Here is a 70,892-nt window from a genome sequence, read left to right as displayed (position 1 = left end):
GCAAGTAATTGCATTGAGGGTCATTGTTTATAACTCCAGAACAAACAGCTGCAAGTCTTGCAAATTTCACGATCTCGCGACTGGGTTTAGAGCATAGCCAGGGAGAGAAAATGAAAAAATTTCTCCGATCTTATTTCATATTTGTTACCTAATTGCCAAGAAAAGTGGAAGAATTGTTAGCGAATTCTATTTCTGGATGAAAATTGAATATGAGGCTTAGAGATAGGCGCTCTTAAAACTAGAACGTCTATGCTATCAAATTTTCCGTTGTTATTAGTGCAGGCCTCGCGAACGCATTAGTCTAAGATAAATTCCGTCGTTTTAATTGATCCAAACCACAGATATACACTTTTCAGGTACAATGGTATTTTCAGTTTGTTATTTTCATTTTCAACAATTTCTTTGCATTTGCTGTGATAGATGTTCGATGTTATTTGCGAAGCTTAACTTTAGGAATAATCAGTACAATGGACAATAAACAATGAAGATTAAACGAATCTCTGCTGGTGTGATGCGTTTCGTCGCCTTTTTGTACCGGCAGAAGTGTTATCCAAGAAATCTGTCGGTGAGTTGTTCAAAAATTAGATGGGTAGACTTACCCAACTTTTTACGCGCCTCTCCCCACTATATCTGAACGCCTTGGACAGGTTTGCTTATCACAAAATTTTGAATGGTTAATTGTCGAAGGTACCTCGGTTTAACTCTTAACGCCAGGCAGTTCAGTTTTACTTTTTTTGCTCTACGTAACTTTTATTGTTTAGTTTCAACTTCTGTTGTACACCCCAATATCGTTTCATAATTATCACGTTTAGTGACGCCATATAATAACCCTCCTTCTTACTCCTTTTGCTCTGGACCGTAATGGAAAATTTACATGGACGTTCAGCCGTTTTGTAGCCGAGGGCCCATATTCTCATCGCGTACAGAACCCGATTGGTCAATAATAAGAAGTAAATATTTAAAATAAGACGTAATAAAGAGTGACTACAAGAATTACCGTTCTGTCCATTGCGTCCATTATTTCCTGTTTGAGATAATAATAAAATTTTAATCCAATAAAAACAATAATGCTAATAATGATATTAATAAGAATTACTATGATACTAACGATGATGATGATGATGATGATGATGATATGAGGATGACGAAGAATTATGATACCCTATACTTAATCTTTTCCTCTAAGCCGTCTTTACTCATGTTCTTGAAAATTTCCACCCGCTAATATTGTTCAATAATGCACTCGATATTTTTAATATTTAACCTTGTAAAATCTTAAAGAAACTTTTCCTGGAGTGCGTAATAAAATATTTAGAATGAACGTCTTATCAATTTGAAGATCTGTGGATTTAATCTGTGTTCAATATACAAAAATAACAAAATCCAGTGAATCTGTTAACGTACAGAAAAATTTATAAAAACAGTCTTATTTGCAGTACAAGTTTAAGTATGAAACGAAAACATCACCGTTTAATCCATCACGCCCATCTCGTCCTGTGTAATGAAAAAAAGTCGATCATTGTGCCACACAGCCCAAGATTTAGGGAATAGTATTATATATGTGTACGAAGAAAAAACAAGTTGTGAAAACTGATTACACAAAATTTTGAAGGTAACTTACCATCCTTACAGAATTGACCTTGACGCTCACAGCTGCTTTGTTTTGCGCCTGTCACAGAGGCCTACAAAAAAATTAAAAGAAAGTACTGAAAAATAGATTAAGATTACTTCAGGAGAATAAGAATGAAAACTGTTTTCTCAGTTCCAACTAGTGTCAGTGTTCTGTTCACTTCTTAAGAGACATAAAATTGAAGGTTGTTTCCTGGTCCAGAGTTATATATATTTTTAAAATACATAATTTCTTTATTACGGAAAAAGCGAGGCAACTTCCCCTTTTCCCCGCAACAATGTTCCCTGCGCAACATCTTTCCTTTGCTTTACTCTTCATACTATCTGTGTACTATACAAAGTTAACAAAGGCTTCTACGCTCAATGAAAGACCCTTTTCTTTAGACGACAACATGCTTCTTGAGGTGATTGACCAACCCATAGCGTACTAGGGATTATACAGGTTATACTGTGTCAGTGCGTTCTATACATCTAGATATATTTCTTGACCGACCTCAGTCCAAACTTATGAGTCGCAACGTAATGCAAAATTCAAAAGACTGCATCACATTCCGACCTGTCTTTTGATTAGCTTCGAACTAAATTGCGATGCGATCAAATGATAACAAGCTGCCGTGGAAGACTAACGCAGGCTTTTTTTTTCTCGACTCTCCCACCATCTGAACGCCTGTGATAGATTATTCCCAAACTTTTAAGCAAATTATTCATACTATTTACCAGTAACTTTCCCCTTAACTATCAGTTAAAAAATTATTATATAATTGTAAAACTATCTGGTGGCAAAGAATAATAACTAAATAAATAAATCTTATCGCGGAAATTAGAATTGTTAATTGTCGAAGGTGCTTCGGCTTCACTTTTTACGCCATTTTTGTGACGTGTCGCTTTACCTAACTTTCCCCGTTTAGTTTTGGCTTCTGTTGTGCGCTCCAATATCATTTCTTTAAGATTCAGTATAAGTTATTTATATTCAACTTCCTTGTTTAAGTTTGAATTCATCTCCATTTTCAACCCTACCATTAGCTTGTTTCTAGCGCTAGTTGTTTCTGTATTTATCCATACGCTCGTTCTCTCTTTTTCACATGGCTCTGGCGCCAATGACGTAGGTCTGTTTTCCATGCATTTGGCTGTTGCAGGCGCGTAGGAGTGGGGGTTGGAGGGGTTCGAACGAACCCCCTTTGAAGATCAATAATGGCCGAAGAAAAACTTTTAGATAAAGTTCCTGTCGTCGAAATACATCAACCAAAGAAAAATAGAGATATAAACCCGTTCTTTAGGCCTTATGTCTTATCCACAGTAAAAATAAAAATTGTCAAGAACCCTTGGAGATTAATTTCAATGACGTTTCATTTTGCGGTAAAACCGCATCCGCCCAAAAAAGCCATAGGAAAGCATGCTTTGCGATACGTTTTGTTCTCTGAATGCGGCATTGTTCTGAAAGGAGATTCACTTCAAACTTAATAGTTTTAATAAACTATCTATCTATCTATCTCAGTTCAAGCCTTGTTGAGTTTCACGCGCAATTACGTACAAGTTCGTCTGAGAACATTCACTTGTGAATGTGAACGTTCCATAAGGGCAATGCGGAGGTTCAACAACTACATGAGGTGTACCATGGGAGAGAGTAGGCTGCCCGCCCTGGCTCTAATGCATATCAAATATGATATGCCTGTCAATCTTGACGAGATAGTCAATTTGTTCGAAGGCCCACACCCAAGAATGATGCAGTTTACCAGCTTGGTGTATGACTATCAGCGGATCGAATAGCTATCAGAACTTGACAGGGCACGGATTGTACATTGAACTTTCTTGTTTAAGTTGAAACAATTATGCCGACGAAATGATGTATATAGCTTAAAAAGCTGCAGTAAAACAAAATTGTGATTTGCCTAAAATGGGTCTCAAAATGCAGGAAATGAGGTTTCTGGGAACCTAGATTTTCAAAAATTTCCGGGCGAGCATGCCCCCGGACCCCCCTAGTAAGAGCGCCTCCGGCGCTCAGCAAGATTTGGGGCTCTACGAACACCCCTATCGAACCTTAGCTACGCGCCTGTGTTGTGTGAGCCGATCTCGTGGATGGCAAAATTCATCCAAGAGATGTTCAAAATACATCATTTTCAGCGACCCAGTTTTCTAAAGAGGTAAATGTAACCGTAGTAACGGTCAGTTCTGTCAGATCTACAGAACACTAATACAATCATACAAGTCGAACACAAACATTGAATCTAAATTCGACAGCTGTTTTATTTTTATTTCAGTTTTATTCTGATGACCTCGCTAAGTCTTCTTCGAAGTAAGTTTCCTTGAACATTCTTAAAAAGTCACCACTGAATAGGAGTCCATTTGTGGACACTGGTACGTGTGTGTTGTTTGTTATCTCAGACTGTTTCACGAAAGCCTGTATCCCAAGTATCATAGAATTAATAGAACGGGCACTCGCTCGAAGGTGTACAAAAAATTAACAAACTAAATTATTCATCATTTTAGTCACTTACGTTTCACTTATTTGAAAAAACACGGACAAGAAACGGCGCATTTTCATCTCAATGTCAGTTTTTCATTGCCATTTTGGTGTTAAAATGTTGATTAACACCCCAAATTAGAAACAAAACCAGCAGTTAGGTAAAGTTCTAGTGAAAACTTACTTTGTTGTTTGATTTGTTTTTAGAACTTCCCAGAGGACCCAAGACGAAAATCAAACACAGCACGAATAACAAGCGAAATTTTTCCCCGCTTCTTCCTTGACTAACGAACGTTAAATCAACTCACGAAAGAGACGAAATAGCGATCTGTTCTTCACACGGGCAGCAAACAAAATCGTCACGTTGAATCGAACAAGAAAAAACGACTGCAAAATCTGACATAGGGTTATTTGTTAAGATAATCAAGATGGCTCCTGAAAAGCAGCGTTTCCGAACTTGCATAAAAGAAATGATTCAGAAATTAAAGCTGTTCTAGTATTCAACTTCTTTTCATCTATTACAGGAAGAAAGATTGCTGAGAATTTTAAAAGACTGAATAACTGATGGCGTTGAAAGCGGAAATAGAAACACTAAAAACTACTAAATCTGCCAGCCCGAACACAGTTTTCTAGTACATATACGGGTGCCAGTAAACGTTATTTTCAAACCACGTACTTCAACGCGGCAAGCTGTTTAAAACCGTCCAAAAATAATAATGCAGTCGTAAGATTTTCCTTTTTTTTTGTCTCCAGAAAAACTCACAAAATACTGGTAGGGTGACGCTGTAGGCGAGTTACGCTTTTTAGAAAACTGCTGTTTTGTCAAATTTCACGAAATTCTAAGGACCGTTTCCTAAGAAAACAGCTCATTTCCACTAAAACAACCAGTCACAATTTTTTCGTCAAATGTGCATAAGTGGCTTTTCATTGGGTCTTCACAGCAAAGACGAAAAGCATGCAAAAGGTAGGCTCGATTTCCAGCCGCTGTTCGGGAAAAGAGAACAAAGACCGGACTCGAGAGAGCGGCGGAAATCGAGCCTAGCAAAAGGATGAGCTTTCTTTGCTCGGTGATAACAAAAAAGGGTTCACAATCGGGAAACTGAGTTATTTTAAGAACAAAACTCAGCTTTGTGGTCCATTTGAAATAAAATTGAGGAGTCGCTTTATCGACGCCGCATTTGCTTACCACACCCTAGATCAGTAGCCACCTTCGAACAGCCACTACCATCCTTTTACTTGATTTTACGAACGGATTTGCATGTGCAATAAGACCTTTTTGGTTCTCCTTGTTTGAGGCTTCCGATATCGCTGGGCTGCGATATTCGATCGTTTCTGGCGCTGCATGAACAGCAGCTTCACAATACCGATCAAATTCAAGCCGGTTTCAATTCCTTCAGACACCAAAAACATGAACTAATGCGACTAATTACATGCCCACAATTGTTTTCTTTTAGCAGCTAACCTTCTTGTAACCTTTCTACGGAAATATTCGACTTTAATGTGCTGTTCGCCATATTATTCCATATAAAATCCGCCATTACCTGATTGATCCCAAAACAACTGCAGACGCGCGCAAAGCACACCGTTGACCAAGTGATGATTTCCTGACCGGCTTTTTTTTTATTGTTATTAACACAGATTTCGTCTGAAAATGACACTTTTCTGTTAGCAATGTTTCCTTTGATCCAAAGATCATACAGTAGATCGCGCGGGGTCAGCAGCTTTCTCATCTGGCTTGATGATCAGGAGGGACTTTCTCAGAGTTATTGACAGTGTCCAAGTACGTTTTATTATATTATATAAATTGCTTTAGCCGAACGATGAATCGGAAGGTAACGTAAAATTAAATAAAAGATGGTCAGTTTGCAGGATTTTTTTTTTTTTTTTTTTTTTTGGCTCAGTGCTTATGCAGGAATTTAACCCCTGAGACAATATCTAAAAATTACAGCATAATGGTCAAAACTAAACAAAAACAACGAAATTAGTGTCTAAGTAGTATCTATAGTGCTGATAGTAAAATCAGCCTCACACTTAAATAAAAGACTGGTCATCATTTTCAAATAATTTAAATCAAATTTCATGTACTGTCTGATTATTGATTGTTTACTTTTTAACACATTTTAATAACAATTGATTCAAATTTTTTCAAAACTGTTGGCGCCAAGAAATCTTATGAAATGTTTCATAACAAACACTTCAAGTAGTATATAATCTCAATTTACTTAAAATTCAAAAGTCAAATTCATGGCGCGTGTAGTCATTGTGCATCGGTTCAGCTTGTTATCTCAGTATTACTGGTGTCACCTTAATACCTCTACTCTCTATCAGCCGGAAACCTCTCTAAGCCAGACAGTTGGAGTCGGTCCCGACGATGTGCGTCTTTAATAGAAAGGGTTGACCGTACTATATTCAAAGCAAATTTGTCCTACATCCTGATTTTTGCAATAAAAGCTTTAAACATAAATTATTTTAAAACTATGTCGGTTATTGACCGCCTTAATCCTTCAGTAAACAGCAAGTCATTCACAAGATACAAGGTACTTTCGATCACCAGATCACAAAGCACTTTGTGCTGTTTTAATTTGCCTACAGAGCACTTTGTGGTATTGACAATGAGCCACAGAGCATTTTGTGGTGAATAAAGTGAACACTTGCCCTTCAATCTAGATGCTCCTAAAAGCGTTTAGCAGGACTTCTTGAAAATGGCTCAGTTTTTTTAAATTTTGTAACCATAAAGCACTCTGTGGCCCAACGAATAAAACTACAAAGCGCTTTATGGATAAGCAGATATGCTGAAAGCGTTTTACTGACAAAATCGTTTTTCTTCAAAACCAATTGACCTATTACTCGTGATTATTGGGTTTACTACCAGTTACAAACACAAACAAAATACTGAGTTGTAGTAAGGGTAAATTCCAGCCACGACACAAAATGTGGGGTTGGTTTGTTGTTCATACAAAACAAACTTCCACAAAAAAATTTAGATTTTCAAACATTAAAAAGGCCATTTTGGGGCATTCTGGAAGAAATTTTCTTCTGCCATTAAAACACTAAAAGGTATTTTCTATAATAATTCCTTAGTCTCCTTCTGCAAGAATTTTTTTTTTCTTCCGTCTCGGCTTGCAAGAATTTTTTTTTCTGGCATTTTGGCTTTCACGAATTTTTTTTTTGGTATTTTCCTACCCCTCCCCCCCCCCCCCATCACTTTTCTGTCCCTTAAGGAGGCCTGTAAGGGTTTTTCATTGTTGTAATGTTTGTGAAATGATGAATGATTACAAGTGGACAAACTATAAACAGCTTTGTAACTCAGTTGTTGGGCAATACTTTAAAGGAAGTTCTGACATCATTGCGATTGCCATGGCAACAGGTCAGCTCTACAAAAAAAACCTCTACCTACCGTTTTATTGCCTTGTTGGAAAGAACCCTAAATTCTTCAACTTCTTTGGAAATATTACAAAACGTTAATCTAGTAGATTTTGTGCTATTTCAAAAGGGCATTTTTTCACCTACAAACATTTCTACTGGATAAATTTCTCCCAAACATTTCTATTTGAAGTGGTATACTGAATGTGGCATGCATGCAAAAAATCAAGGTAGGTCACCGCGCAAAGTTTCGAGATAAAAACAAATGTTTCCTACAGCTTTTTTTTCCGGTTCGCGCGATTTTACGAAGCATTTCCACTTCCAGTGTTCTGTGCACGCAACTTTTGATTTACATTTTGATTCATTCATCTGACGCGTACACCTTAGTTATTGAGTGGGTGGGTTAGTGCGCGCACGAGGCTTGAAACCCTTTCGAGTCTCCTTAAGTTCTCAACTGCCACCTCCTCGAGGGCAAATACTAATTACATCATCTTGAAACTCATTTGAAGCCATCTTCGAGTGAACTTTTCGGTAAAAACTTTGAAAACCCCTTTAATTCTCTACAAAACCAAGGAAAAACAACCCTCCAGACCAAAAGATAAATTCGGTTCAAATTGCCTCCATCCTGGGCACGGTTGACGGTCAAGTGTCCGGCTTTTACCTGGGAGGGATGTTGAAGATCCCAATTGATCGATGCATTACTTTTTATGGTCAGTTTGACCCTCTTAGCACGGAGTGCCAATACTGTGACCTACACGTGGACATACCTAACACGGTTATGGTACTACTTACGTCAAACATGACACCTGCAGGTAACAAAACCCAATTTACATCAATGTGCGCTTTTTAACCATCTTATTAACACTGGAAATACGGTAATTTTCATTATCATACTTAAAGGCGGTGACACCTTTTGCTGCAGCGCATACGTTCTGAGCATCTCAGGGTGATGTTTCTAAGGATTTTCCTCGTAATACAAAGTGCCACATGCGGCATGTGTTTGTAGCAGTGGTCAGGTAGTTTAAAGTGTCGGACGACTGGTTTGGATGCAGGTTTCTCATTTCTCAATTTTAACGTCTCGAAGATAAAATCGGTCGCCAGTGGTCTCCCTCCTGTCCCACCAATGTAGAACTTTTTGCATAAAGTACATTTTATGCAATGGATAACATTACAAACATCACAGAAGGAAAATACTTTGGCAGAGTAGTGGATTGTGTTTTGAACTTGGCGTTTTCTTATCTGTTACGTACTTAGAATCGCTGTTTAGAAGATACATACGCAGTAAGGCGGCCCTTGAACGGGTTAGACAAGATGATTTCCCAGTGACAGAATCTTGTGTCTAAATCGTCGCATGCTTTAGACTTTGATTTCTAAATATATTTTCGAGGATTCTTGCATTAGTGAGATGGTCAAAATAAAATCCTTATGAAGGCCTTCAATAGTTAGTCAATCTGTGCCTTTTCCTCGAAATTTGATAAATGTAACTGTTTTTATTCGATTATTATTGTGCTATCCCGGTCCGGTACCGAGGAATTGGCCGGCATTTGAGTTTGAGTTTACACCTTACGATGGCCTTACTATTGAAAGTTCAAAGACTACAGAACTGCACTTTGTCCTCATGACGTAACGTTTGGGAATTGTCAATTTCATTGTTTTAACAATGAAAAAAAGTCTACGACAAATACCCACACTCATTCAACCATGCTCGAAATGGCATGTAGAAAATTGCAAAAATTCGTCATGTCCGGCGTTTCTCTGCCGACCAAAAGTTTCTAAAGGTCCAAAAGTATCAATGCTCCCCAACGGTCGCAGATGTGAGGTGATCTGTAACCAAAACACAGTCCTCACGGGAACAATATCAAGTAGAGTTACGTATTTATTCATTTTGCACCCCTGAACTACAAAACAGATTTCCAAAAATTTCTGACAAGTTTCATGTAGGCCTAAAAACGCAATTTTTTGTAACATCGGACTCCCATAAAATGAAGAAAAACTTTTTTGTCCTAATTGCGTTTTAAAAGTACATTAAAAATACAGCTTTAATTAAAAATCATTGCATATATACATGTACATACTGTCTCGATCGTTCAGTTTAAACTTAACTCTATACACCTCTTCATGGCAGCCTGATAAATTTATTCCATGTTCGACTACAGTTTGGTGTCGTGTCCACCTGTCGCCAGCTGTAGATGACTGGAATCAGTTCCCAATGTTTTTATCTGGTTTACTGATGTCACGGCGGCAACCTTATATCTATTTCTTCTTTTATGGTTTTCCCTGCTCGTTGGTGCCTGCCTTGTAAAACAGAGTAAACTCAGCGCTCGTCTAAACTCAGAAATTCGTAGTGCGTAGATTAAAGGATTTACGAAAGAGTTGGAAACGTTTACAGCAACAGTCACGTGAAAAACGTGCCAAGATATCGGCATCTCATAAATGGCCACTAAAAAGTTTACTACAGTTATCGGGAGCCAAGAAATCAAAGCCATTATCGATACAAACAGCAAAGTTTTTGTCAAGCGTTTGTTTTGTAAAGCCCTGTTTGGCTGTTCTGAGGGGATACCTCTATGTCTAAACGTTCTCCAAATACCAATATTACAACCACAGACAATCAATAGTAGAGTCAAAAAGTATGATGCCGTGATGTAGTAATCAAGTTTGGTCGAAGTGAAGTAAAGTAATACTGTGCACACCACGGATACAAGAATTGATGACGACCACGTTACAAAAATAGCAATGCAATATGCCCGCAATGACAATGTTCGGTGCTTCAGTGGCCAATAGATGGCGTAAAATCTCTCACACGATATTAAGGCCGAAGACGTTAACGTGTTTTGTACCAAACAGAAAGAAATAATATGGTACGAAATATTTAAAGGCGTTGGAGATTGTTTTCCTGACCAAAGCTCATAAAAATAACCGACGTATATAAAGTAAATATCAAACGGCGTTAGCAGAGCTCCGTACATCAGATCAGCAAACGCAACATTGATGATCAGGTATAAACTCTTCTTACGAAGGTCCCTGTTGACTGCAAAGAGAACAATCGTAACCAGGTTTCCCACAACAATTAAGACAGCTTCCAATGCATAAACACTGCACCACACGATGCCTTCTGCTTTGGAAAGGACACCAATGACCGAAGACGTTTTGTTTAAGCCAGTCATTGCTGACATGTTCTCTATTATCTGCATCTTTTACATTGCGTCGAAAACGTTTTCAGTTTGATTTGACAGTAGTATGATGGCTAAAAGCACAAGGAAAGGCTTGCCAGAATAGCAGTGTATAAAACAGGTGAGCTGATCAAGGTGAATTTATTCGGTGGAGTAAATGATGGACATGTTTACACAATTAGGTAAACAGAGGGCTTGCGATGGGAGGCCATTTACGCCTAGTGCAAAATCATTGATATAAGGAAAAGTTCTATTTCTTTGAATGAAAAAAAAAACTCGTTTTTATATCAGTGACACTGCAGACTAGTCATCGACACAGTTTGGAAAAGAGAGGATGAAAGTCTACTGGAAATGGCTTATCTGAACAGACAGTGCTGATAAAAATATATATATATATATTTAACTTGTTTAAAGTTTACTGAACAGGAAGATCTGCCAAACCTATCACCAATGGGTATCCAGCTTATATCAATGATTAGCCTTTTGTATTCTTTGTACCTCTATATTTCACACCTCCACCATCATTTCGTTTAAAAAACCTTCTTTCCTACGGGTAATCTGTTGTATTAGTATTGTAGAGCTCATTGTTCACAAAGCTCTCTTCATATGAATCTGAATTTACTGTATTGATTTTTTATATATTGAAAACGGAACAACAGCTGAATTTGGAGATCAATCAATCTAATGACAAGTCAAGTAACATTGTGCACTATTATAACTACGAAGAAAAATTAGTTTTTTGGTGTCAAAATATTAATGCTGTAGAAATTAACAAAATGTTGAAACTCTTACCAAATTATTTCTGACTTAATAATCGGTTCAGTTTTAATGTGCGTTAATAAAAGCGGCATAAAAAAGAAAACAATTAAAATCCGCGATATGTGAATGATATCATTGCTTAACGTGACATCAATACAAGAAAATAAGTAGTAAAAAATTAGTCATCCTTTCACAAAAAGGAAAAATTTAATTTTAGAAATAAAAAAGATCGATTGAAGGTCTAAAAGTATATGTTTACGTCGCTGACGGGGAGACGATGACTTTCATGCTCCTGATTGGCCGACAATGAACACTGAGGGTGGAGAGGAGAACTTTATTTCTCGTTTCATGATTGGCTCATTTTGAATTGCACGTGGCCAATACTCCGTCATCCTTATCTCACGATCTTATTCAGGTGTGGTACAGGGGCCAGGGGACGGATACACCAAACCCTCCTAAGTTAAGATATATCCTACAATTGTCTATTGTGATGCCAACTAAAACGTATTTATAGATCTCAAATATTGTTTTTTAACAAAAGTCTATTGTTGAAATAACAACATACTATGGTTCAGAAACAATACTTAGATCTAGATTACATCTTTACTTAGGAGGGCCTCGTGAATTCGGCCCCTGATATTAAAGAGCGCGCTGTACATCAAAAGAGAACTAATCAATTAACGAGACGCTTATCCCAGGCTCATCCCTAGCCTGAGTATCAGGCCTGATACTCAGGCTAACTCATCCCAGGTCTTAGGTTCGACTCCTGATAGAAGCACTCGGTTTTCCCTGTACCGAGTATAGCTGTGTCACCTGACTTGACGAAACCTCGCAAAACGTTGCAACGTTTCATTGCAAAGTTTTAATTTTATCCTGCTTTTAGCGGAGCTCCGCGCGCAAGGAGCACCATGGGTAAGGAGATATGGATCGAGAAATTGCGAGAGGTTTGGGTTATCATGTCACTGTCTGGCGTCCGTACGCAGCACCACAAAAAAAGAAATTAAAAAGAAATCAACCCCCAACCCCAATCAACAGTACGTCCTATACTTATTCTCATATGATCTTTCTGATGCAGATTATGTGGACTACACAGCCCGACATCTTCACTGACGTATATTGTTGAAGACAAGACCTGCCTATTAGAAAGCATTTCATGGAAGATCGTTGGGATATAAGCGTCCTAAAAAGGAGCCGATTTCGCTCATTGAGAAAGTACCAAGGAAATTTGACTTCCTTACCTAAAGGGTGTTTTAAAAAGCAAGTCAATCCTGATTTGAATAGTGATTCCATTCTGCGAAACCGTTTATTTTACATAACAAGGTTTTCAACATTTGTTTCTCTCTATTCAGTTTAATGGCATATATTGTTTTTACTTAGCATTTATAGCTTTTCATTTGAATTGTAGTTTGACTTTATAAAGACGTCCAGATAACGTCGAAACTTGGCCGGTTTTTTAAAGTTATTAAAGTTCCTTTACGTAGTTAGTCTTTTATCGGAAAATTTTTAGAGTGATGTGTTTTATAAAGCCGCTTATACTTTACTTTAGTTTTCCACTCTTGTCTTACAATCAAAGAGCAAGCACCTGCGTTAGTGAACAATGTGCAAATCGAGTGTTGGCTTTTTACTACTTTCTCTGACAGATGTACGGGAACTACTGGTTTAAATGGCAAGTTTCAGTCGAAAGAATATAACAATGAGAACAATAATAATAGTAATAAAAACAAAAGCCTTAAAAGGTTTCAAAACATGAGGGGGAAAATATGGAAAGTTAATCATTGCAACCCTTTTTATCGATGATTTCAAATCATAAGAATGCAGCGTCCGACGTCAAAATATATCTTAGGGAGTTTAAGCAACCATCAGATAACCATCATTGCATTGTTTCTTTGTTTGCTTCTCTCTATTTTTGTTTATTTATTTGTTTCTCTTGTTTGTTCGTTTTTGTAGTTGAAGTGTGTGAAGTTCGAAGCATTCTCATGATCAGTATCCAAGACGATTCAATTGTCCCTGAATGCCAACGATTTCTGAATCTGAACAAGAATGGAAACGTTCAAGTCCAAACATAGCACCTAAAATATTCGCTGCATTGTTAATGTCTTCTACATATCTCAGGTTTTTGTTCATTCGCCAGGCCAAGGTATTTGAATTACATCAAGGCTGTAATCTTGGGTTTAATTATCAAATTATGTAAAGTTTTAGAAAATGTCCTCTTATTACAAATCAAGTCGCTAATCTAACAGCAAAAAAATCAAGCCGTTTCTTAATGTTAGGATAGTTTATCATTGCTTGTCCTCTTCTCGCTCATGTTTAGTGTTTCGACCAATACTTGAGGTTTGTCTCAATAAGTGTAAAACCCTGTAGAAAAGAAAAGAAAGAAAAAAAGTAACGTGATGGCTACCAAACAACAACTTAGGTTTCATCGGACCATTATTGGTTGCAACTCGACAGCCCTTGTTCAATTTACGTACATTATCATTCCTTATATCCATATTAAACAGCGTCAGAGAAAAGTGCAATTGAACCATTTTCACTTCACTGGCCTCACTTGAATATAATAATAATAATAATAATAATAATAATAATAATAATAATTACTATTATTACTATAATTACTAATAATAATAATAATTACTATTATTATTATTATTATTATTATTATTATTATTATTATTATTATTATTATTATTAGTAGTAGTAGTATTATTATATTGAAATGGAATAGATGTGATGGTATATTTTTAGCCTGGTGAAAATTAAGAATGATGTGTTTTGCAATGAGTGACACAGATGTTAATGCCACAAATGACATTCCAATCCTAGCAGTATGCAGAATGTTTGTCCCATAAATCTAGTTTAATTGCCTTAGCTCCCACGAGTCTCCTGTAGCTCAGTGGTAGAGCATCCGAACTAGTAATCGGAAGGTCTTAGGTTCGACCACTCACAGAAGCACTCGGTTTTCCTTTTACCGAGTATGGCTCTGTCACTAACTGAATAACACATCATTTCCAGTAATAATAATAATAATAATATTAATAATAATAATAATAATAATAATAATAATAATAATAACAACAACAATAATAATAATAATAATAATAATAATAATAGTAATAAGCAAGCAAAAATTAAAGTTAATAGCCGACGTTTCGGCGTCATCGTGACACCATTCTCAAGGCAAGGTGGATAAATTAATGCGAAGATTTGATTTCTCTACAAATTAGCTTATTAACAATGGATCACAAGTTCTTCAAGTGAATACCTTTGCGCGGATCGAGTCTGTTTGCACATTTAGGGATGGTTAAAGTTTTCTTATGAAAAGCATCTCCTTAATTAGGCAATCAAATTTGTTCGAACATTAAGCTAGCACATGAAATTGTTCTGAAAGACAAGAAAGAACGTTCGAGTTATGCTCGCAGATAGACGACGATTTTTGTTTGTGTCCATCAATGCGTTCGTGGAGGTGGCCGCGAGTGTAACCAACATATCCTGCATCACACAGGTTACACTGAAATTTATAAACTAGACATTGTTGGTTAACAGTGGCAGGCTTGACTTCTCGAACTTCAAGGTCTTCGTTGAGTTTTCTATTTTCTTCGCATTAATTTATCCACTTTGTCTTGAGAATGGTGTCACGATGACGCCGAAACGTCGGCTATTAACTTTAATTTTCGCTTGCTTGTGTTTCAAGAAATCATTATTGATCAAAATAATAATAATAATAATAATAACAATAATAATAATAATAATAATAATAATAATAATAATAATAACAATAACAATAACAATAATAATAAATAACTTTCATTTTCCCTCGGCAGTGTTTATAGCACAAGTGCCAATGGGGCCGTGTATTTAGCTTCGCAAAGAAATAATTGATCTAGTACTCTCTCTGGGGGCATCGCAAAAAATAGCCTTAGAAATCTTATTACGTAATCCTAGCATGCCGCGTGCAGTCCGTGACGATCCATCACTTCAGTGATTCTATAGTACGGGCCCTTATACATGTATTAGGCCATTCCCTTTTCACAATAGTTCATTCAGTCATTTCGGTGTTACGACTTCCTCTTTACGCGTCCCACCCACCTCCTCGCGGCGATGAACCACCGCTTTACTAGGAGCTCTCCACTCCTGACCACCTTGGGCTGGGTCTCCCATATCTTATCTAGACTACGGCATTGTTTGCAGATGGTCCTAGTGAGAATATATTACGATTCAAATGTTAACACATATGAACAGGTTACCTCTCCAGTAGTGAGGGAAGTATCCTCCCAGACAACATGGGGAAGCATTGGTAGCGGAAATCCTCTGTCTCCGAGGACTAAAAGGAAGGAGAGAATGTATTATCATGCCAGCACTGATTACTGACGCGTTTTAATACATTTTAAAAGGAATTTTTGAAACATCGAAAAAAAATCGCAAATGTCACTGAAGGGATTAAGCTAAGTAAGGATTTTACTGTGCTGATTCTAGTCAAAAATAGGCATTAAAATCTCGTTTAAGTTTTCCAAGAGTTTTTGGTTCGTCTTGAGACCTCTTGAGGTACTATTTATTTTTAACAGTCTACCAAAATATCATAAATTTTGTCAAACAATGGGAAAAACTCTTCGGACACGTCTTTTAAGGACGGTGCCCACTAATCCAAAGGTATTTTTGCGCGGTTTATGAATATGCGGGAAAAGAAGATCATTGCTTCCCGCAAACTCATAAACCGCGCAAAAATACCTTTGGATTAGTGGGCAGCGTCCTTAACAAATCAGAGCTTCTCGGGCCATCCCGAGATGCGCAGAACGTATGGCAGGTACCATCCTTGAGGCTCAGGGCTTCAATGTAGGGTTATTTTGCTCGTGTTGTAACACTTTCTCGAAAAACCAAAGAATCCCCGGTATAGCACTTCATAATGACTTTTGAGGTTTTACGTACCGTTCAACTTGTCAACAAAGTGTCCAGATTTAATTAACAGATTGATGAACGTCTGGAGAAGCATGACGTTCGACTGTGAAACAAAATATTTATATAGGTAAGGATGAGTTTTAAGCCTCATTCAATTCCTTAAAATCCTCCTTTATTTTGAATACAGTTTGTCAACAAAACAAATCTTACAAGGCGCCTAAGGAGGAAGGAGGAAAGACAGAAAGAAGAAAGATGAACATGCTTGGAGTTTGCTAATTGTCTTCTCTCAGAAATTAGATAAAGAAGGGCATCGATGGAAAGATATCGTATGGAACTCTCCAGCGATGCCAAAAGGACTTCCTTAAGCTATTTGGCAGGCCTGTCGATCAATCATCATTCAGTCAGTCAGTCAGTCAGCCACTCATCAAGAGAAAAAGACTTATAAAAACATACCCTGATATCTCCGATAGCAGAACGAACGAGACGCACTTGGGACCTACAATAGGGGAATGATAATTAAAATGGCATAATGAGGAATATCTCTTTTTTTTAAAACAAAATCATATGAACTAACCTGAATTGATGAGAAGTGAGAGCAGACTGAATCATAGTACTAACAATCTAGCCTGCTAGCAAGCTCTCCATTGGGTCAGCGAGAGGATTGGGGCAGGGCTGGGAGGAGAGGCGCTATAATCCTCTCGCGGCTGACTCTACTAGAGAGCTTGTTCCCAGGCCGGCTACTAACAATGTCAAGTGCCGTTCTTTGGTGGGTAATCAAAGTCCAAAAAGACAGTTATCATGGTCAACGGTGTCATTGATGGCTACCTTAACAAATTAACGTGCACGGGTGACTTTTCTAATAGAATAACTTTTAACTGAACAATTATCCACGATGGCGTGTTGAATTTGAGACAGATAGCCAACGAGGCGCGTTGACGATATCATCGCATATCCAACAAGCGCGAGCGAGGGTAATGGTTTCATTAAAAACAACCGAGAAAGATTGCAAGATCTGACCGATTTCATTTTATAAGAAAGACCAGAGGATGATTTAGTGACCACCATTTCCCAGGAATAGTATAGTGGCTGACATCTCAAAGGCGCTAGACCAATCAAAACTCTGGAAGGCATTCTGCACTGTCCCAGTTTTAATAATTACCATTACTCTCAATAGGGTAACTCACGTGAATGACTCGGCGTGAAATGATAAGTTCCCGTATTTCACACCAACAGATCCATTAAGAACAAATTTCTGGAGAAATGAGCATAGAATGAAAAAAAATCACACATCCAACAACATTTCAGCAATCAATAAAAGTTAGAAGACATGACGTAAAAACAGAAGATAAAAGAATATGTGCATCTCTTTAGGGCTTCATTCACCCTTGATCAACCAAGATTGAAAGATACAATCAGATTGGCCGCAATCATCTCATTTTGGCACATCAAAAAGGTTTTAACAAAAGGACAACAAGATTTTCAAGTTTAAAAGACATGTTTCCATGGCTTTCCACCATTTTCAGTTACAGTGAAATTGAAAGATTGTCAATCACCAGTGTAACTAACTATGATAGGAGACTCATCGAAACCGACATCTTTTCGCTAAAATTAGGTCGACTAATTGTCAATTTCACTGTAACTGACGATGATAGGATAATAGGAAACCCTTAAAAACAGGTACAAAAAGCTTTAAAAAGTGTCGTTTTTCAGTAATTTTCATTTCTTTGTCCCAGCCATTTATGAAATGTATAGACAGAGACGCCGGACCCAATGTACACCACAAATGGCATGATATAGGTATTCAGTCTACGTATTGTAGTAAGGCTAAGCACAGAACGTTATCCATATATTTACAAACATCACCGAAAGCAAGGGATCGTAAATTCTGTGAATTAACTAGCACGAGAAATTACAGTGAGGTTCTCTAACGAAGCCTAGACGAAAATCTATAGGACTAACAAGTTAAATGGGAGGTTAAAAAGTTAAAGAAATTTGTAACGCGCTAGGGCGTTTCATGGATCAGTCGAGTGGTCTATTGTCCGTGGCATTTTAATACAATTCTTGCTAATACTACGTTGTACGTGGTACCTGGAAAATAATATTAACAACGCGGTGTTTTTGGGATTTGTACTTGGAAAATACAACGATTCGTCATATTCCAAAACTGTCATTATTTTTCGTTCCCTTGCTTGTTATATCTTGGAGAATTGTAAAATATCTCAGTAACACTATTACATCTCATATTTTTCAAACAGCGTTTAAGAATGAAATTAATTTTCAAAGTTATGAAGCAACTGTAGGTGCTACAGCATCTTATTTGTGTGGGACTTCAAATCCGCATAAGAGCATCATGACGTGGGAGGGAAGCAATAAAAATAAAAAGCCATTTTCATGATGGCCCTACCAGAATCCTTCAATTTTTTGCTTTCCTTAAGATAATTAGAGAATTTTGTTTTCTTAAATAATTAGAGTTATTGTTATTTCTTGTACCCCCAAATGGGATTTGAAAGGAAAAACGACATAGATTCTCGAAGTTGTAATCAAATGATGCCATCATGAAAACGGCCTATTGTTCGGAGGTGTTTACGTTGTCTCAGTAAGCTTACCAGTCCCAACGTCAGAGCATAGATCGGCACTCCATTCTTGGCGATCACGTGAATTTCTGCATTACCATTGACCGTCACGCTTGTCATATTGGTTCTGGTTGTGAAAACGGGAGCTTTGGTTGTGTAAAGCTTGACAAACATCGGGCGGTCTCGGTACCTCTCGTACAGCTAAACAGAAGACGTCCAAGGGGAACGGAAATAAAAAAGAGCATAAATTCCTCCTATCGGCCATTTTAGTGGCAATGTTAACAATCGCTTTATATCACCTTGATAAACTAGGGGCGATTTTCAGTACGTTTTAACGACGAATAAATGGCGATTTTTATGCCAAAGGAGTTGAACGCAGGTGGTCTCTGCAAAAAAGTTACGTTGAGGGACCCTTCAAAGGAACTAAGCCATGTTTTATGCTCGCTTCATAGGCTGTGTCAGCAACGCCGCACATAATTTTAAAATTGGAATCAGATTACCATAAAAGTAAGCGGAAAGTCGCCTTACTTCATAAAGACAATTTAAAATCACATTTAAACGCAAGAAAACGTTGCTTAAAATCGACTACAAAATCACCTTTGTAAATGTAACGCGCTGAGAAGCTGTGCAATCTCATTTAAAAAAGAAGCAACTACAACCTATCTTCTATTCTTGTTCGCTTTAAATACTGGCTTAAATTAAACGTATATTATTAGTGCATGTCAGCTACACTAAAAACAATCAGTATCAATAGTAGGTTGCAAAAATACAAACCTGACGAAAAATATGTTTGCATGCCTTCGTGTTCAACAGGAATTTAGAATTTCTTGGTAACTACGAATAAAAGCAAATGGCTTGTTTATTAGTCCATTCATTCACAAAACAGACGAATAAGAGAGATAGAAGAAGCCTTACGTATTTTCCCGTGATGTTTCGATCAGGCCTTCATTTGTTTTAAGTTTCTTGTTAACACACACTAAACGCCCACATATAATTCGTATGCACGCACAAGCGGAAGAACGCGAAATGTCGAACCATTGTATAGGCGGCCAGACAGCCGAACTTTGAACGATCAAGTTAACAAGCAAGCGGTCCAGCCAACGAATACCAGAAAGAATGAAAGAACCTTCCTTCCTTCCTTTCCCTTCTTCTTTCCTTCGTTTTGTCAGAAAAGCATCAATTTACAGGCGTGACCGATTTCAATAAGATATTGGCTCACCGTATAGGGCCATAGTTCATTATGCTGTTACAAAAATTGTAACGAAAGGCTTTCGTTTCTCTGAAAATATGTTTTTTAATTGCAAACACTCGCTTGAATTTACAGTGCCTTATCAGTATACCTTTAAAGTGGCTAAGCTCAATTTTGCGAAAAACATTTTTTTAATATGTATATATATGAAACATGCACACACACCGCGGATGAAAGATTATATAGAAGAAAATATTCTAGTAGTTATCTACGCAACCAGACTTGCGAAAAATCCTGAATCTTTTCTTCTATATAATTTTCTTTTTGTGAAATATATTTAAAAAACAGGATAAGTACCAGTTGGAAATAAAGCATAATTCCTAGCCTTTATAAATCGCATTTCTTTCGCGTGGAATGCAATTCAATTTACAGACAAGAATCGAATCTGCACTTGGTTTGACTTCTGGCCAATTCGCACTCAAAGACTATTGAAGTTACGCGCAATGAACGCAACGTTAGTACTTGCGATACTGGTGCAATAATCTTTGACCTGCCTAACCAACTAGGAGCTGGTCATCTTGTAAGTTTGTAATATACCCGCAGATAACATGAATTGAGGAAAGAGAAATATATTATATATTTCATGTACAGTTAAGCGTATTACGTCTTTTTTGAAATCGTTTACCGTGTTTTTACCATTTTTTTCCCGTGAAATTGAATAACAGTGGGCGCGACTATCACTAAAATACGAGCGAAAAATTGAGTCCCACTTTTTAATTGACGATTTCACCGTCGGATTGCATCCAAAGACCAAACAATGTTTTTAAAAGCGCACAGAAACGATTTCATTTTGGGCTGGAAAAAGCAAAGTAAGTCAATTTTCAGTTTCTTTTATTCCATTGCTATCAGTGACTATAAAGCTTTAATTTACGATTCGTATTAAAGTTTCCCTTACGTCATTGGACTTGATAACAGTTCTTAGAGCTCTTTGCTGGTGATAAACAAAGCTCGCAGTGTTGAAGACGTAATCAGTCAGCCATATGTAGACCATCTTATCCATCCCTTTCAAGGGAGGTAATGGTGCAGGAACAAACAGCGCGAGCGTAGCACGAGGGTCTCCAACTGGTTTAAATTCTCCCTGGAACGAATATACAACAATTATCACACAGGTCACTTAACCATGGAAACCAGAAACACGTTCACGTATTAGAAAAGTTAAAAAATGTTTTCTGGGACCTTGTTCAAGGGACTGGATAATTTTATTATAAAATCTTATAACACTCAAACTGAATGATCATTGGCAACTGATTTTTTGTTAAGATCTATCCGATGCATAAAATACTCAGGCAATAGAAACGCGTTATCAGGCCCGTTTAAACGGTTTCAACATTTGCTTCAACATGCGTTCAAAACAGTTGTTGAACCAAATGTCGGGGGCGTTTGAACAGGTCGTTCAACATTGTTGAAAGCGTAAAAAATGTTGAAAGGTTGCTGAAAGTGTGTTGAATCAAATTGAAATTGGTTTAAACTTTCATTCAACATCTCCTTTGTTCTTGAAAATGTTGAATGGCGTTAAAACCGTTTTAACACTCCGTTCATCCAACACTTGCCCACCATCCGTTCAACGTTTATTGAATGAATGTTGGGCAAGTGTTGAAACCGTTTAAACGGGCCTATATATCGCACGAGAGGTGTAAATTTAATTGATCACAACGTAACACGCGGAGAGAAAATCAGCGTTTCGGATTTGATGAATGTTTGCATGTTTCCTGTACATTCTGACAGATACTTTTAAAAATCAACCTTTAAAAGCCTTTCAAATTGTGAACATTAATTTACCTTTAATGGTACATCCATGTAACTGGAGGTAAACGTAGGGTCTTTAACAAGTGAGTAATCAATCTGCGCCACGGAGCTTACGTTTCTGAGAACTATGGAAGAAAACGACAGCTCTAAACTGAGGTTCCCTTAATGGGCAACATGAATATTCCTTTAACCCCTGAGGCAAAACGACATTTTGTCCATGTATGATATACCATTTTAAAGCTAATGATGAGTCTATTTCATAACTGATGTAATCATAAATAAGAAAAGTTATGGCTTCAAGATAAATGGGCTTAAAACGTAGAAAATTAAATGTTAAAAAATGTCCCAATCCTTGTGTATATTAGGTATAGTTCTAATCTATAGCTTATTTTGAAGTTCTCAACATGTTCATTAGTGTGAGAGATGTCTTAAGACCAACAACTGCTAGTGGGGGAGGGAGTTGAAAAGTTATGGGGGATGGTAAACAATATCAAGTGTGGGAGGGGGTTAAGTTTTCATCCTTTTAATGCGTAGATCTTCGTAAGACCATCTTGGTGTTAAAAATTCATAGAAATCCGCCAAATATTGACAGCGTTAGTTAGAGTTAGATTTAGTTGCTATTATGCGCCAATTGGCTGGTATAAAAAATTAAAAGGAAAAGAAAAAGCGACACACTGTATTTCCCACATTCATACATAATTACATAATTGACCATTATTATGACAAGATAACTGTTTTGTGGATTACTTGGTGAAACTATTTAGAGACGGTGAATGAACGCAGTCAAAAAAGTGCTGCTCTCCCCTTAAGGTGGCTCTATACCATTTCTTCAGTTTTCGCTGGTAGTGATATATATATTTTTCTTGATGTTCTGATTTTTTCAGCCCTGTGAAAATATCAGGGTTCAAACATAGTCTCGAGTACCTAAGTCCTTATGCTTTGCTAAAAACACCGTTACAACTGGTAAACCCCGTTTTCATGGCAACCAGCGGATGATACATCTGCTAATTCCTTCACTCTCAGCTAGTTTCAAAACGGGTTTGACCGAATTTCGTTCGGTAAAATTTTGCTCTTTTTTTTGTGTAAGGAAGAGAGAAACTCCAAAGTGTCTCCTCGTAAAGTCAAAACAAATTCTGTACATACGTTTGGCCAATTCTGCAATTTTCGTTTTTGCCATTTATTGCAGTTGTGCATGTATAAATCTCCCTAAGATTTTTTGGAGTACAAACACCCGCTAAATCCTAACATTGAGCCAATTTTAGGAAAAATTCAACGAGGAAAACGCGTTAAAATAGCCTTACTTTTCAGGCTAAAACTGGCTTTGTTTCGCGCGCCAGCATAACGAAAATTTACGTATCAGTTAGAAAACTGCGCGCGCTCGCGCCATTTTAGTACCCAGTTGCCGTGCGCCAAAAAACTGTATAGAGTCACCTTAAGTAAAGATGTATTGACCCCTACAAAAACCAGCAGTTGAAGACAACTTTATACTGTGTCATGGCTAAGACACCAAGGGTATCCTTTCAGATTTTTGCTCCTGCTGTTTCGCGAAATTAGATACAGTGACAGGAAGCGCTGGCTTAATCCGAAAAGTATGCGTAAGGTTAATAGGACTATTGTCTTTAAGACCACTTTCAACTGTAGTCACGCACGTATTAAGAACGCTATTAACCAGATACTCCCAGATCTAGATTGCACTGTTTGTTACAAATCTACTGTTACTCTAGCTAATCTATGTAAGTTAATTTTTGGGGTCCAGAGTTTTAGCTAAAACTCTGGACCCCAACTAGTTATGTAACGCTCAAAATATGTCACGCATTTAAAATTCTTGCCGCCTATTTCCTGGACGCAAATACAGGCGTAGCTTTGCCACGCATATCCGTAGGTGTGTTTTTATCATTTGTAAAATTCCTTTATTTGTACTAGGCATAAATATAGGCATACTTGTTAGTTTTGTAAAACTCCCTGATGAAGTGTGCGCTAGTCACACGAAACGCGTAGGAGAAAATAAAAAAGTTTTACTACCCAAGTAGTTCGCAGAAGTGCTGCTCACTGGATAACCCTTTTAAAAATTTCATAATTTACCGGGAAAGGTTGCGAGAAATTCAGCTCCATCTCCGTTTATCGCCTCTCTTGCTTCCTTGCAGATCTTATTGAATAACAAAAAGTCAAATGTATGTTGAGTGAATGAACATATAAATATGAAATAGATGAATAGCACCAAAGGTAGCATAATCAGACAAAATGAAACATTCTTGTTTGATTTTCTGTTTCCATAATAGTTACAAAAGTTGTAACTGCTTACAAGTTTTTTAAGCTCATCCTTGATTTTGCTGTCTATTTCGTCAGAGAACAGGTTGTACAACCAACTAAATTAGAAAAAGAGAGAGCAAGAAAAATGTTATCAAATCAAACTGAAAAATCAGAAAAAAATTCCGGGTTCAAATTAAAGTGCATGTAAAACGATCGCTTCAGGGGTCCCAAACTAACTTTACCGACGTTGTGAATGAAAGAGCAAGTTCTGCATCGTGGTACTCCCACACACATCCCATAACTCCTTGATTCGCTCTAACGAGGGGCTAACGCTCGAATCGTCAAAACTCGAATTTCTTTACGGTGACCGACAAACCCTATCAGCTCTCTGTTGATAAAACGAACTGATTCGTAACTAGTAAAAAGGTAAAAGTCGTCTCCGATAACAAGTAATCGATATAAGTCGATGAATTCAAAGGTGAAGATGTTGCTGTTCTTAGATACTTTTCAATTGGCCCGTTGCTTCTCCTGTTGAAGAACCTGCCTCATTTGCGACTTTTATGAATACTTCAAGGTCAAATTCGAATACACGGAAACTCTCGCGGAAGATTATGTCGAATTTTTTTAATAGAGGATTAGCGAGGGAGCTTGCGCGGGATCCTTTGGGAAACCTATCCAGTCTGATACTAGGAAAATATCGGACCGGCAACTAAAAATTCTGAAGGGCTGATAATAGTATCGAGCCTTTCAACAATGTTACTCATCTAAGGCGACGTACCTATTGCCACCGGTGAATCTGACGTCAACTGAACGAACATGTGAAGAACAGTCTCGTTTTTGTGCAGATATGGTTGGTCGACCATCCGAGCTGGCACCTGAAAGAAATCACACGTTATCTTATGTTTCGATTATTCACTGCATTAAGGATCCACGTACTTCCCAACACCCTGAGCACCAATCTGTTTTTCTAATTCCAAAAGTCAAGCTCCGTACATCCGCTATTGAGCCTCGTTAACCACGACTATAGTCAAGCACATCTCCAACAATAAAAAAAGAAATACTTAAAGTTGTTACGATAAAGTAAACGTAAAAATTTGAATTAGCCAGGTAGAATGCCTTTTCATGAAATGTTATCTCTTTAGGATAGAGTGTAATCTTGGGATTATACATGATCCATACATGAACCAAATATTCTATCTACAAGATGAGAATTCAGATAGGCTAATCAAGAGTGTGACTTAATGGTTATTTAAAAAAAGTGATATTTAATTTATCATGTGGCAACACGACAGACTTGTTAACATTATCCTCACCAAGGCGTACAGTCAGACTGAATTCAATTCCGTGTGCTTTAAAAGTGAAACCAACAGTGTCGCTGACTTTAAACCTGAAACAAAAGTGAAAAAATATTTCAACTGTACTAAAATCCATCACCACTGGTCAGATGCTCAAATTTGCCGATCCAAAAATGACATTCTGGAACTATCCTACCTATATGCGTAAATTAAGTTAATGGTCAGAGTCTCTTCGGAAACTTACTGCGTCAGTTTTCTTCTGCTCCATCGTTGTGACAAACCGGGTGTTTTAATTCTTTCTAAATAAAAAAACTACTTGGTCACCATTGGTGTAAAGGTGGGACGCAAAATCTCCTGAAGGTAATTCCTTCAGAGAAAAATCGGGTTCCATTTAATGGGAATTCAGTCCCCCAATTTATTTGGAACGCCACAAACGAACTCGTTGGCCACACATGCGGGTTAAAATTAGATCAAATGATAAGAAATTGTGTTTGAGAGTTTTCGACAGTTATTTATGGGCAAACCAAATTAGTCTTTTATTTCCAAGCTGAAACTTCCGGAATTTGGAGTTAAATGGCACGAGGATAAAATTAATTTCTTAGCTTTATCCAACAAACAGTTGTCGTGCACCGCAAGACCTGGATTAAAGCAGCGTTAAGAGAATCAATTAGAAGCTTGTGTTTGTTTAACAGAAGGCAGATGTAGAGGTATGAACATCCCGCTTTTTAACATCATCAACAGGTAAATTTTCCATTATTTTTATTCTGACTTTAAAACATACCGCCAAAGCATGCGGCGATCATCTCAGCTGACACAAAGTGTTAAGCACAGCCAGCATAATTTTACCAGTTATTTCAAGACCTTGGATGGTGGTCTAGCCTAGGCTTGAACCCACGACCTCCGATGCAGCAGTAGGATACTCTTACCAACTGAGTTAACAAGGTGGTGGTGAACAGATCATATCTATTATTTTTCCAATTTCTAGCCCTTTCTTTTCGGGTTCCCGCCGGGTTCTCTCGTTTACCAGAAAGATAAAAAGAAATAATACAGGCAGAAACACTTATTCAGCAACATGTACAGAAGATCTAGTAAATCAGTCAGCTTAATGTGTTAGTCATAAAAATATACATACCAGCCAAACTTCTTTTTGAAACTCAAACTTCCCGAAAAGTCTAGGTCAATTCCTAAAGCTCGGAGAGTGAGCCCCTCTCCTGGAGCGGTGGTAAATGATGAGGAAGCTATTGAAGCGCGATTGTTCCTGATGCTGCGTGAAAAAATGTTGAGCAAATTAAAGGCAATAGGACACATTGACAGAACCATTTCATGTACAATACAACTGGTACAAGGATTCAGGGAAATGATAGTTACCTGTTCTGAATCTAATGAAAATGACGACCTAAAATATGTCCAAATATAATGTGGCAATAAAATGTAAAGCTTGCTGAAAGAGGTGAGTAAATAGCGAACATAGCATCCTCAGCAAGTAACAAACTCAGATGTATACGTTTAACGAAAACACAAATAAAAATAACAAATGCCACATGTCGTGCACCGGAATGCCTGAAACGAACGCACACGCCGTGAGATAGCTGTGAAGATCGCCTCAAATGAAGCAAGCCTGCTAAGTGCCGGGGAAGACCGATTTTAAGCCATTTGACGCTAAACCTTTCGCGCACAGTTTAAAGTATATTTTCTTATTTGTCAATGTTTTACATATTAATAAATGGCATATACAGTTATACAGAACCAGGAGCCCATGTTTCTGCAACCCTAGTAAACCACACAAAGAAACTACCGCCCAAAAGTAGAAAAACGTTCCTGCATTAGTACATCTCAAAGACTTCACAGGCAAGGCTTAAAAATGAACCCCAACAGCAGGCCCGTGGCCAGACCGAAATTTACCGCGACCGGAATAATCACGGAAGACAAAAAACAAAACACGAAAGTTCGGTGCTGGCTGAGTGAAAAAAGCAAATCAAAACAATGTGCCTTTCCTCGAGCGAATTATTTACCCGACATTTCATACGCAATGGTCCGATATTTGCAACCTCGCATAACAATGATGCACAAACCTTGTACCGCAGCTACATCAAATTTGAAAATAGACATCAATTTAATGAGCTGCTCAAGTCTGGAGGACCATCATGGCTGCCGATCACTAAAATCTTTCTTTTATACATGTTTCAAACCTGTACTGACAAAACTTTCTTTTTTTAAATGAATACTTTACAGCCGGAAAGCAGTTAAATTCCAAACAAGTGTTCTGAATAAGTTAAACTTGGAAATTTTTACCAAGGTAATTGCCTCGGTTGCTTCTATGCTGGCTAAGGGTCTGAACAAAAGAGAAGCTAAAAGAGTCGCAAAGAGGTTAAGCTTGTAATGGAACTGTGGTGCTGTGCCTGTGGGGAGTAGAAACGAATGTTTGGTTTTATCACCAGAATTGATAAGATAATTTCGCCACCTAGAGACGGTACGAGACTTTAGCCTTTCAATCGCTCTGACGAAGAGCTAAATTTCGAAACGCTGTCAACTCTCTAATCTTTTTATGGTTGCCGAATTGGGGGATCCAAGGGCAGATGGAGATGAGTGGTGATAAAGGATCATAGACACGCACATTTGGGAGGAAGAACTGAGGGCGCACCGAAGGCAGGAAGAAAGAGCGTTTATTTCTTCGTACTACAAACTATTGAATAATTTTGCATAATTGAATAATTGAATAAATGATTTAAGACATTATCAACGTAAAATACTGAACCATAACAAAGCTAACATTCAGCTGTAATGCTTCACAGTCAGCCACTCCCCGTGGGCGAAACCAAAGATCAGACATCGATTGTTTCAATACCGGTATCAAGGCGTGAACTCAACAAAAATAGCTAAGCCTAGTTAGGGAGGCGAACGTCGCAAGAACCAACTGAGTTACAGAGTCACCTACAGGGATTTCAGTTTCTTAAGAGACAACAGTGAAGAATAGTCATAGCAAGGCAAGCTATCTTACCCATATAATTTGTATTCAAGGTTGCCACTTTTGTGAGAAATATCGTCTAGGTGATCTCTTCTCAGCCTCTTGAACAATACTTTGATGCCAACGTCATCAGCTAAAATGTAAAAAAAAAAAAAAAAACAATAAGCACACATCATTTACCTTAATAACACGGTCAAAAGGCTTTTCTTTAATCTGGGGAGACTCTCGTCTAGGATGATTAAGAAACATTTTTACATGGAAAGTTGCTGAGAATCTTGTTATGTGGTGGCGCCTCGAACAATATACTGCCTTTACCGCCAAACCCACCAGAATCCACTTGAAATAGCAGTTATAAGGAGATAGTTGTTAAGCTGGAGGGGAGGGGGAGAGGGTTAATAAGCACAGCTATTGGTCAAGGATTGTCTTACTGCCGAGACAAGGAATCATGACCCTAAATGATATAGTAAAGATTCGTCTAGCTCTATTAGTAATGGCGGTGTGCACCCCACGGTAAATTTCCTCGCCCCGACAATAAAATGGCTTATTACCTATCACCCATTCCACCCAATTTTCTTCACGTTTTAATATGCTTTAAATACATTTACAAGTGTCCCTTGTATCTAAATCATTCTCCGTCAGTGCGACGCCTTCGACCACTTTTTAATAGAAGAGAACTTGTAGCAAAACGACAGTCACGGAAAAGATATAATCAAAGTTTGTTCAGTTAAAGTTATTTATTCATTTATGAATTTATGGTTGTTTCTTTTCCTTTCTTTTCGGGTATTTTATACCGACTTTCACGAAAGAGAGGGCGACGGCTGAAGATATTCTGAAAGAAGTTCCCTTTTACAGATCATTTTACAAAAGAATACCGCATGGGAAGAGCGTGGATGTTGGAGTCTAATGGGGAAAGTGAGGTACGGAAGAAATACAGCGAATAGTGCTTGGAAAAATGAATGAAACTTAAGAAAATCCAAAGAAAAAACTTGAATGCAGACTAATAGCAGCACTGATATTTATCATTAATATAACCCAGATGGACTCTTTATCCATTCGGTATTTCCATACATGTAAAGGGAAAAAACAGTCTAGTCGAATCTCCCAGAAAGGTAGGGAATCGATCGCGTGATGAAGCTGGATTCTCCGATGATAAAGGATGCCCCTTGTGAATAGAATAGTTCCGTTGCTGCCCTTGGCTTTGTTGACTTTATTAACACTTTCTGAATTTCCTTTGTGTATTCTTGTTATTCCTCTATTTAACCTGTCAGTTTAGCATGTTCCAGGCTGCCTAGAAGACATTAAAAGCTACACTAAGCTCACCTACTACCTTTGCTACCAGAGGGCTTTCTTTTTTCATAAGTGATGCAAGTGAACGAGAGCGAATGTTAGCATGCTTACATTATTCGCCTGGCCACCCAGTGTTTCAACTGCGCCTAGGAAATACGGTGAGTGTGAGTTCATTTTGACAATTCAATTTGGATTAGAAGAAGCTATTTCCTGTCTTTACTCAATGTTATCGCACAACAAGCCTGTCAGCAGTAAGTGGCAATAGACCCCACTTACACACAGTCGTATAAGCCTGTAAGTGGATTTATGAGGTCTTAACGGAGGAACTTATCACCGAAAGAAAATTTTCAACCCCTCAGGATCAATCACGGTTTTGGCTGAACTTGTAACACAGTAAGTGAAACTGCCTCACTAAACAGTTCAGAGCCGAGTTTCTTTCAGCAGGATATAAAGATGCTCATTCAAAAAGAACCACGACGATCTTTAATACGATTTGGCTAATGTACACAAAGATTAATGGATTCCATTAACGATTACCATTTGGAGTGCTTTATGCGGGGTTTGAAGACAGTGTATTGGCATTTACATTATGCGCAAACTGCTTGAATCAGGTTGGCTTCTAAAATGGAGAAAACCAGCGAACGATAGTGTCGATATATAATAGGTTTTGAGCCAGGGAGTATTGTAGTTTCACCACACATGAAGGCCTTGCTGCCTGCATGGTCTGTTGTTTGACAGCTTTCTCTAACTGCGTGATATTTCACACTCCCCCCGCCCGATTGTCTCCTGGGTTTGTCTTTATCCCAGATGACCACTGCTCAGAACATATAAAAAAGCAAGAGTCCTGTTGTTTAATGGCATTTCCATCCTTCATTTGTTTCACATCGACAAAAACAACCTATTAAATGTATCTGATTTTAATAATCATTTCATAGAGGAAAAGGACTCTTACTCGCTACTCAATACTAAATTCTGAAAAGTGGGTGGGCATTTAATGTTTTCTTTTGACAATGTTTTTCTGGGATTTTTAAGAGAAACGCACTTTGATAGTGGCAAACATCGTATATTTTCATGTTGGTTTGCTACCATTTTTTTCGATTTCCTCAAACTTGCTTGTTCACTATACAGTGCGCTCACACTATATCTTGTCTCCAACCGTTCGAAATCTGCTCCGAACTGAAACACGTTTCCTTGAATGCGCTACTGACTGACTCTAGAACCTTTCCCTTTCGCACCCAAGGGTTCGTCCCTTTAGAGCTTGTCATCGCGCCAATCTTCTGATGCTGTCCTTCACGATTGATGTATGAGTTAACTTTTTCAGCTTAGTATCCATTCTTCCCTAAATGAAACGACGGTCTGGTCAAAAAGTGGTTTCTGTATCCATGAGATATTCACGGGTGTCCTTCGGCTGACACAGAATTCACACTCGAAGAGAACAACATAATCCATATGCCAAACAGAGGAAACTCACAAAATGAAGATTCAGTTTTTAACTTTGTTTATCCAAAAACGTATACAAGGATGACCGAATTCCATATCACTGAAAGTGAGAACAATGTTTCCCAAAATTGTGTAATATTTAAACCACTCGGTCCTGCCGGCAGTGCAGGGGTAGCATGGATATTTGTAACGCTACCAACATACTTCCCTACGGCGTTGTATAAGGGCGTGAAACAGGCCCGCTCGTGGTATTGAATATGCGATGAATTCAAAAGAAATACTATCAAACAAGGCTTGAACAACTGAAAAAAGCGTATAGAATAGGAAGGATAAAGATTTCTCCACGCGCAATGTTACGGTGTATTTCTTACCGTATTGAAGCCCTTTGTCGGTCACTCGCAAACGGATTCCAGGTCGTGCTTGGTGTTCAGTCGAGACACTCTCGAAAATCAGACCAGTGAAGACTAACACGAACAGTATATTTGCCATGTCCTTTGTCCTTTCTCCAGCTCACGTACCGAGATAGCTTTTGTTTATAAAGGGAGTTCTTAATGTCATTCCAATGAGCATCCAATCAAATTTGTTTATTTACTGGTTGACACTTCCGTTGCTTTATTGTATTGGTGATGATTACTTGCGAACCGTAAAAGGTCATCATTCGTGCATCACACCACTATGTGGTTTTGAATTGCAAATTCTGATCTTGGCTTCGCTTACTCCATAACTTTCGAACATGGCAAAGAGAACTATAATACCGATACTTACGGCCCTTATCGCTTTGCTTTTGGTTTCGACACAGGCTACAAACCCTGGTATTCGTCTTCGCATTACCGACAAGGGTCTACAATATGGTAAGTCTCGCCACTTTCGTTTACAAAACATATTATTTTATACCGGAAATTTCAACGACCTCTCACTGCTAATTAATCTAGTTCGTTCTGATATTTAAAGATGACTTAATGCTGGTTATCGCTGCGGTAGATTCTTTTTTCCTGATTCTTCCTTCTGAACATAATGAACACCTTTCAAAATAACATTTTCGTGATAAAGATTCATTTCTTGGAGTTGTGACATCGCTTGTCGGGACAGAACGAACCGGAAACAGTGCATTTCAAAACATCTCGAAATAACTTTCGTTTTTAACTTTTATGTAGCCTTCTCCCTCATTTAGGCATTTTCTCACCTCTTGAAATTTAAGTTATTCTCAGAAACAGTCCAATATCTCTGTTTCGAGCTGTTAAAGAAAAAATATAGTCTCGTTGCGTTACTTAATACGTGCATACATGTACGGACTCAAGCGAAATCGCTATCCGAGAATGACTGTAAAAGCTATCTGTCGATACCTGCCCGCTTAGCAAATTTTTCACATCCTCCAGGACTCAATAGTGTATAGCTGTTGAAGGTTCCCTGCATCATTTTTACCCGTGAAATGATATCGCAGTCCGGCGTCACAAAAATGCTGAAACCACTTTCAATTTTTGGTTTTTGGGAAACGCATGCATAGGTTATTTATTAGACTTTGGTAGCCCGATCCCAAAAGGCAAAACCTTTCCACGAATTTTTTCAAGCTGCTACCGTTTTCTTTCCTTTTTTTTTTTCCGATGTGCCGTTGTTCGAATAGAAAATCGCACAAATTAGTTCCCATTAAGTTCTATTTCATGTTATGAAACCGAAAACCTTCCTTTCATATGCCTAAAGGCAAACTTTGCCATTTTCCGTGAAACACAACTACACGAAACTGTAGATACTTTTTGACCTATACTGTAAGAAAATGAATACCTTTAAACTGAATATTTCTGCCTAAAATTCGGGTTACTTTGGCCGCCAAGACAAAAGTTGTTTTTGGGATCTGACAACTAAACACTCACGCTTCATTTAACCAGATAGCGGTAAATAAAACTGAAGATGGACAATTTCACCATTTTAGTAGACTCTTCACAGTCCTCTATTTTTCCGTGCGATTGTCGAGTCCCGTGCTTTGACTGCCGCCGCCATCTTAGTTTGTAGTAACGATGAGGCAAGATGGGGGCAGCTCGATCAAAGCGTGCGACCTCGACAATGACACGGAAAAAATAGGGAACTGTGAACAGGCATCCCAAACAAAATTCAGTGCGACCAAACAACAAAAAGTACTCAACCCAAAAGAGTCCATGTTTCAGGAATTTGAATGGTTTTATCTGTAACAAACTTTAGCCAAATTGGAAAGAAAAGTTCGATTTCCGCTCAGTCTATAAGTGCTTTGAAATTAAAATTTTAATATACGATTTTTGGCCATCGTCAAACATAACCCATGCCAGAAATGTGTTGAGTTCTTCGCACTATCATTATAAATTTGTGTAATTGTTCTAGAAGTTAGAAGACGTTTTGGCACTCGATCTGGCAGGAAGTTTCTTTCACTTCGAGGTTAAGCTGTCACATTGTACTGTTTCCGTGCCAGCTAAAAAGAAATACGAACATCAGGCGAGCAAATACACTGTACGCCGACAAATACCAGCTAATAATGAATAATCAAGGTTTCATAACCAGGCTGTGCCTGTTTTGTTAATAAGGAAATAACTCTCAAGCATAAAGAGATTTTAACGGATGTTTGTTGACCCTCAGTGTTCAATTCTATTTGGTGGTCTAAGATTCAAACGGATTCACTTACAATAATCATAATATTTCCGTTGGTATAAAAGTGGATTGCTACTATTGTATTGTACCTAACATTTCCCAGCCTATACTTGTGACCAGGCCCGGGCTTAGCAGTCATTTTCGCTTTCTGTTATAATGTAGTTGGTCGCTCGCTAAGATTTAGCCTGGTAAAAATTTGGCCGGGCAAATATCGTAATCTAATCGCAAGTGATGGCATTAGTATAACACTTCTGGAACGTGAAATGTTGGCTCTGGCTTACACTTTTAATTAATTGATTGATTGATTGATTGATTGATTGATTGATTGATTGATTGATTGATTGATTGATTGATTGATTGATTGATTGATTGATTGATTGATTGATTGATTTCCCCATCATTTGTTTTTTATTGTGTTGCAATTTTGTTTTTTGTTTTTCTTCTTTTTTGTCATTTTTGGCTGTTTTTTTGTTGTTGTTGTTGTTGTTGTTGTTGCTGTTCTTTTTTCAATCGGTAGATGAAAGGGTACGGTAATACCCATTTTTCCGCACTAAGGCCAACTTTGGTATCACGCATTCCAGTGGTTACAGGTTACCAGAGCACACATGTGCGGTACTTATTGAAGTAAACAATAAGTGAAGTTCTCTGAGATCCGAATTTTGTGGATGACAAAAAGGTCCGTATTTAGGTGAATTCCGGGAAGGAAGCGAGCGGGTTGCGCCTCGGAACAGAAAAAAAAAACTGATCATGGACTGCGAAACGAGCGATGAAATGTCGTGGTAACTAGTAAAAGAATTATTCATACAAGGCATTTAGTGCTCAGTTCCGCAAGTCGTCGAAAAATGGACCGTCCCTTACACGAGTGTCTCTCCACACTCCTAAGAGAGTTTGCTCGCATTTTACTCACATGTCCGTACCGACTTCCGTTGCCTTTGCTGTTTTCGTTGTTGTTTTCTTAGCTTTTTTTATAGTTTCATGCACAGTTTGTACACCCCATTTAAATCTGCCTTTTTAAGATCTCATAAAAACTGAACTAGTGAAAATAAGCTGCATTAAAAGACCCTGGAACTATCGGGAAGGCCAGGAACTTTTGAACAAACAATTGGCTAGGCACGACGAAAGTGAACCCTGACATTAAATTAAACAAGAGAAAAAGTTTGACCATTTGCCGAAAATTGGTTGTTTAGAAGTTGTTTATACCTAATTCTAAACCTGGCTACTTTGTTTGGGCATTTTCTGCGCAGACATCCTTTCGGAATCTCTCTTCGTTCCATCTGGCGTATTTCTAATGAAAGGCTTTTGTTTTTTAAGTTGATTCAATAGCCGTCCAGATGCTCGATGAGAAAGTCAAGACAGCGACCATCCCTGATATTTCTGGAGATGCTGACACACCTGTCGGACATGTGTCCTACTCGCTCTCAAGGTACGCTTGTGTTTCAGAAACACCGGTTTAAAATTACTCTTGTCGTAGCACACGCACACACGCACCTTTCATTAGAGCAAGAACACAATTTAACGTGTTATGAAAATGCACCTGCAAGTTTCCCAAGACTTCTTGAATCTCGTCAACCTTCAACCCCATTATAAGGCACGAAAAAAGGATTTCAGCGAACTCTAGATAAGTAGTCCAGTAAAATCATAAAGTACATTTTGTGGTACGAGCAGGCCGTTCTTTTCATTCGCAGTATACACTTCAATTCTCTATCAATACCCTCGTCGACATTCAAAACAGATGCTGGCGTTGGACTTCAGCTCCAGATCTCTGGCGCTTCCACATCTCTGAGTGGAAACTGGCACTATCGAGAGGACCACTGGTGAGATATGAACTGGTTCTGTTAATTGATAAAAGATAGGGAAAAGACCCACAGGAGGCGCGCTAGTGTGGCTTTTGTTGCTTGTGTGATTATTATTATTATTATTATTATTATTATTATTATTATTATTATTATTATTATTATTATTATTATTATTATTATGCAAGCAAATGTTGATATGTGTTTCCAAAGTTGTTAAATTCTGTTCAAAGAGTCCGCCGCATCGTGAATACAAGTCAAGTTAGAGAAACTACTTCTCAAATTAAAGTATTTTGCACGCTGTTTTTGCGGTTATTGAGCTGATTTACTTTGATTTTTTGTCAGTTTTCCTTGGGCTCGGATTGTGTTGGACGACCTATGAGCATGGCGTATCACATTCAGTAATCAGTGCTGAATTCAGTAATCAGTATAATATTGTTACTGTGAGAGAATTATTCTTCCCTCCAAACGAAAATTGGCGCAATAAGGAACGACAGAGTACAAATTATTGATGCCACCGTTCAATTCACTTTATTTGCAGGCCCCATATAAGTGGCGGTGATAGCTTTGATTTGGACGTCAGTGGCCTTGCGGTGACGCTTAAAGCTAAACTAGGTGGGTGACAAATGCTTAAAGGCTTGAAATTCGAGGTACAGTGGAACCTCTAGTTTGGGATACCTCCATTAAGGCGACACAAACCTTTGTTCTGTAAAAACGTTCAGATAATCTAAAGGACCCCTCTATTAAGGGATTGGGGACAGGTTTTAAACGTCGTAAATGCTTTCGAACCTTCCTTAAGGGGACAACTAGGCACGTGACAAAGAGGATTGATAAGATTATTGTATTCTAATCACAAGTGCTGACAGCTTTCAAAGCTTGAACTTGTTCTTTATTCTAATTAATGAATGGCAGTTGAAGTATGGTGTATCAAGTACTTAATCACTAACAAAATCGATCCAACCTCTTTTCAGAGGACTCCTCCATTAACGGGACACTTCTCTTCATTCTGATCATGTCCCCTTAATGAAGGTTCCACTGTATTAGAGCAACTGGTACCATTACAGATTCCAGAACGTGGCGTTCAGTTGCCGTAGTTTCTGAGCCATTATGCTTTGATTAAAAAACCTTCTAAAGCTCAAGACTCGCGTTTTGTACGAGACATCACAAGGAGGCATGCACAACCATGTCGTTTCTGGGAAAGGTTACTTGCGGCCACGTGTTAGAACCAAGCCTGCTATGGAGTTATGTGTTTCTTACACCTATTGCAATTGGGCAAAAAGTTAAAAAACACACACTCACACACCCAGGGATTAGCAAGTGAAGTTCATCAAACAAATTGCCTTTCTCAGGTGTTGACACTAAAGGTCATCCTACCATTGCTGCCGCTGGTTGCTCCAGTTCCATAGGAAGCGTCAAAATTCACTTTCATGGAGGTGCAAGGTGAGTGAAATTAAAGTGCTATAAGAATATAAACATCACACCAAAGAGCACTTTGGGGGTCTATTTGTAATTGGACAACATTTTGCGTTTCAAATTGGGTTGGGTTTGTAGTTGGATGGACCTCTAAATTGATAGTTAGAATATGCCTATTTGGGATGAGAAACATAAGATAAGTTTTAACCCTAAAAAAATAATGCGGACATGAAATGCCCAATCCTCTCTCCTTTGATATTAACGACTTCATTATTTTCGTTGACTTTAACTTACAGAGGTTACCAATAACACGAGACATACCGTCTTCAAAAGAGTCGGATAAAGTTCCTTTTTGGACGTCAACCAAAGAAAAGCCGTTGAAATTATTTTGAATTCTAACAATGTAACCCTGCAAGAAACTAAGAATCAGTTTATCTCGCCAGGAGAACGTAAACTTTATTTAAATTGATTTCCGAGATGTTTAAAAAAATAGGGCTTCATCTAAACAATGCCCATTCTTTTAGATAAACTCGCTTGGAAATTAACTTTCATAAAGATTACCATCTTTCAGCGGATAAAACGGCCAATTTCTTGGTTCTGCTGACTTGAAATGTTCTCAGAATTCAAAATAATTTCAACGGATTTTCTATGATTGACGTCCACCAAAACGCAACTTTATCGGAGTTTTTTGAAGGCAATAGGTCGCGACTGTTATTGGTAACCGCTGTAAGGAACTGGCATGCGATATTTTAAAACATTCAGTTAGGACTATCGTTTCGGTGTACTCAGATCTGATTTAAAATTAAATATTTTCAATTTTCTGTTTTGTAGTTGGCTGTACAATCTTTTTGATAGCTACATTGATGGCAAAATTAAAGGAATGATACAGAACAAGGTAAAGTAAAAATGTTTTTGTTGAGATCAAATCGACGAGGACCGAGTTTACTTTCTTAACGAGCCATGGAAGAATTATTTGGGCGATAATTTTACCGCTTAAATATCGTGTTTTATCCCTCATTTGTGTTTTCTGACGTCCATTGTATTATCACACCATATCCTCTCTCTGTCTTGAATAGCTGTGTCAGGAAACGTCAGATCTCATAAACGACAACGCGGAAAAGGCCCTCGCAACCTTTCCAGGTAGGTTTATTTGAAGTTTGTTTTAGCTAACAGGATACGTCCGATGGATACTGTAGCTAGTAATTCTTCTCATCGTTGGAACGATTTAAAAATTATAACTATTTTGAAACCAAGAGCTCCACCTCTCTATTCAGGCATTTTCCTTAGCGTACGTTTTAGAATTTAATCACTTCCAGCGATATTGTGGTTTTATTCTTAGTTTGGTAGAGCTGAGTATGTACACACTACCATTCACATTTTCAGTTGGCTTTGGCTCAGTGTATACAAAATAATTTACGTACCTTTGTTGCAAGAATTGGTCTCAAAGGTGAAAAGCACTGATCTTTAAACTTTGTAGGAAGACTGCAATGCAGTAAAAATAGAGCTTAAGATACCAAATTTACACGCGATGTATTTTTTTTTTTTTTTTTCGTAGTTCAAAAGCAAATCGACAAATATGCTTTGATAAACTACTCGCTGGTTTCAAACCCCAACTTCACTGAGACCTACGCTGACATTTTTATTAAGGTAAGTTAATAGTTCTTGGGCAAAGTTTGAGTCAGTTAAAAATTTGGTTATAACTTTTACCTGAGGATGGAATCCAGTCAAATTTGTCCACTCACTTTTAAAAACGCTATCGATGGAACAACACTTTCCACTGGTACTGTTTACTTCGTAAAATGACTGTTAATGATGGTTAGGGTTCAGGAGAGTTCTGCTCACTTCAAAACTAGAAACTCGTTTAATGTTGATGAGAAACATGTCATTTACATTCAGTCAGTAATGGTACATTAAGACATAGTGCTGTATGCAATGAGAAAGAAACAATATAAAGAAAAAAGTGATTGGAAGTACAACATTTTGTTGTTTGCTTGCGTCTACCTGTCTATATTAATTCTGAACATGCATGGCGACCCTGGGTATTTTTAATAGTCATAAGTTGCCATATTTTGATGGCGTAATATGTGCAATTACTGTTTCTCTGCGTGAAACGTCATCAGCTAAACAGCCACGAGTTGTGATCTTCCATAATCAGTATCCGAGAAATGACAATTCGGACAATTGTTCAGTTCTTTAGTCTGTATAGCAGCAGTATGATATTAGTGCACGCTTTTCTTCATGTCTACCAGACTTCTCTCCGTACGCGACGGTCGAGAGTAATTGCAGCTTTCTATGGGCTTTGGTTGTGCTTTGCTCTATAGAGGGGTAGAAATACTCGTGTAATCATAACTTGTTGGTTTAACCATACTTCTTTTGTAAACCTTCCATTCGATGTATTCCAGGGAGAATTTATGTCCGCGACGTCTCCAAGAGAGGCGCCATTTTCCCCTTCACTCCTCCCTCCTGAGTCAGAATCTGTCAAGATGGCGTATCTTTGGATGACCGACTATGTTGTCAACACAGCTGGACTTGTTTTTCAACAAGCTGGTGTATTGAACGAAACTATCACTCCTTCAATGGTAAGTTTAAGTAAGCTTCATATATGTACATGTATCTTCGAGTCTTGAAAGTTCTCTATATTTCTATTTTGTTAATAGTATCCTACAGATAATTAATTCATGTGATATGCGCAGATGAACGTGTAGACACATCAAAGTTCTCAAACTCATTCATAACTCATGAAGAGAAAACGAAGGAAACCGCTACCGCTACCGTGTTTGGAGAAGTGATCTTAATTATCATAAAAGTTGGTGAATCATTGCTTTCAATTTCTCCAAGAATTGTTTATGGTTTGAGAAGCTATATCAAACAATCGAAAGATTGTTTAGTTTCCGAGTACGTCGAAATTGGTTAAAAATCTCGGCGGCGCCTTGATTTTTCAGCCCACTTCTCGGTGTAAATTTACAAGAACGAACGCTCTTTCGTCCTTGTAAACTTAGCGGTTTTCGCTTCGTCCTGACCCAACTGTCTGCCCCTGGGTGTCCGAGGATGCCCGGTGTTTGGAAATCGGATAAAACAGCCTCCCTCGTGTTTGATATATCAGTTCTTCAGCAATATGGGAAATGGATAATTTTATTGCAGTGGATAATTTAAAAGTCTTTCAAGTAATACATCAAACACGAGAAAGCGTGTTTCATCAGATATCTAAAGCACTGTGAAGTAGGTTGAAAAAACGGGGCTCAGCTGAGTTTTTTCAAACGACTTCGAGGTGTTTGGATATCTGATAAAACACACTTTCGAGTGTATGATATGGCTTCTCGAATGATCAATGATTCTTGGATAAATTCAAGGCTAAAGTTGGCAAAATTTTTATGGTAGTTAGGAACACATGTCCAAACCTCGGTCACAGTAGTGATTTTCTTTGTTTTCTCTTGATGAATTGATTTTCTATTTATATCTTTATACTAATTACAGAAATACGCAGTCCGAGAAGGAATAATGAAGGATTAGTTCGTCTATTATTCTTCCTCAAACATCGCTCTACAATGAATTTGAGGACTTTATATAAAGAGACGTCGACATGCCGAACAGATTAGCTGTAAGAAAAAACCTATTATTACACTGCCCCTAACCGTATCGGGCTTTTCTTCCAAATGATTGATCTGTGCAACAAAATTAAAGATATCGACAAAGAGAGGTTTACATTTCAAGGAAACTTGCTTTAATGGAGTCTATTTACATCAGGCTAGAAATTCTTTCTCTGTCTCATTATTTAAGCTATTGTTGATGAAAATGTTTAGATTTTTTAGCACTGCTTTCTCATGTTACAATGTACGCATTTATTTATTTATTTTTGTACTTCTTTTTTTACTTTGTTGATTTGCAGCTTCCTCCAAACTTTTCCTACCCATTAAACACGAATACGTTTAAACTGATCATACCGAAGGTTAGTGACTATATCCTTAAAATAACTTAAACAGTAAGATATTGTTGGAAATGTCTCTTTTTGTTATTCACTGAGTCGATGTGCAAAAAAAATCATTTTATTGTCAGTCTTGAAGAAAACTGATAACATGCGGTGCGAAACATCTGAATGCAACATTATATGTGTATCGGAATTCCATCATGTGTTATGGAGGCATTCTGGTTAAATGCTGTGAGTTTTGTAAGTCTTCAGCATTTTATCTTTATCATTTCTTCGAGATTTTAAGCAATCTAAAAATACCTCAACAGGTTTATAATGCAGAGCCATATCATATCTTTGATTATGTATTTTTTAAGATTTTTATTATAAAAGGGCAGAACCAGCGAATTTTGGGAAAATTGAGAAATGTTTAGATTTTAAGGTGATTAGAAAAAAAAAATTTAAATTTCTAATCACCTTAAAATCTAAAAGTTTCTCAACTTTCCCAAAATTCGCTGGTTCCGCCCTTTTTCGTCTGTACACAGATAATAAAAATTATGTTATGGAGGTATTCTGGTTAAATGCTGTGAGTTTAGTAAGGCTTCAGCATTTTATCTTTATCATGTCTTCGAGGTTTTAAGCAATCTAAAAATACCTCAATAGGTTTATAATGCGGAGCCACATCATATCTTTGATTATATCTTTTTTAAGATTTTTATTATCTGTGTACAAAAGAAAAAGGGCGGAACCAGCGAATTTTGGGAAAATTGAGAAACTTTTAGATTTTAAGGTGATTAGAAATTTAAAGGAAAGCTTAATAATTAATAGATGGATACCAACACAGTCTGCTAACAAGCCGAACTCTCGCGTGGTGTCGAACTGTCTAGTGTTTAGAAAATCTAAATCCCTCTCGTTTCTTTCCCAAATCACATCGCATTTCGTAAACGTTCAACCAGACTCTTAACCTTCACCGAAAACAAAATAGTTTACTATGAGAATAATGCATTATTCAGTAAGTGAAAAAAATCCGAGTGCTCCTATCAAGAGTCGAACCTAAGACCTTCCGATTACTAGTTCGATCGGATGCTCTACCACCGAATTACAGGAGACTCGTGGGAACTAGGGCCATTAAACTAGATTCATGGGACAAACATCCTGCATAATGCTAGGATTGGAATGTCATGTGTGGCATATGCGCAATGGAATAAATGTGATGGAATATTTTTTTCCTAGCAGTATGCAGGATGTTTGTCCCATGAACCTAGTTTAATGGCCTTAGCTCCCACGAGTCTCCTGTAGCTCAGTTGCAGAGCATCCGAACCAGTTATCGGAAGGTCTTAGGCTTGACTAATGATAGGAGCACTCGGATTTTTTTCCGAGTGTGCCTGTGTCACTTAGTGAATAATAAATCATTCTCATTTATTCACCACGCTTAAAATATTCCATCACATTTATTCCATTGCGCAATAGTTTACTAGGTTTAATTATTTATTGATTGTAAATTTATAGCCCTTTAATTCAGTTGATTCTGCAATGTGGCAAATAAACGGTATAGTTATTTATATTTATTTGAAACTTAACTCTTATAAGAACGTAGTTCCTTTGAATTGTTCCCCGTTAGCTTTACAGGACGTACCCGAATCGTCCGATGCAACTGGCAGCGTACTCCACTCAGAGGCCCCAAATATCCACGTCCTCGGCTGGCGTCAGGCTGTCAATCAACGGTGTGACGGAATGTTTTGTGCAGCTGGAAAATGGCTCATTTGTGTACACCTTCACCATGGGAGTGGTGAGAAAATCAAATAATTACTTAATACATAAGTAAACCGAATTATACATAAAGCTAAAGACAAAAGCGGGATTTAAAAGAAGATATTTTCTGTACTAGAGGAAAACGTTTTCAAACTTTTACATTTCTTGCCTACTTTGCTAAGCAACATTGTCCTTTATGTTTGCAATAGAGAACGTCTTAAATATAATTATAAAAGGGCCTCTTCAGTTCTTCTGCTTTAGTTCTGTTCCCTTCTTTATCAATTCTTTTGGGATAGACTTATGTATGCTCGATGTTTTCCCCACATGTGAGCTTGTAATGCTGTGGGAAATCTGATGGGGAATCACAATTCCGTTTTTGATTTCCTGATAAATTAATACAAACAGGATTTTAAAATTTCCAAATTATGCAATAGACTTGTGACGGATCCAACTTTAAAGTTTTCCAATTACTATTATTCTGATAAACTTTACTGAAGATCTTTCAACCAATGATAGAATGCTGGTAATTTACAATCTTGTATGTCATGAGTTGTGCTTTTACTCTCTTTTGTTTTTGCTGTTATTTATTTCTGTCTTGGGTTGTCGTCTTTGCTTTGTTTGTACTTGTTTCTTTGTTTTCTTTTCAGAATATTTCTGCCCTCGCAAAAGTTACTGTCAAAGGAAATAACGTCACTGGACACGTGGATACGGTCAAGTATGTGGGCTTTACTTTGACTTGACCGTAGTGTGAGCAGGCAGCACCTTTTCGCGTAGTCGCAACTTAGACAAAATGAGATTTTAGCCGGGTCGAATACGATTCAAGTTAAAAGAAGAATTGAGTCAGCACTCTATTCGGATATGAGGTCATTCACCTCACACAGTTATTGCTTGCCGTTTTTGTGATGACTTAGCTGATATACTGCGATTTTCCCAGTTCCTTTGGGGCTTGAGGAACGCTGCTGAAGTATGACGTACTGTTATAAATTGTGCCTTTTAAATACAGTGAAATTCTGTGGGTAGAACGATCAGGGCAAATGCAAACCTGTTCGAGGTTATTGGGAGGAAAGATCAATGTCCAGTTACTTAGTGTTAATTAATCACTTTAGATTGACTATTAGGGGAGTAACTTTGGTTTGAGTTACGAAGGTGTAGTTTGACCTAGTTCAACTTTCTGAGGACTATTTGACACTGTATTGTCTTCTCCACGACTAAATATGACCTGTCTTGGGGCCCGTTTCTCGAAAGACCCGGTAATTTACCGGGCCCGAAAACATTCTGACAAACATCCCGACAATATTCTGTCACCGCTTCGCAATCTTTATTGATTTTTTTAAAATCGATTAAAAAATATATGTAACTTGTATAAGACAATGCATGGGGGAGGGGGTGGCTTTCGGGCCGTGTACTGTAGGTACAAACTGCGTACTATTGTTTTAAAGCTATTCAATGATCATTCGTTCTCATTATTTGGTTTTAGGATTAACGTCCAGTTGATCAAGTCAGCCATCGGAGACATTTCGGTTAAGTACAGCATTTTTATACAACCCAAATAATAGCACTTTTGATTGATCGTCTTAACTTCGAGTCTGATAACTGCAGTAGTGAAATAGAGCTATTTCTCGCAAATTCAAGGACCGCAGGGGGTGGGGTGGGTACCCCTTCATTTGGCCCAAACAACGACGTTTGGTTCAATAGGGTATGGTTTATAGAGGTCTGTCTTAAACTGGGTATCGATTTCAGGAGTTTTTTCTCATAAACGGGGTATCTTCTCTAAATTAGTCGTAATTGATGATAAACGCTTGACTGTTGTGAATAGGTAGAACTTTAGTGCATTTTCCAAATTAGTCTGACCAGATCTGCTCCGGCATTGGAGCAAGCCGGGCAAGATCACGTAAAAACGTTGCCAACAAAATAGCGTGTGGAGTCACAAAACGGGATACTTACCCAGGAAAAATTAAACAAAGACTAGTCAGAGTTTATAAGGCCCAACCGTTATTTCAGTATATAGATTCAAAAAGATTGCGAGTAAACAATAAGTCTTTTAACGTACTAGTCTCAATTTTAGGTGGACATGAAACTGCTTCAGTTTTTCCTGGATGCATTTGCAGACAAACTCATCGTCACACAATTGAACAGTAAGGAACAAACATTTTGCACAATAATCTCTTCTTCTCGTAGTTATGAATTATTAAACCTTCTAGCTCCTAGAGGACTTACAATTCGAATTTCTTAAGCACATTAACAATTAAGGAAGTTATCGATAACTTACTATGAAGCTATATTTTCTTGAGTGTAGTGTATCAAAACCAATACAAACACCTCACTGTTATAGCAATTTTTGTTTACCACAAGAAAAATCCCGTTTATCTTTCCAGCCGTATACACAGATTTTCTCCTATAAACATATTGATATGGCTATAAGCCCGCCAGAACATACTTGCAGCAAATTAAAACAATTAAAGTAGAACAATTGACTTTACGGAGATTTTAAAAACTTTACTCAGATCCATGTATTACTACCTGGGTGTCGCCTCACCAGCACAATTAATATTTTTTCCCAGAAATTGCTGAAGTTGGCTTTCCTTTGCCCGTTGTGGACGGTATAGAACTGATAAATGCTGAAGTTATGCCTGGCCAGGTAAGACGTTTCTGGTCTACAAAGTCCCTTACTTGCTTAGTTTTTATTTAATATATCAAATACCTAAGATTTCAGTCACTTTTTTGAGGTACATGTAAGCAATGCTTATGCTTTATTGAGATTCGTTTTGATTTTTGGTTTTCGAAAACATAGGTCAAAAAAGGTCTTCTAAATTTAGCTGGAAGGTCCTTATATTCTTGCTTCCTTTGACCTGCAAAAATAAAAGAAGTATGTGCAGGGCGTGTGTCGCCTCCATAGGTCATCGCGAGTCTCCATTACCTCAACGGTTACAGCTTCTCGCCAGTTTGCACGTGTGGAAGGTCACTCGTTCGCAGATTTTAATGCAATGTTGATTCAATTGAATTCAGTTTATTTATTTTATCGTTGCTCTCTTTTGGCAGAATTTCAATATGATAGCAATAGATGTGAAGTACACACCCACTAAACAGCCTGGCTTGAAGAAAAGTGAGGGAGGAAGGAACAAGATTGTCATAGTTTGACAAGCCTTCTGCTGCTTCAAACTGATATTCGCTGCAATGGAAAGCAACCCCCCCTTCACCTCACGGGACTCATCAATTCACTTGAATCAAGTCACTGTAATTTAAACAAAGAAAACTTGATTTCTAGAATGCAGCTGTTAGTTTTTTTGGATATAAAATTATAGCAATGGTACCCGTACCACAAGTAAAAGGAATTGTTCTGTTGCAAAATACATATAACACCTGTGACTTAAATGTTACGTCCTCTTTTTAATTAAGTAAAAATAAAAACACTAAATGAACCATCAACATAGGTATGTCAACTGCTTTTCTGTCCAGTCAGTTGGTTAAGTTTGGTAACCCTGAATATCCCCTTTGGAAAGTTTTTGAGGTAAGAGTAAGTAACTCGGATAATCGATTTCTGTCTTCTCTTCCCATTCATTTATACTGCAGTTTTGATTGGGGAGCAATGTGTCATTTCACATCCACGGTATTTCAGTTTCTTGCTATTTGTGAACTAACTAATCAATGACAAATGACATCAAGGAGTAATCGTAATCAGCTGATTAGTCATTGATTATTGCCGATAATCAATGAGTAATCGATAATTAATCGAAAACAAAAAATTGTGGCCTATTAATTATTCATCGATGTCACCGATTACTCATCATCGATCTCATTGATTTGCTATTGATGTTCATGATTACTCGTTGTTTACCTATTTATTACTTATTGGGAAATCACGTCCTATTCAATTCCGGATATCCAGCAGAAATGAACTCGTGTTAAAATTTTTTCGAGAAATACCGTTACGCTGAGTAGCGAAAATGAAACGTTAACTTCATGATTACGCGAGTCAAAGGTTTAGTTGTCAAACAAAACAGCAGAACAATAACTATACAGCGTTTCAAAACAGCTCTTATACGCAAGAAGCTTCAAGATGGTGGGAGGTTTCCTGTGGTGGCTGTTTGTCAACAAAGAAATACTGCTTCGACTAAGGAAGGCTACCGTCATAAGCAGCTACACCAAAATCCACAGGTACAGGGGTGAGTTGCATAAAATTTAACGTCGGGCGTAACTGCTAACGCCAGACCTTCAGCCCAGTCATATTCAGTATTTTAACGTCTGACGATAGTGGTTACGCCCGACGTTAAATGTAATGCAACTCACACCAGGAGTATTGCTACTCCCCCCAGGATGGGATGCTAGTCTATCGCAGGGTGACCCCCAGCAGTGTGTCGCCGGTACCCATTTATAGACCTGGGTGAAGAGAGACAATGTGGAACAATTTTGAGACCAACCTGGCCTCGCTACACCACTACACCACCGCGCCTCCACAACATTCGGTTATGATACTAGTTAAAATAATTTCATTTGTAGCCGCGCGATGATATTAGTGAGTCTTCATTGCAATCGATGACCAATCGATGACATCAATGACTAATCGATGGCTAAATATTTTGTGGTCTTTTGTGATTAGTCATGTCTGGTTTATAGCTAATTCATACCAGGGATATCTCATCAAAGATCAATGACATCAATGAGTAATCAACTGATCAGTCATTGATTATTGTCGATGAACAATAAATAATCGATGACTAATCGAGGACAAATATTTTGTGACCTATTGATTACTCATCCATGTCATCGATTACACATCGATGTTACTGATTAGTCAATGATGTCATTGATGACTCATTGATTACCTATTGATTACTCATCTATTACGAGTTTCCCGCCAGCTTCGGCTAGTAATCTCGAGAATTACCGTTTCTTTTAGTGAAATGATGTTTATCTGTATATGAAATTATTACGAAAGCGAGACTGACTTTCGTACGCTTTCCCGCCTTGGACATATGCAAACAAAGCAAATAATTAAGGAAGAGGAAAAGAGCTTAAGGGGGCAGCTCAAGCGGGAGAACAAAATTCTCCGATCTGCAGAGAAAGGCCCTTGACGCCTTGTACAAAGAATCCAAGAACCCCTCACAAGGGGTACTTGGAGAATTCTCCAAACTTAACCAGCTCAGTACAAGCGAAGTGAAGATCTTGTTAAACAACAAGCGCCAGATAGAAGATCCAGCTACTTCAACCACAGCAGTTACTGTCAATGATGACGTTTTTGTGCTTAATGAATAAAAGTCATTCATGTTACGTTCAACTTGTTTTCCTTTTTTCTTATTCCCTCATGGAAATGCCATTTGATGAGTAATCAATGAAATCAATGACCAATTAATGACTAAAAATATTGTGGGCTATCATTTACTCATCGATTATCCATTGATCATTGGCGATAATCAATAACTAATCAACTGATTACCCATCGATTACTCGTTGATGCCATTGATGTCATTGATGAGATGTCCCTCAGGTTCATAAAACAAGATGCATGGAGTTGTATACAGTCATACCCTGGATGCCAGAGGTTATTTCTTCCCTAGTGAGAAAACTGCGGCGAAGCCGCGAAAGGAGGCGCGAAGCGCCGAGAGAAAAACAACATAACCGCGTCTTACCGCCTTGTAATCCTTCTAACCGCCTACACGGTTATTTGCCCATTTCGATTTTAGGCAACGAGCCTCTGGAACCAGGGTAATACAGCCAAAGAAAAACTGACGAGTATTTTATTTTAAACAAACGAGAAGGATACATCTTCAGATGTAAAAATCCTTCAGTTTGCCGGTGGAAATTAATCTCAGTAGCTGTGGCTTCTCGAAAGAGTTGCTAAGCGAAAGTGATGCGGCTAATTAATTTTTTTCTGGATGAAAGTTTGCGTCCAGTCGTAAACAAAGATGTAGCAATTTCAACAACAACTGAAATAACATACAAATGATTCGTTCGATAGGAGAACGATAAAAAAAACATGACTGTGAGAGAGTCATAACTATATGTGCGACCTAACATTTCAATTTCAACAAAAAATAGCCGAGATAAAGACCCTCTGCTATGGGTGGACAAATAATTTATAAAAGCTCTTATGGTAATTCGTTGCCAATTCTGGCTCAAATAGCCAAAATACATGAAGAAATTGTCCTTGCTGAAAAGCGAGGAAGAATCACCTTTAAACGAGACCACAACGCATCTATGTGCTCTCTGCGCATGTATTGTTCATTATTCTTTTAACGAAAAAACATGACGTTCAGCGTTTTACACGAATTTTGAGATGAAGGGCCTCTTTCAAATGCATTGACGACAGAACGATTGTAATTATCGCTACTTTTCTATAGTCATCAAGAAATGCGAGCCTTATTTGATTTGATAAATAAAATATAAGAAGCAAACCGTCAAAATAAGTGATCTTGGTACGGACTCGCGCCAGGAGAAAATGTCACCATGCTGCAATTTACCAAAGGATGAAATCGTGAAAAGTTAGGGTGTGGAGATTCTAGCAGTCGACCGCCCGTCTTTTACGGCAAACAGCAGAGAGGTCTCTATGTGGATCCGAGACTCTCCAATTTACTACTACTGAATCCAGTCGTAATTAACACAGAACCCTTGAAGCGTTAAGTGGAGTGACAGGTTAATTTTACTTTCATTTAGCAGCTGGGAAAGACAGTCAAAACAAAGCAGGCACCAGTCTTGCTCTCAGATCCTGATAAACAGACCAATCGCATGATTTCATTTTTCCTTTAGCGAGGGAAGTGAGTCAATATTTATTTTCATCTACCTTTCCTCAACGACGTTCTCGTGATATACATGGGTTAAATTGGAGTTGCACCGATCATAAATGGCTCGCTAAAACGGCAGCTTTGGAACTGTAGACATCTTGTACATCTGTTTTGACTGGAAAAGGAGGAATCGCAGCTATGAATATGAATAATTATGAATAATCACAGGTAGGTTACCCGCTTGTTGACTGATACGGTTATTTTGATCCAGTAAAGGAACTAGTAATAAAACACTAAGATTTCGACTTCAATTTACATACAAATAAAGAAAATCTCGTTTCTTATTGCCTTTCAACTCTTCCACAACCCCTAAACATAGAAAGATTAACTCACTTTACATACTGTAAGTTTACAGTGTTTGATGTGTGAAGGATTTTTGCCCTTACCTAACTTCTACGTTGTAAGACTGGTTGTTGGTAATCTATTGGTATCAAAGATGACTGCTGTAACAACTTAACAGAAGAAGGTTTTCCTTATTTATAAGATCGCTTACAACATAATATATCTCCTACAAACAACAATTGAATGTGTGAAATAAAATCCGCGTAGTTTTGCAATGCTATCAGGTAAAATCGAAACACTTAACAAAACCTACTGATCCGCAGCGTAAATGCAACATCTGTTTTAATTCATTTTAAGCGCGACAAAAAGTCTATGTTGAGATTCTAGTGACGACAAATATAACTTAGTGTAACGTTTCCTTGTTACTTTGCAGCTTGTTGGGTTTGATGAACAAATGAGTGTGAAAATATTAGCCCTGGTACTTGTTATAACCTTGGCGCGTACAGTCCTTATCTTAGGTAAGGTCCTATAGTATTATTAGTACATAAAAGCCAGTTCGGTGTACAAAAATGCTCGGTAGCAAAAATTGCAATTGTTGGGTCACATCCAATCTTTAAGGTGACAAGGTTCATTGTTGTTCTTGCTAAACTAGCCTTCCAAGATTAAAGTTAACATCTTATTTATTGATTGTTTGTTCCATATTTCCTTTATGTGAGGACGGATAGGTTCTCAAAATTTACAAGGCATTTGAACGAGGTAAAAAAAAAATGGAGAAGTAGCACAAATGAAATAAAGTTATATTTTCAGGTGACGTTTTCGTTGGCGTTGCCGTCGTCGCTGCTTACAGCTCTCGCATAAGCCCTGATACGAACTTGAACCGATTACTGTTTACGTAACATTTTTTTCCATCCGCGGTGGTTGTGTTCCTTCGCCCTGGGCTTGCCACCTTATTGCAGTGGTGAGGCTGGTGTGTCTTGATGATCCCTTGAGCTATGCCTGCGGGGGTTTAGCCACCTACCGGCCGGATTAGGCAATTTTTTTTACGCCCACCGTCAACAAAATAACGCTCCGGTTAGCCTAAATAGCTCTCTGGCTAGCCCAATTTAGCTTGGGTAGCTTAGGTAGCTTGCGGTTAGCCTTTATATTTGGGTTAAGGATATCTAGCCAAAAAAAATGCAATTTCTGTCAGCCAGTCGTCTGTACTCTAGTGGTTAGGTGTTCCGCTTGGGGATCCGACGACCTAGGTAAATTAACTTTTAAAAGTCGGGAAAAGTAGCTAGGTGTGTGATTAATGGTGACCGCCATCTTAAAGTGGGCGTAAAACAAAAGCCGGATTGGTCACGGCTGAGAGGTCTGGCAAAGGACAGCTCCTGGTCCTCTAGATTGCAGGTTTGGCATGGGGCTAATTCCCCCATCCTGTAAAAACGGCTGGGTACGGAAACGGGAAATTGTGTCAGAGTTCCTGCCCAACCCACACGGGGAAAAGGAACTGATGACAGTGGTTCTGTTCACTCTATTTTTCTATAATCTTTACATAAACAAGAAAAGTCAATATGAATTTTCTTTTTAGGGTTAAAAGAGGCGGACAAAAGAGGACACCATGCTTTTAAAACAGAAAAGAGCAGGATTCCCCTGGTAAGGAGCAAAGTGGAACTGCCCACAACAACCAAGCTCCGAGAGCGGAAAAGAACATTTCGAACGGGGAAAAAACTAACATCAATAAAAAGTGATATATTTCAAGCTGATGATAAAAAGAAACTAGCGCGGAATGAGTTGTTGGTTAAAGAATTAGCTTTGTCTTCAGGCATTGAAGAAGTCAGGAGATCTAGAATAAAGGCAGGGGGCAAAAAACATGGCATCCCAAAGACGATGCATCAAACAGGAAAAAATGAAAGAAGAGATCAGATGACAGGTTCACCAATTTCAGAGGCTGTAGCCCAGAAAAGGGCTTCAATAGCATTACCTTCAGCTTCAAACAGCAGATCATTGTCTGAGCACGAGGCTCCCGTTTCACCCACTCTTCTTACTGCAATTGGCCTGTTGTTTGATCAGAGGAACCATTTTGAGAAGGATTCAAACGCTCTCACTCTTGCCAAAGTGCTTATTGACAAGGACAAAAAGATCGATGCGAAACACGCGACTCGTGGTTCTTATTCCCCTCCCAGCATAGCCTCTCAACTTGGTGGGCTGTCCAGTGTGTTACGATTCTTAAACGACTCGTTATCTCAAGAGAGTAAGAGAGGTGAACGGAAATCTACGATCCATACAGAACTCATTAACCCCACGGAACTAGGAGTTTCAATATTAAAGCTGTTATTTGGACATAAGGCTCCCCTCGTGACAAAACCCACGTATAAACCTTTGTTCTACAATAATCCAACATCAAGAATATCGCCAGCGACAGATCAACTTGTCTCAAGTTCAAACATTAGACTTGCGTCACAAATGAAACAATTCGATAGAGAAAATGGAATTTCAAGGAAGAAACATCACAAGGCGTCGTTTTCGTTTGCACTTGCAAAAGCAGTCAGCGACCTCATCAAATCTATGGCCAAGGAAGAATTAAAGAATTATTTACAAAAAATGCATAATCAGCCGAAGTTCTCCAAGCAAGTTCAGTCCGCAGGGATTCCCCAACGCTTTTGGCCTCCTAGAAAGAAAGTTGACGTGCAAGGGAATCGAAAATCTTGGGTTCTTTTGAAAATTCCAAAGTCAGGAGAAGAAATAGTTCCTCAGCAAACCATGGCCGATGAGCTTCTAGAAGGAAAGGAGACCGAGATGCAAAAATCACATGCAGGTATTGTGGACACTTTAGGCAAACTGAACGATGCTGATCCACTGTCTTTAGAAAACAACGAAAGGAAAACAGAAGGACCCTCAAAAAGCGGGCTAAATAATGGCGTACAAAACTCCCCAATCGACATAAAAAGTAAACCAACTAGCAGAGTAGGGTATAATGTTAGGATTTTACCCTCCTTGAAAGGAAGCACCAGGAAACAACCAGACAGTACTCTAATGAATGAGACGCCTGTTAGGAAGCTCCAGTCCAGTGCACAGACCACCGCTGCATTTGCAGAAGCTGTTAAGAAGTTACTACAGGCGGTGCAGTCCAGCATTAAAACTTTACAGGGCAAGCAGTTAATAGGACATCCGCAAAATATAGGCTCCATAGTAAGTGATAATCCGCAAAATATAGTAAGCGATCATGTAGCTTCCATTGTAAGCGATCAACCAAAGGTCCCTGAAAAAACAAACACTGGAAGTGTGCGAGGTATAAGCAATGACCCGGCTGCTATGAATGACATTCAACTGATTCAAAAGCAGCCAGTCCTTGCCAGGAAACAAACAGATTTAAAAGAATTGTCCGCATTCACAAGAGCTGCTGGACAAAGTGAACCGGAGGGACATGAAAATACAATATTTGACCCATTGAAAGACATGGAGCCAATCACGAAATCAATTTCCCCGACCAAACGGCTTGGTCCAACCGGAAATGTGCTGTTTGAGTCCGCTACAGAACTTGGAAGGCCAAGGGACAGGCAAGAGGCAAGCACAGTTAACCACATACAGGAAGGTACGTTCAACATGTAAAAGCGAGTGATTTCAATTCTAACTTCTATACGAAAAACTCAGTGTTAAAACTGCAGTTTATTGTTAACAGAAATTCTACAAGTAATAAAAAAGCACTTAAATGTCAACGTTAAACTGTGCTTCGTTATAGTTAAACTTGACCCGAAAAAGTGAAATACAGTCGCAACGTTTTTCCGTTATTGCTTTAATGGTGTTTTTGGTTTTCTAAGTGGAGCGAAAAATAGCAATTGACTTCAGCATCAGTTAAAGTTTCGTTTTCCCTTTCTACACTTGACCCAAGAAACCGCATTTATTAAAAAACCCACGCGAAACGTTTTCAAAAAGTTTCGTTTTGGTGACCGAAACCCAACGCGAGAAAGTTCCCTTTCCAAATATTTTCGGGTTAGTGTGGACGGGCAGGACGGCGCCTGGTTTGAAGACTTTTATGCACGCTTGGTTGACAGCAGTAAGTGCAAGTCACCTAGCTGCTACAAAATAGCGGGTATTCACTGTGACACGAAGATGTGAGTTTTGTTTTCGCCTTGTTGGTTAATACAATATTTGGGGGAAAAGAGCAGCTTTGATTTGCTTTGCGACTTTTCGACGATATCGTTCACACAGGCAGGGGAAATTTTGTTTCCTTTTTTTCCCCAAAGGTATCGGTCGACACCTCCTGAGAGAGGATGGTTCATATTTCTCGCCATTTTGCTTTCTAACTTTAAGTAAAAACGTGATTTATTGCCGACTGTACATGTTACGTTTCCTTCTTCGTGTTAGTCTTTTTGTACTCCTAAGAAATTGAGTTTATGTCGGCTTCAGGCAGATTTTGACAAATCTACAGTTCGCCATCTTTCAAACGACGTTCAGCAGCTTTACAGAAACAACGGTGCAAAATATCCGTGTCGTGACCATTGAGGATCGTCTTCCGGAAGCAGTTTGTATCTGTGATTTTAGAGTAGTCTGTTTTCCTGTTAAACACTCGTGTCTAAATAACAAAACGTAATAATGGATGGTTGATGGAAAAAAGGAGAAAATCGTTGTTAAGATTATAACATTTATTATCGCTCCAATTCGGTTGGCCCAACTTTACTGAAATAATGTCTGCATGCTTTCCCATATTCCTTAGATCTTGAAGCATTCGCTGAAAAGGGTCTTCAAACTCACAACCACTATCGTGAAGAACACCATGCCTCGCGTCTCCGTTGGTCGGATAAACTTGCTACTGAAGCTGAGAAAATGGCGTATGATATGGCCATGAAAGGAATAGTAGAGCGATCAGAGGTAGCCACTGCCATGGGATATGGAGAGAATGTCGCCAAGATAACTGGAGTTCCATTCAACGACGCAGGCTCCGTGGCAACGGATGTCTGGTATAGCGAATCGAGTAACTATAGTTACTCATATCCACGAGTCACACCGCAAACCGATGCTTTTACCCAATTGATCTGGAGAGAAACTAAAGAAATCGGAATGGGTTGTGCTAAGGATACAGCTACTAACGATCTGTACGTGGTGGCCTTGTATAAACCACCCGGGAACGATCGACGGAGGTTGAGGGAAAATGTTCTTAATAAAGGAACTATGACTGAGGATGTTTATGCCTCAATATTTAAGAGGACACAATAGGCCCAAATATGCCAGTGCATTCTTTTCACTCCATACATATTACTTTCGCCGCTTTTACGAATGAACAAAACATTAGAACTTGTAGTGGTAAATGTTCGAAATTTGTTCTACAGGAGGATTGATAAGAATCCATATCTACTAAAAACACTTATTTTGATTAAAAAAGTTATTTTACTACTTTTGTTTCCATGTGGCTAATTCCGCAATGTGTTGGCAAATAAAAGTCCATTCTTTTTTGCCAGTCGAGTTAAGCTGACTCACATATTCAAAAAATCGACAAAACTGCCAGCCCATAACTGATTTTTCTAGCCAGCTGGCTCTTCCAGATTTGAGGACGAGTAAACTTCAAATATGAAGAATCGAACAAGAAACAAAATAAAATAAATGCTCCTGTATCTAGAATAATTTAAATTTGTTTGAAAACTTTACTCTTCCTCACCTGAAAATATAACACCCAATAGACCTTTGCCACGCGATGCCACATTGAGTCTCAGGAGAATAAAAAGCTTTCTTTTCGCAGGACAAACCTCGCCCAGACGCGAATTCAGTGCGAGGCTTGCCGTGCAAAAAACAAAGCTTTTTATTCTCCTGAGACTCAACATGGCTGCCGAGTGACAAATGTCTATGCTGTTTTTACCATTTAGTAATAACCACTACTTGAAATAGATATGAAGGACATGTACTACTACACGTGGGAGCAGTGCTCGTGTGTTGTTCAGTAATTTGGATGTTTGAAGCGGAAAAGAGAGGGGTTGCGTTGTGACTCAAGGCTGCTTGCTTCATGGTTTCTTTCTCTTTGTCCTTTGGGTACGAAACATTACTCCGCACATTCGATCTACCCAGGATCGATGAACCATCAATAAAACCTAATAAAATGCTGGGCAATAGCCTTGGGATGGCTAGCATCCTACCCAGGGGAGCAGTAGTCGGTTGGCGCTACAGAACTGACCTTAGTGCGACTGTCGATGAGCCATGTGTGTCATTCAGTTGGATTGGAAAGGATTTATCTGAAGCACTCGTGATAGAGGTTAAAAAAGGTATATTTTGGATCCTTATTTCGTTGACGGAAAAAGATAAAAATAACAATGACAATAATACTGATTACGACGACGATAAGGACTGACGTTGGTGGTACTCCAGAAATAAGCTAGGGAACGATACTCGTCTCTAATGCTACTTTTCAAAGAACATCAGTTGAAGAGAAAAAGAAAGTTGCAAAATGCAAAGTCGATTTTAAACTACAATGCTCTTAAAACCTATATATATAACCAACAGGAAGTTACAAAAGATAAATAGTACAAAAATACCACATATTTTTTTGGCTAATATACCGCAAAATTCCGAAAGTGACATAAAAAAAATTGTGGCCGGTAATAAATCCCGAAAGTGGCCACTTATTCTTTAGTCAACGTTCAGTGCCCGCCGTGCTCATTGACAGCATGTTCTGAAGGTAAGTGTGGGAGGACAGTTCTCCCAAGTAATTTATCGGTTTAGTACTGCAAGTATAGGTTAATAACACTTAGGTCATCAAATTTCCGTCAGTTATATGAAATTTATTTCATAGGATCAGAATCCTATAGAATTTACGTCAACGCAAGTTCATGGCATAAAAACCAAAGTTGAAAATTTTTTTTTATTAGTTCCTTCCATATCCAACTTTTGGCCTGTAGTGATTGCTAAAGCAATTTTTAATTCAAAGAGCCCAAATGTATGGGTAGCGGAGTACAAAAACCCTTGTTATGGTATGGTTTTGCTCTTAGCTGATATAAATAGGAAAACAGTGGGTTTTTTAAGGCAAAGCAATTTTAAAAGGCTTTTCAGTACAACCTCATGATCAGCTAAAGTTACTCATCAGTACACAATTCAAGTGCCCATTACTTTGCAGTTGTCAAAGTAGACGGGTTCACAACATTATATTAATCGTGTCTTTTAGTCGTCTTTCTTTGAATACCTAAATGTCCATAAAGGTTTTCTATAATGTAGAAAATTTCAATCTGATTAAGGAAAGTATTTTTAATTTGTATGTTAGTTGTACTTCTTTGAAAGCGAAAGCGTTCTCAGCGTTTAACACAAGATGGTTGTTAGACCATAACCTATACCAGCCAGACTGAAACCGTGAACCGTTTTCTTGATATCGAAGGCCAATTATGTCATCAATAGAGCACCTGCATTTGCGGTCTTGCATAATTACGTTAATCCTATTTTGACTGGCAAACACGGATTCTTCTTATCAATGGAAAAACCCAAATATATAGTCGTGGAAATAAGCCTGAAATGTGACTGGTAAGTTTACTGTAATGTAAGATATTACTGCATCGCCAGATATCTGTTTTTAACCTATCTTACTTGTGGTTTGACCTGAAAAGTCGCATTATGTATTCCGGTACTTGTTAATAAGAAAAGAACGAAACGCCGCCTTTGGTTAAATCCTTGGTTAAAATTTTTGATATGGAAAAAATTGTCTAGTAAAACACGAGAGAATTTAAATTGACCCTTTTCTTCAACTAAAAGACACCAGTTATCTTGTTTGTAACTGATACATGTGAAGGCATTTCATTTGACAGTGGTATTGTCTTTACGGGTATCCGTTCAAAGTCTAAAACGTGATACTACATTTGATACTACATTGATTTGGACCCTGTCAACAACTTACAGTGAGTAAGACGAGCTAGTTTTTGAATGAAACAGAATAACTACTTCAAAATGGCTATTGAGATTTAGCTGTCATCCTGGCAATCTTTTCTGCACTCAGGTGTTGTTGTTGTTGGGCCTGAGGGAAAACTGTAAAAAAAACATCCGATACAGGAAAACCACTTCAGTTGCAAACAAAAAGCACGACAAAAATCGGGCTAAAACGGGGACCTGTCATTACTGGTGCAGTGCTTTTCCACCTGAGTTATCACGAAACTGGGAGCTGGTCACTTTCTGGTCAATTTATCTCCTAGTCGGCCTCAAAGCTCACTTGGTAGAGCACTGCACTGGTAATATCTTGCTCAAGTATAGCCGAACCAGGCAACCAATCTTGCCTATAAAGCCGTAAAATGTGGCTCAGCACCTTTCAGGGAATGGTGTGACCAAACTGATCATACCACGACTAGCTCCTGGCTGGCCTTGTAATTCAGTCGGTAGAGCAACGGACGATCAATTCCGCAGGTCGTGGGTTCGATTCCCGCCAGGTCAATTTTTTTTTCTTTGTCTCGTGCGGTCTCCCATTTCCTCACTAGGGCTAATACTCTGTACGAATTTTCATGGGTTCACAAAGCACTTTAACTTACAGTACAGAGTTCATCCTCTGAACCATCATTTGTGTCCGTAGTGGTAGCGGCACTACTTAACAAATAGATTCCATTTTGCCGTGCGTCTGTACTCTGATAACGCACAGAGGACGTCAAAACGTGGTGAGAACAAAGAAGTACGCTACGAGCCGCAGGCGAGTAGCGTGACTGATATTCTCACCACATTTTGACGTCCTCTGTGTGTTATCAGAGTACAGACCCACGGCAAAATGGAATCTATTTGTTTTATACAATAACCAAGACATTTCAACACATTTCGTGAGCGAGCATCGCGTTGCCTGAGCTGAGTTAGATGCTCCTTTTCTGATGTGACTTATTCTCAAAATGTAATTTGGAATAATAAGGATATACGAATAGACAATAAACCCGTTTTTTATAAAACATACTTTGACAAGGGCATAATTTATTTGAATGATTTACAGTTTGATGTTGACAATGTGCGCTCTTACGAATCCTTTAAGCAGAAAGGACTTAACACTAACTTTTTGACTTGGACAGCCTTGAGATCCTCTACTATTAATAAGAAATCAAAAAACTCCTGTTCCATTCCCACAGCGGGTAATCTCGATCCTATGAACTTCGAATGTAAGTCTAAATCTTTTAATGCATATACGGCAAGGTGTACACAGTTTTATGCTACGATGATATCAAGTAAAGCGAGACCCCCGAATGGCTTTAAAAAGTTGATAGCAGATTTTGAGCTCTCAAATGTGCAGGAAATTTTCTCTATTCCTTACCTTGCTGCGAGCGAAACATATGTTTGGTCGTTGCAGTACAGAGTATTGAATTTTATTTTGTTTACGAATGATAAACTGTTCAAAATCGGTTTAAGTAATTCAGACAAGTGCTCTTTTTGTGGAACCTGTACAGAAAATCTGTACCACCTCTTCTTTAACTGTTCCTCTGTGCAAGCCTTTTGGAACGTATTTACACTCTGGTGGTTTGATCTTAGTGGCGAATATTTAACTTTGTCTTTAAAAGATATTATGGTTGGCTTACTTCAGAGGAAAGATTTACTAAATTATTTGATAATTTTAGGGAAATTAACTATTTGGGAATGTAGAAAAATAACACCTCTCCAATATTTAGTTTGTTTTTGCACAAGGTTGAAGTTAAAAAACAAGTTGAAAAAAATAATTGCTATAAGAAACAGAACCCTTGGCGATTTTCAAATTAGATGGGAGCTTCTCATATAGCTTTTGTTTGCTTTTATTTTTCTTTTAAGGAAAAGAATGGAAGACCAATGCATAAATTTAGATCTTATATCTATCTTTATTTATTAGTTTACTAGTAGTTTAATAGGCCTTATCACGGTTTTCGACGCCATTTTGACGGGTAGGCAAACAGGTTTGAAATAACAGTGTTTGTATGGAAATCCAATGTCAAATAATTTTCATAAAACATCGCTTCTGAAAAATTCATGAATTGGAGACTTTTGGCACTAGAAAAAGGATTTTAAGAACAAAATTGGAGGGATGTAGCTGTGACAGAAAGCGCCCAGTCGTGTTTTGAACTTTCCATACATTTGTCTGTAAAGCGAACCAGCCTTGAGCTGCTACTAAAAATAGTTCGCGGGAAAAAATACAAGGAAATGTATGGAAAGTTCAAAACACGACTGGACGCTTTCTGTCACAGCTACATCCCTCCAATTTTGTTCTTAACATCCTTTTCCTAGTGCCAAAAGTTTCCAATTCATGAACTTTTCAGAAGCGATGTTTTATGAAAATTATTTGACGTCGGATTTCCATACAAACACTGTAATTTCAAGCCTGTTTGCCTACCCGTCAAAATGGCGTCGAAAACCGTGATAAGGCCTATTTTAGTTTATAGAGAATTAACTGGGCGTCGCTTTTGTCGATGTGTGTTCGTTGTGCAATGCTGAAAAGAAAATAGTACTTTTTGTATCTATTAGTATAATTAGCCGTTTGTGTTGTTAGTAGAGTTGGATACTGTAAGTATTGCAATTATTAGTGACTGTAAGTAGAGTAAAGGAGTAATGTAAATAAGCATTGTAATAAGTGTAAGTGGTGTTCATATAGTATTGTAAGTATTGTGTTTTTCGAAATAAAAAAAATTTAAAAAAATCTTTCCAGCAAACTCAGTTTTAGACTACAACACACATGCAATTGTGATCTTCTAAAGAGTATAATCCGAAAGAATTTCTCTAACAATATTTTCAAAACTAACCTTTATTCCAGAAGGAAATCCTGACCCCAAAATATTACAGCATGTTAGTCGCTTCACTGCGATTTTTAATCGATTACTCGCCATTACCGGATTTCTATCGGCGACATATTTCGACAAATATTTGCTTCCTTATCACGTCACAACAAAGTTCTAGCTTTTTTATCCTGGTTGAGGTCACTCTCAACGGTCTTTGTCGATGACGTCAATCGTGCGTCTATACTCTAATCACAAACTCCTCTAGACCAATCAAAACGAGAGTTTTACACAGTTCATTGTATAAATTCATTTGTACCAAACTGATCATACCCAACTCACTTATGTCTTTTTATACGAGATATAAGCTCTCAGATTTGTTTACCAGAAATATTTTTCAGGAGATCATCTACGAGTCCACTAACTCAAGTTTCTAATAATAATAATAATAATAATTTTTTTTTTTTTTAATAACAACGCAGGAAAATAGAGCCACGTTTTCGGTGGCGAGGTACCGGTTCTTCTCCACACCACTAACAGGATGCACAAAATGCAAGACGTACATTTGGTACTTCTGCTTCTGCTGATATCGACTGAAGGTTAGTTTATAGGGCCATATTTAACTCTTCAATTCATTTGAATGCAAAGTTCAATAATGTGTTAAATGCTATCCTAGGTTCTCTAGGAAAGGAAACAAGAAGCAAGAATGAAAGAAAAGTCCCTGCTATGGCGGATGAGAAAATAGGTCGGTCTGCACTCATTGGGATAAAACCAGAAGAAATTGCTACGACTGGGAAAGCAGGTCAGTTAGACAAGAATAACCTCAGCATTTTACAATGTGCTCTATCACGTAAGGTATTGTAATAAATATACTGTTTCTTGCATAGGAATACAAGAGCAAAATACACTGAGTTCCTATACACCAGGCATGCCACTGACATCTCTTTAACATGCAGAATCTCTATGTTTTTGTTGTTGTTGTTGTTGTTTTTTGTTTTTTTGTTTTTTGTCTTTTTTCTTACTCCTGTAGTTATCAGGCACGACCCCACAAACTGTACAGCTTTAACTTTTTATCACGCAAAAATACTGTCTTTCAATTGTCTGTCCGTGTGTCTGTCTGTCTGTCTGTCTATGTCTGATTTAAGTGTCTCTGATATTTATCTTTTCAGATACTGGAGGTTCAAGAAAAAGTGAAGTTAATTTGCTAGATCAACTTCCAGCTTTCCAAGGTATCACGTAAACTTTATCCCCAGAATTTTATACTTCATGGACCTTGAATCATCTTTTATTGGACAGTTCGGTATCATTTCGTAACCTACGCTTTCAAAATGACAGTCTGTTCTCTCGCACGCGTAACTAAAAGTGTGTGGTTAGAGCTGTGACCTCCTTTTTTAAGGTAGTTTTGAGATAAAAGTATTTAAGTCTCAAAGTAGATGTTCTAAATCTTCTCTGTGCGGTGTCAATGTACAGCATGTTTTTCGTACCATAACACTATAAAAAGCAATTTGCTAAGTCGGCTTAATTTGGCAGTTATCTGTGTCAATGACGTATCTTGCATGTATGTCATAGTTTTCTTTGTTCTGAATTGCCAGAGGAACAACATTTGACAGACAGTGCACTGGATTATTCTAGCAAGCTATCACCACTGGACCAGCGTTTAGTGAAACAATTTGACGCAGGTAAATCCTTGGTCTTTTTGTCTAATTTTCCTCTTATACTCGATGGTATCTTATTTAACACAAATCACGCCGAGTAAACTTGCATCTTCACAATTGTCTCTTTGAAATGTACTGCATCACATTCAGAATAAATACAAGACCGAGCGGGCTGCATGTTGTCGCCGGTAGAGTTCCGAGACTTTCTAACACGCTTTATACTGAATTTGTATAAAAATGTCCGCAGTGAATAGATGACTGACAAGCCCTTCAAACTATGGAATATCTTTTTCTTAACACGCAAGAAGGTGTTCCAATGAAAATTCACGCGCAAAGCTTGATTTGCGACGCGAACAAGAGCACCGGATGAAGCGAAAATAGTCATGAGTTTGTGTTACAAATTTTATGCAAAAAATCACAAACGGTACACAAATAATCCGGTAAATAAAACCACTGATAATTTAAAACGTGTTGAGGTGAATTAAGACCCGAAAGCGCTGTAGTAGGTAGGATGTAGCAGGATTTCAATTAACCGTGTAAAGAACATGAATTTCTATATAAGAAAAAATGGCGGATATCGCTGTCGAGGTGCGCATTGGAAAAAAACCCTCCCCTGATCTTTGTTGCTAAAGAAGGTACTTGACGTTCAACATAAGTTCTTCTCTATTGGTGCAGTGTCTTTTATTTCGGTATGAAGTTATTTTGCTATTTTATAATTTACATCAGAAACTGTAGCAAATCATGATGACTCGTCGCCTGGGATAGCGTCAAGGATTGAAGATGATGGAGGAGGCAATAGTAAGTCACTTTAACATTGCCTGAGCTGCGTCTCCTCTGCTATGAAAATAGAAAGCTAACAGTATTACTCGTCGACATGCCTTATTTGTACTGATGTTGCAGGCACTTCAAGGCTACATTTTGAAACATATTTTTCCACAAGGCTCCATGAATGGCTTGGCTTTAATGTTTAACAGTAATTCAGCGACTGTCACCAAACTGAAAGTGTAGAATCTACCTGTAACCCACACACACAAAAAAAAACGACTAGTCATTTGCATTTAGGGTCACGAATTATTGGATATCTAGTGGGATTTATTTCTCACCAGTTCTTACCTTTCGGTTCAAAATGGTTGAAAAGGCGCGAATACAGGCAATTACCGATTCAAAATATAACACTCATTTCTTCTCCTCTAGATGTTAATAGGAATAGTAGGAACTTCGTTGAGCAGGTAGCGAGAGATGAAATGGGGAGAACAGAAGAGTTCAACCCTGTAAGAGATCTCAAACAAGACATCAGTAAGAACCCACTTCAATTCTGCACGTGCATGCACTGATAACAGTAAATGCCACTCAAAATAACAGCTGATTCCACTCATCGTCACTCACCATTCGAGGATTTGTTGATGTTTTCAGAACTTGGTTTAAGCCCGAAACGAAGGGGTTTTCTTGCGAATCTATTATTATTATTATTATTATTATTATTATTATTATTATTATTATTACTATTTTGAAACTAAGGCTAGGAAATCCTAAAAATACACGACAAAATCGCCGTTTTTTAATAACATACGAACTCCAAAATTAGAAAAAAAATATGCAGTGGCGTTTAAACCATGGGATCCGAAACTGCTTTATCCGTGGGTTTTGATTGACGGAATTTGATGCATATTGTTTATTTGTTTTTTTCTCTCTTTAGGTCCTCTTGTCTGTTGTCGTGGTAATTGTTACTGACAGTTTAAAATCCTGTCGCTAGTTGGCCTTGCTTTGGAACTTCCATGTTCGCTTGTTATTGAAAGGGGCAGTAGATTATGTTAGAAGCGTCCATTTTAAAAGTTCCGTAAAGATGTTATTCTGAAGCTGAAGAGCTACGAAGGGAATGTATTACAAAGTTAACACTTCAACAATACCCATATTATGTTGTCTTTGTATTACTTCACTTTGCTCTCCGATGAACCAAAACCATATTTCTTTTGAAGGTACACTTCGCAATGGAGGGTTGGATAAAGACTTCTATCGTCAAATCAGTCAGATCGAGGGCGACCAGCCCCAATCATCTGATGTGGGAAAAATCAGCGACATTTACAACAACAATCCTATGCCTGAATACAGCTACAAAGAATCAAACTACGGCGACGTGTCAAACTACCACTCCAATGGCGGTGGCTACGATAGATATTACAAAAACAATCCGTTTGAAATGCCTAAGAATCCACTGGAAATGTCAAAGAACGAATATGAACTTGACGATCAAGATAAAGAACTTTTTAAAAGTTTCTCCAATGATGAGGGAAACCAACATCCTTCCTCCGATAACTCCGATCTTTATTCAATGATCGGAAAAAAGGTTATCCTTGACTTTTTGAAACATCGAAATGGGTCTCAAGTCCAGAGTGAGGAGAATCTTAAGCAAGACTTTCTCAAGAAAATAATGGGAGGGAACTCGGATCAAAAGGAGACGGGGATGGACAAATTGTTCGTGAATAAAATGTCAACAACTACTTTATCTCCTAATTCACTTATTGGTCATTTTCCGACATTGCCCTCGTCGGGAAACGTTTTTACATCTGGAAAGGTGTCTCCTAAAGAAGCGCTCACTCTTGACTCTCAACAGACAACGCAATCAGTTAACTTGCCCAAGGGAATTAATCTTAGTATACAGGGACATGTCTTCCATGAGGACCCACGTGCACCACCTCGTTTGATTAAAGAGCAGGCCCCAACTGTTCGCCAACTGTCGCCATCAGCTGCCGAAATACAAGAGAAACTGAAAACCATTGAACTACAGCCTGAAAAAGCATCATTGAGTAACCAACTTCAGACAAAGGAGGAGGACTCAAAAAAAGAAAATTATGTTACGCTTAAAATTTCTGGTTCTGGGAAACCAGTTAGTTTTAAGGCTGGAACGAGCGATGATGGTTCGCTTGTTCTCAAGATACCAGCCAATGTCACATTAATGGACTCAAGTACGAACAAAGACACTCCTGGTGATGTTATTTTAAATCAAAACGGAGATGACAGCTTAAAATCTAAAATGGCCACAGATACCGATCAAATGACCCGCTATCTCTGGGCAAGCCAGAAAATTCCTTGGCAGGAATTTGCTAAGAAAGAAAACATGATTGAAGGTAATGACGACGGACCAAGCAAAGAAATGCTCAGTTGGCAGATACTGGGAAAAACAAATTCCAAGTTGAATCAGGACGAAACGGAAAATACATTTCCAAATGACATGTTTCAAGGTAACCATAAGGTTGCTTCATCCGCGAGGCCAACACAAGCTCGTGCGTTGAACGGTCTTTACATACTTCCAACAGCCGTTCATGACTTGTCTCAATTAACCCCAACCAAATACAATGAACTTAGCCGAGTATCATTTACCGGAGTTGGGAAATCACCACCATCTCAGTTATTTCCTGCTGGATTAAGAATTCGACAGAATGTGGACAACAACAAGTTTTTGTCCTTGAAGAGTTTCCTAAGGCCTTCAAAGTTCATCGAGGATTCTCCTGTGAATAGAGCAAAGCTCAGTACCGGTCCAGTTCACAACTTAGTGAATGAACCTTCTAGAGAAATATGGGGCCAAGGTTAGTATCTCCAGTTCTCATATCACTCCTGTGCATTAGCTTTCGGTGTGTATGTGATAGTCTTAAATACTTTGCGAACGATATCTCGAGACAGGAAAAGGTTCTCACTTAATTTGACAAATTTGATCGTTCCTGTCGTCATTGTAGTTATTTTGTGCTCGGTTGTAGACTTACCCTGTTCGTAGATATCTTCCAGCAAAAAGGTATTCCCTGTTTTCCCTTTTTGCGGCTAAGAAAATAAGTAGGATCAGGTTACCTTGGCCTTAAAACACGACTTATCGCTCATTATATAAGGGTTGATATGTTTTGAGCGACCCCAAGACTTCGGTGAGAGAGTCTCTTGGTTTAAATATTTATATTATTACCATTTAAAAGTGTTTTACTTTTTTTGCAAATTATGCAGAAAAACAGCAGAGCTCTTGGTCACCTTGTTCGGTGACTTGTGGCCAAGGCATTCAAGCCAGAGCCCGGTTGTGCGAGGGAACACAATGTAAGGGATACAGGACTGAGAGCAAGGCCTGCTTCACGCAACCATGTCCTGGTAAGACCAATCCAGCGTTTAGGTTGATAAATTGTCTCCTGAAAATATGCCAAAATTCTAACTACGCTTTGAAGGTTTTATGGAAAAAGAAATCAATTATTTCAACAAATCGACATTCATTCACTTTATGGAAATACTGCATAAAAAGGCCATTTGCCTACATCTGCGAGATTGGGGATTAATTCTTTAATCCAAGCCATACAATAGATTTGTGCCCGTCTTCACCTCTGGTTAACTATGGGGCATAAGAGACTAGCCATCGTGACGACCTTTCCTATTATTCGAGTTTACAGAGCAGCATGCGTGACCCGCCTTTTTATTGTAGGTCTTTTTCAAGTTTTGTGATTTTCTTACAATTACTCAGCTCGTAGCACTAAAGAATGAGATGTTCATGTAAACACAAGGTGAGCGGCATTGGCCTGGACTACTGACCTGAAAATACAATTACTAGGCCTCAGAAGCCAATAGGACCAACATGGGACTGCTTATCATTGTACCATTGGTGTTATGTGTTTTTGAAACATTTCAGATCAATTAGGAAGAGCTGGTCTTCGTCTGCATAACAAGTTCAGAGCTTGGCACAAGAGTCCGCCCTTAAAGTGGTCCAGCCGTCTGGCTGCCAAGGCGCAAAGAATTGCAAATAACATGGCCGATAATTCCATTCATTTAGCGGATTTGGAAACGGAACATTCGGGTATCAATGTTGCCGAACTTTGGCATGATTATGATATCGCGGCCGAGAAAGCAACCGCTCAATGGTATAGTGAAGTCAAGAGTTACAACTTTGAAGATCCAGAAATTAGTGACTCAAATAAACATTTTACACAACTAATATGGAGGGGTTCTAAAAGGATTGGAATTGGGGAAGCTAAAAGTGCAGATGGAAGACGAACATACGTGGTAGCGCTTTATGATCCTCCCGGGAACATCAGAAACGAAGAGAAAATCAATGTCCATCTGCCTAAATCACAACATTAGCCATTCAAAACGAGTACTGGTATAACAGTATGACTTTCAAAACAACTTCTGGAATGCAACTCAGTTGTCATCTTTGCTTTCGTAGGTCCAGTGTGTTCACACTTGCTGTAACACACATGTTCACCATATTTATTTAAAACCCAACCCGAGCATCATTAGTGTTCGAGGATCCCTCCACGAGCTTTAGAAGAAAGAGCTTTTTTTTGGCCTATTAAAGCAATTTCATATCATGTGTGTTACGTTGACATATTCCTAACTGATTTTCTGATACGCGTGGATTAAACATACATGCGTTAACATAAAAGTCAATTATTACGTTCCTGGAAAGCCGAGTATAAAGTTCATTCCAGCATGGGAATCTTAAGCCTGCACAGATATCGGGACATTGTACGAGCCATTGAGAGAGACTGAGATGCTGTTAGATTTTTTTTAACCTTTATTTATCCAATTTTGTATTTGATAAGAAATAACAGAATTCTTAAAAAAATACGCCAAAGATAACAGATTGACGTTAGAGAATGTTGAAAGGTGAAAGCACTTAATTCCATAAAAGGTACCAGCCTAAACATTAGAATGGATGGTTGCACATAATGAAAGAGACGATAGCTGAGAAATGATTCAAACTGGGTTTCATAAGGTTAATCTTCAGCGAAAGATAGATGGCTGCTCCTTAGAAAATGACTCCTTCAGAAAGATTCAACTGTACATCTTGCTGAACAAAAAAAGCTGCCACGATACATTAATGCAGATTTTAAGTAGACTGCAATACATGAGAATTTCTGTTTTCAAGTTTTTTTCCCTCCACAAGTCTTAGAAGTGCATGCTATCCGAGAATAAAAACGTTCAGAAGTTCAGACCAGAATACCACTGTTTTTATTGTTTACAATCCCCCTAACTTTTTCTCTTATTTTTTTTATACTTAAAATGAGGGATCATTTAGACAATGAATTACAAATTTGATTTAAAGCAATCGAAAACTCTTGAATTAATGATACCATGAAGTTGATTACGCTCTTCTGGATTGACACCAAGGCAACAACATTTAAAGTTTTTAGCTTATCACAGATGAAACGAAATCGCAGTTATTTGACAAAACTACTCCACCTATCAGCAAATTTAAAGCCAATAAAAATATCGTTTCGATGCCTATTTAAAAGAATGATGGCTGATGATGGAACAAAGGACTACATGTATGGTTATTTTGACCTCAGATGTATTGAGCTGTTAAACAGTGTTTTTCCAACCTTGTGTAGTAAGACCAAAACCAAAGTAATCCCTCTGACCAATCACAACAAAGTAAACAATACAATGAACCAATTAAAAACGTTACTTCTCTATCCCCTCTTTCTTTAAACAAATTCCCCCAATATACCATGAACTTCTGGTTCGTATTCCGATGTTTGATAGATGCTTATGTTACAAACTCGAAGGCCTTAAAATAGTCCTTAGAATAAACCACCAGATATTATGAAATATAACACAATCACTGAAAGCGCAAAATTCTGAAAATGCCAATGCAGTCGAGCCTTATACGCAACAAGTTAGCTTTCACTGACATTTTCAAGTTCTTTGCTACAAAAAAGTCATTTGCATATACTGAGCAGAGCAATTCGAGTAAACTCTACCACCAGTGTGGCGAGCTCTTCCCTAACACGCTCTTACACCGAAAATCCAGTTCATGCTGCTGTCAGTTGCCTGAAAGACGCCTTGAAGATCTTCTCTATTTTATTCAACCCTTAGTCTAGTTTATTAGTAAATAAATTGAGAGACTTCTTAAGGAATGATGTCTATCTGACTCAGTGTGCCTGTCTGTCTATGTGTCTGTCTGTCTTTGAGAGCGACTGCAGCAATCAAACGACGGTCGGCTATTCAGTAAATGCTTGTTCACGGTGAGGGAAGTGCACACAAAATAAAGGTCGTTTTCCATTGGGATCAACCGTTTCAAACTAAACCAGTTTCGGTTTGGTTGAAGGCTCCAATAGAACCCTTTTCCAACCATTTTTGGTTGAGACTCGGTTGTGCCTATGCGCAAGAGAAAGATGGCTGTCATTCGCAAGATGAGTTTTCTTCGTTTTTTCCCTGACGTAACCGTTTTAGCCGAAATCCGTATGATTGAAGCATTTTTTTTTTCGAAAATGAGGGAAAACTCAGCTCCTCGTGTAACTTCGTATGTCAACAAAGTTGTCAAGTTGCTTGCCATGTATACGGCTACATGATAAAAGAGGAAATTTTCATAAGAGCAAAAACACGCTCCAGTCATTCTAGTGATTGTTTGAGACAGTATTAACAACAACATATAGGAAAGGAAAGTAGACTTCATTTGCGAAAAACCATTTTTTTTTAGTATATATATATATATGTGTGTGTTATGCCTTCCGCAAATCCGAGAATTAATGCCTTCAGTTGTTTACATTGTTTCAATTAAAACTCAAATTTTTGTCGTTTGATTTCATGCAGCTCAGCATAAAACTCTTAACCTTTAAGCCCTAACAGTGATCAGCATCAAATTTCTCCTTGTAATATCAATGCTTATTCAACCCCTAAGGTAATAAGAATTAAGGATATGATCACCCAAGGTAAACTTTCTTGATATTTTAACAACTTTTCCCCAGTCCTTTTATAAGAAAAGCATTGGGACAAGATAGGATAATTTGCTCTTTGATGTTAGGGTTTAAAGGGTTAAAGCATAAGCGAGAACTTGAAAGATAAAGTTAACCTCGCAGTTTCTTCAATCATTGTCCGCAAAAACCCGAAAAGAACTTTACGTTTCTTTCGGGTAATAACATTGAGAAAAACTTCTTCTTGACTGTTCGCGAGTATTTTATTCAGCTTTATTGAAATTCTAGAAGAAATTCCTTGCATAGGAAATGCTGGGCCGTCGGACAGTGTAGTGTGAACTTAAATTTATTAATAATGAAACAAAATACGAATGAATGTTCTTGACAAATAGAAAATGAAATATCGGCTGTCAAGCGCATAAAAAGCTTGCCCCTTCCTTCCATGACAAACAGCTCAAAACTGTCGATTCGCTTTGCTTGGTTTCGTTTTCCTGATTCTGGTCCATTTCCAGCGATATTTAGCGGAAACTTCCCACGATCATAGATTATCACTTGAACGTCTTGTTGTTAATTGCCTGTCAATATGTCAGCGGACGCCATCCATCTTTGTCAACCATTTCAATCGAGTTCTGGGCTGCTTGAAAAACACGATAAAGCAAAAACAACCCAAAACGGTTTTTCCCAATAGAACACGAACAAATCCAACCAACAACGAAATCGGTTGGTCGCAACAGGACATGACCAAATCGTTCGGATTCTTTGACCAGACCCTAAATATAAGTACTATCGGGAGCTAATTTTAAATGGTTAGGATTTCCTCGATAAACAATAAGTTCAAGAAATACAGCTTTGAATTCAATAAACTTCACGACCTGGCAATCAACTTTCCTGAATGAACACTGACAACTAGCTTGACGCAAGTTGCTCAACTCAACTTAGAGTTCGCGCGAAAATTTACAAATTTTCAGTGAAGCGTGGAGGATAAACGTGGTTTCCTTAAGCCAAAAATTAAAGTTCAAAGAAACGGTAATTTGTTTGTACTAACAAAAGTGATGCTGACTGTTCTTGTTTAACAAAAGAGAGAAACCCCACCCTGAATTAACGCATTAGACACCTCCCATAATGCTCGTGGGCATTAGGGGAGCATCCTGCCCTCAATTAAGCCAACCAAAAGCGCGCGTTATCGGCTTCAAACAGCTTCAAAATTATCAACTTCAAACAACAGCCATATAATATAACAATAGAGTTGATATTCGCGGGCGTAAATGTTTTTGGCCCGACTCAGGCTCATTTTAAAATGAGTTCGGGAAG

The 70,892-nt window shown here is 38.2% G+C and overlaps 4 protein-coding genes and 1 long non-coding RNA gene across 7 annotated transcripts in view; 3 read left to right on the top strand and 2 right to left on the bottom strand.

The window, feature by feature from the left end:
• Nucleotides 1–4,580, bottom strand: part of LOC146462297 (uncharacterized) — a 9,546-nt gene extending 4,966 nt beyond the window's left edge. The window contains exons 1-4 of the long non-coding RNA XR_014857171.1: nt 4,275–4,580; nt 1,622–1,682; nt 1,468–1,494; nt 998–1,024 (exon numbers count right to left, since the gene is read on the bottom strand). This is a non-coding gene — a long non-coding RNA (uncharacterized LOC146462297). The remainder of the gene's footprint in view (nt 1–997; nt 1,025–1,467; nt 1,495–1,621; nt 1,683–4,274) is intronic.
• An 8,086-nt stretch (nt 4,581–12,666) lies between these two features.
• On the bottom strand, nt 12,667–31,616 carry LOC146462296 (lipopolysaccharide-binding protein-like). Its single transcript, XM_085085970.1, has 16 exons — nt 31,449–31,616; nt 28,384–28,483; nt 26,518–26,649; nt 25,404–25,477; nt 24,869–24,965; nt 24,143–24,206; nt 23,923–23,986; nt 21,874–21,965; nt 20,990–21,172; nt 19,620–19,679; nt 18,879–19,046; nt 17,457–17,524; nt 16,726–16,768; nt 16,303–16,375; nt 15,624–15,700; nt 12,667–13,737 (listed from the first exon to the last, which is right to left on the bottom strand). Exons 1-16 carry the CDS (start codon nt 31,564–31,566, stop codon nt 13,690–13,692), a joined length of 1,461 nt encoding a protein of 486 aa, XP_084942096.1. The 5' UTR covers nt 31,567–31,616; the 3' UTR covers nt 12,667–13,689.
• Nucleotides 31,617–31,722: 106 nt separating this feature from the next.
• LOC146462295 (bactericidal permeability-increasing protein-like) lies at nt 31,723–45,978 on the top strand. The gene is made up of 16 exons (XM_085085969.1): nt 31,723–31,928; nt 35,002–35,113; nt 35,376–35,504; nt 36,025–36,098; nt 36,833–36,923; nt 37,728–37,791; nt 37,973–38,036; nt 38,452–38,543; nt 39,299–39,475; nt 40,783–40,842; nt 42,422–42,589; nt 43,200–43,267; nt 44,030–44,072; nt 44,618–44,687; nt 45,114–45,190; nt 45,592–45,978. The coding sequence occupies exons 1-16, from the start codon at nt 31,811–31,813 to the stop codon at nt 45,688–45,690; spliced, it is 1,506 nt and encodes a 501-aa protein (XP_084942095.1). The 5' UTR covers nt 31,723–31,810; the 3' UTR covers nt 45,691–45,978.
• Nucleotides 45,979–48,887: 2,909 nt separating this feature from the next.
• LOC146462294 (uncharacterized) lies at nt 48,888–55,166 on the top strand. Of its 2 annotated transcripts, none has more exons than XM_085085788.1 (4): nt 48,888–49,499; nt 50,047–50,131; nt 51,184–53,187; nt 54,310–55,166. In XM_085085788.1, the coding sequence occupies exons 2-4, from the start codon at nt 50,068–50,070 to the stop codon at nt 54,807–54,809; spliced, it is 2,568 nt and encodes an 855-aa protein (XP_084941914.1). In that variant the 5' UTR covers nt 48,888–49,499; nt 50,047–50,067; the 3' UTR covers nt 54,810–55,166. The 2 variants fall into 2 exon arrangements, with proteins under 2 accessions (XP_084941914.1, XP_084941915.1); XM_085085789.1 differs by lacking the exon at nt 48,888–49,499 and adding an exon at nt 49,615–49,674.
• A 1,813-nt stretch (nt 55,167–56,979) lies between these two features.
• LOC146462293 (uncharacterized) lies at nt 56,980–67,253 on the top strand. 2 transcript variants are annotated; one of them, XM_085085773.1, is made up of 10 exons: nt 56,980–57,092; nt 60,748–60,864; nt 60,942–61,067; nt 61,435–61,494; nt 61,858–61,944; nt 62,647–62,718; nt 63,115–63,216; nt 63,897–65,504; nt 65,908–66,045; nt 66,575–67,253. In XM_085085773.1, the coding sequence occupies exons 2-10, from the start codon at nt 60,807–60,809 to the stop codon at nt 67,021–67,023; spliced, it is 2,700 nt and encodes an 899-aa protein (XP_084941899.1). In that variant the 5' UTR covers nt 56,980–57,092; nt 60,748–60,806; the 3' UTR covers nt 67,024–67,253. The 2 variants fall into 2 exon arrangements, with proteins under 2 accessions (XP_084941899.1, XP_084941900.1); XM_085085774.1 differs by lacking the exon at nt 63,115–63,216.
• The last annotated feature ends 3,639 nt before the right edge of the window (nt 67,254–70,892 follow it).

The sequence above is a fragment of the Pavona decussata genome, unplaced genomic scaffold (assembly GCF_977016875.1).
Source record: "Pavona decussata unplaced genomic scaffold, jaPavDecu1.1 SCAFFOLD_190, whole genome shotgun sequence".
Classification (NCBI taxonomy): Eukaryota; Metazoa; Cnidaria; class Anthozoa; order Scleractinia; family Agariciidae; genus Pavona; species Pavona decussata.
The sequence above is the reverse complement of the archived record's forward strand: the minus strand, read 5'-3'. Positions and strand labels throughout refer to the sequence as shown.

What these genes read in the sequence shown, in the direction of transcription:
- LOC146462296 (XM_085085970.1), bottom strand. Translation starts at nt 31,566, where the DNA reads ATGGCAAATATACTGTTCGTGTTAGTCTTCACTGGTCTGATTTTCGAG. An exon ending in ATTTCTCGCAACCTTTCCCG is followed by an intron (nt 21,966 to 23,922) that starts GTAAATTATGAA and finishes TTTCTTCCATAG; the next exon opens with TTCTCAGAAACGTAAGCTCC. An exon ending in CTGCTATCGGAGATATCAGG is followed by an intron (nt 16,376 to 16,725) that starts GTATGTTTTTAT and finishes TTTGTTTCACAG; the next exon opens with TCGAACGTCATGCTTCTCCA.
- LOC146462295 (XM_085085969.1), top strand. Translation starts at nt 31,811, where the DNA reads ATGGCAAAGAGAACTATAATACCGATACTTACGGCCCTTATCGCTTTG. An exon ending in CACTATCGAGAGGACCACTG is followed by an intron (nt 35,505 to 36,024) that starts GTGAGATATGAA and finishes CTTTATTTGCAG; the next exon opens with GCCCCATATAAGTGGCGGTG. An exon ending in GACGCTTAAAGCTAAACTAG is followed by an intron (nt 36,099 to 36,832) that starts GTGGGTGACAAA and finishes TGCCTTTCTCAG; the next exon opens with GTGTTGACACTAAAGGTCAT.
- LOC146462294 (XM_085085788.1), top strand. Translation starts at nt 50,068, where the DNA reads ATGAGTGTGAAAATATTAGCCCTGGTACTTGTTATAACCTTGGCGCGT. An exon ending in GCGTACAGTCCTTATCTTAG is followed by an intron (nt 50,132 to 51,183) that starts GTAAGGTCCTAT and finishes TTTTCTTTTTAG; the next exon opens with GGTTAAAAGAGGCGGACAAA. An exon ending in AGTTAACCACATACAGGAAG is followed by an intron (nt 53,188 to 54,309) that starts GTACGTTCAACA and finishes CATATTCCTTAG; the next exon opens with ATCTTGAAGCATTCGCTGAA.
- LOC146462293 (XM_085085773.1), top strand. Translation starts at nt 60,807, where the DNA reads ATGCACAAAATGCAAGACGTACATTTGGTACTTCTGCTTCTGCTGATA. An exon ending in AGATGATGGAGGAGGCAATA is followed by an intron (nt 62,719 to 63,114) that starts GTAAGTCACTTT and finishes CTTCTCCTCTAG; the next exon opens with ATGTTAATAGGAATAGTAGG. An exon ending in CTTCACGCAACCATGTCCTG is followed by an intron (nt 66,046 to 66,574) that starts GTAAGACCAATC and finishes GAAACATTTCAG; the next exon opens with ATCAATTAGGAAGAGCTGGT.